Below are 72,089 nucleotides of genomic sequence, written 5' to 3'. Positions count from 1 at the left end.
TTATTAATAAATTCGGTCCTTTAAAACATTCTTGATTAAAATGAGTTTGGCATCCCTGATTTAAAGGCTGCAGATAAAATATACTTCTAAAAGCTCAGCCCTTTTTGATTGACTATACTTCATTGTTGATTATTTTTAACATTTATTAATGAATAAATTAATAATAAATGGTGTTGGATCCGATTTTTTTTTTTTTTCAAACAGAGTTTGATCAAGGTGAAGCTAAAGTTGTGCCACTTAAGCTGTTCTGGGCATAATTATAGAAAAAGATTTTTTATAATCTTAAATGTAAATTGTATATATTTTAGTACAATTTTGGATTAATACCTGCTAGTCGTAAAGTGAAAAGTCTTTTTGTCTATATTGAGTATACATTCAGATGAAAGTTTGTGACTAAAATCATTGAAATGTCCTAAAAGTGTACCTTTCCTCTTTTTAACAAACTACAACTATATACAAATGTGTAAACTGTATTACAAGAATGTAACAGCATTGCACCACTAGTGCCAAAAGTTTATTTTCATCAATTTTTTTCCTTTGTGTGACAGTAAAAATAAGTGAGCGATCTGTTAATCAAACTTTCTGTCACTCGGAGAAAAGCGCCGCCTTCAGTCATGAGAACAGGCTTCTGTGGTTTTGTTCCATAACGTTACTTCTGTATATCATGTGATCATATGTGATTATACTGACCTCTGCAGGCTGCATCAGGGTCACTACAACGTGATTTTATTAGTGTACTCTTCATTCAAGATGTAATTATTTCTACTCCTAGTGTGTATTTCTTTCCTCTTTTTAACACTCACCTTTTTTGAGTACATTAGAAAAACAAGGCCAGAATGTATTCCTTCATTTATTTATTTAGGTTAGATGAACTGGTTTATCTAAATTGTCCTTAGCTGTGAGTGTCTGCATTGTTGTTTGTCCTGTATGTCTCTGTGTTGCCTTGCGATGAAATGTCGATCTGTCCACGGTCTAAGCCACCTCTTGCCCAATTACATACTGGATTTTATATTTATAAAGTTAATGTAGCTGTTGAGAATAACCCATACCTTCGTGAAAAAGTTGAAACCAGACATATGGATCTACAGAATATAAAATCACATAACGACCTAATGGAGAGAGATGTTTTTAAGTTGTTTTCAAACTTCCTTCAATTTCAGAAATGGACAAAAAATATTATCTTTTAAAGGTGACCACATCAACAGGTTAGAATAAATCTATAGGCTATAAAAACACATTACTTACATTTTCTGCACAAAATCATAATGGGATTGTTGTCTAGTCACTCATGTTTTTAGTCTTAGGGCTCTTTTTACTTTAAATCCAAATAAACTGCTGACGGCCACGACCCCAACTCAACGCTCAGTCACATCTTTGAAAAGGAGAAGTTTTTGAACGGTTAACTCAGCAACAAAACACTCGTCTTTTCTATTACATCGCACACAGCGGTTAAACCAGCCGGTCGAATGTGGTTCCACCTTCTTCTTGTGTTCCACCACATTCCTAAACTGGGTTTGGCTGAGGTTGTCAAGTAACGGGAACTGACATTTCAATAGTGAAGGGATCAGCAGCACAAAGTGCTCAGAACAAAGAGTAAAAAAATATTTTGCAGAGCTATATTTTTCAAAGAGAAATCTACCACAGCCCATGTCAAACCTATTACAGGAAAAATTTAAGTTGCAAAGCAACCTCGTGCGGCTCTCGCAGCCAAGCGCCGCTCCGGTGTTATAGATTAACTGGTGGCTAAATTAACTGGTTGAAACCTATGTGCACCGCATATGTTTCTAAATTGTAGGTGCCTGTTGAAAAATGCTACTTGTGTGACAAAACGGTCTTCAAAACTTTACTATAATTCCCATTTGAAGCAAATATGTTTAATGCTGCATGTGAAAATTGTTTCAAAACAAGTTACCTGTAATGTGATTTGCTTAACACTTTTAGCATAGTGTGTGTTTTTGGCTCAGATTCTGCAATGCAACCGCGCTGTTTCTGAACTTTTTTTTTTATTTTATTTTATTTTTTTTAGCGACACTACCCAAAGTAAGTGTTGCTAAACAATGAGGTTGGTGTCATCATATTTAATAAAATTCAAATCACATACCTTATGGTGCTGCTTGTGGTGTTTACAAGTCCAAATACAGAGGAATATCAAGTAATGTCAATAAGTTACACTGCAATAAAATCTCATGAAAATTATATAAAGTTAACAGCCAATGTTGTAGTTGCTGGTGATATCCAAATTGACGGCTGATGTATTAACGTAGGGGGCGCAGTGGAGTCAAATTACATTTCAAAACTTTTGGGCTTTTTAGAGGTGAACAAAAGTCTTACATATCGAGTTTTATGCCAATCGGATCATCCATGTGTGATTTAAAAACAATTGTATGAATATGGCTATGAATGGCTATGAATATGGCGAGGTATATTCGCCATTTGGCCACGCCCACACGGTTCAGCCAGCATTGACAGATGTCATCACCTTATCATTTTAAGTGAGTTTGCACAAGATTAAACCCATATAAATAACAGAGAAAAAGTTAGACATACAGCAGAAAAAAAGGTGACTTCCTGTCGGAAGAGGGCGGGGCTAGAGTGATGACATGAACTGACCATCACAATGTGATCAGGACGGTTTGTAGTGAGACATAGGAAGTCTGATGCAGCTGTGATGGATAAGGATCCATCCTTGTGAATTTGGAGCAGCTCGGCCCAAAACTGTGGAATTCAGAGGCAAACGTAGGCAACGCGTTGGAGGTCACTTCGCCACGCCCACCTGCTCCAATATTGAAGCTGGTTGGGGTTGGAATCCACAACCCACCAACATGTCTTCTGTCTCTGGACACAGTTTCATGTTAATTAGGTAAAAGGGGTAAAATAGCAACCGTTCCCAGTAAAATATGACACTTCCTGCTCTATGGGGGCGTGGCCTTAGTGATGTCATCATTTGACCACAGTGGATTTGAGGTCAACCCGTGATGACCAATCACTGAAAGTTTGGTACATCTGAGCGTTTTAGTGTAGGAGCTATAACTGTTTCGTGTTCGTGGCAAGTAGGTGAACTTTGACCCCTGCTAATTCCCCTTCAGCATGCTCAAAAACTCACTGTTTTGAGAACTTTGAATCGGCCATGTCTTATGATAAGACTGACCGAGTTTGAAGCCGATCAATTGAAATCCCTAGGAAGACTTTGGTCAAATACGAAGGCTGTAAACGTAAAAAATGGGGTCAAAATCGGATCTTCAATCCAAAATGGCCGACTTTCTGTGACACTTGCACTATGACATTAATTGTAAAGTCTGAGCGTCTTGGTGAGTTGTACAACTGTACCAAATTTCATGTCTCTATGAAGTAAGGGAATAAATAGCAAAGGGTCTTTTGGAAATTTCTAGGTGGCGCCGTTGAGCCATTTTTTCTGCGATTTTTGCGACGACCTTAAAATTCAAAATTTTTAAACAGGCTTGACGCATCCGCAAAGTTTGGTGAGTTTTTGAATATGATAAAGCCCCCAAAAAGGCCTCCAAAGAGGGGGGCAGAATCGTAATAATAAACAGTACGATTACAATAGGCCTTTGCAGCGCTTTGCTGCTCGGGCCTAAGAAAACAAAATATAGTGGCGATTGTTTGTCAAACCAAACATCCAATAAAAGTTCCTCAAGCCACTAAGAGGCACTGGGGTCCAGTTTCTGTACGCAGGCAAAAGAAATTTGATGTCCAAACTTGTTGATTATTCAGGATGGTTTAATTTTCTTTTCAGCAACAATTACAGAGTTCAAACTTTCCTTTGTTCTCATTCTGTCAATCTTACTCTGTTCTTTTGCTCTGGTAAAAACCATAGGCCCCAAACCCAAATGCCCTGCTGGTCCTTTACCAGGCCCTATACTTATAGAAAAATGGACTGACCCACATGACTTCCTGTCCAACTCAAAGAATGAATAAGAAAAATAATAAAACAAAAGTTAAATAGAATCAACAATTATTAACCTGCAAATAAATACTGTAAATAATACAAAAAATATACATTTAAGAATTAACTAACAAAATTCAAATGAATAAAGAAATAAAGAATAAATAGCTCCAACACAAAAGATAAATAGAATCAACAATTATTAACCTGCAAATAAACTGTAAATAATACAAAAAATAAATAAATAGAAATTTAAGAATTAACTAACAAAATTCAAATGGATAAAGAAATAAAGAATAAATAGCTCCAAAATGCACAATTTTGGAAGCTTTTTGTCATCTCAGTTTTTGTTTTGTTTTCGTTAGTGTTTCCAGTAAATTGCTGAGGGAACAACTGTCAGACAGTTTCTCTGCCTTGTTCTATGCTTGAGCTCCTCTGTAACGCGCTTTAGTTGTGGAACATGAATTTCTTGTAGCGGCACTCTTTATCTAACCTTCACACAGAAAGGACAGTCGAGTCATGGTGAGAAGAGTCTCAGTTCGGATGACAGGTAAGAAGCACATTAATAACAATTGTTATGTTTCTTCTCATAACGTAACTACATAAACTCAACAGAACCTCAGTGGAACGTGTCTTAGTTTATTAGACATTTATTAAACATTTATTAGACATTCTGAGATCAATGCGCTAATACCACATTTGGTATTCTTCCACATACAACACAAAATAGTGCCATTGAATAATGTATTGTTTTATCACATACATAACAATAATAATAATAATGTTACATTATTATTAATGTAACATAATGTTACATTAGTATGCAACATTTCAGGTTGCTGCTGAGCAACGGCACGTTAAGTAGGTCCAGTTGGTTTCACTCTGCCTCTTGATTAGCTGGGAAACTGACTTTCAGGGCCTCTTGAAAGTCATTGGGCAGCATGTGTGCTTTACCCACATGCACAACGACCACAGGAGAGACCGAAATCAGTAAAATGATTTTTATTGCAAACAGTGAGATGTAAAATGGGTTCTGGAACGGGCTCACGGCGGCGTCTGATTCACTGCGGAGCGATAGAGGAGGTGGTGAGTTTAAGGGCAGTCGGAGAGTGGAACTGCAAAGATAATAAACGATCTTACTTGTTGGAGAAGCATAGTAGTATGGAAGTAAATATGTGCCATCAGAATTTGAATTAAAAATGCCTCTGAAATTTGAAAGCTGTATATTAGTGCTTACTTTTTCAGTATTAAAATAAATTCAGAATATATTTTTAACCTAAAAAAAAATTCTGTCATTATTTATACATGAAAAAAAAAGTTCAGTGTCATTTTTTTTGTACATGGTTGTAATTTTCATTTATTAAAAAAAATTCACATTCCTATTTCAAAGTGATCAAATTTTCAATATACACTGTTAGCCTTTGCTGTATTTTCTACAGCTAAATACCGCAAAATGCCCAGTAAAACTAACATAAAACATCTTTACAATTAGTTACTGTAATTTGCATTGCATTATGGGTAAAGGACATAGTATTACAGTAACTTACTGTATGTTTTGAAGTTGCAGTAATTTACTGTTTACACATTGCAGTAGTGGTACTGTATTTATAATGTCTTGCACTGTTAGCCTTTACTGTATTTTTTACAGCTAAATACCGCAAAATGCCCAGTAAACTAACATAAAACATCTTTACAATTAGTTACTGTAATTTGCATTGCATTATGGGTATAGTACATAGCATTACAGTAACTTACTGTATGTTTTGAAGTTGTAATTTACTGTTTACACATTACAGTAGTGGTACTGTACTAATAATGTCTTTGCGCTGGCCATGTAAGAATTCTATTTGATTTCCAACGGTCATCATAGATGTTTCATCGTGGTTCTCTGTTTCTGTATTTTTACTCCTTTAGTGGTTAACATATTTTAAGGCAGAAAGAGAGCATGTATTTTTGTTTTTTTCACATCCTAGCTAACATTAATATGCAGTTTATCTAGCTACGTCATCAAGGGTGGCTTCGCCCAACGCTTTTTCTGATGACGTTTGTTTTAAACTCAAGCTTTTTCCGTCCAAGTGCAAGTGCAGCTCTGTCGCTGTGGGCTCACACTGCTTCAGCCCTTCGCAATACAGGTAATAAAAAACACTTAGAAAACTGTTTGAAGCCAATGTATATTTTAGATGGAGCTAACGTAACTTATAGCATCATGCTATAATGCTATAACTTAGCATGAGGTGAAAGATAGAAAAATATGATGGTGTTATATTTTGAGAGGGTTCGGAATTAACGTTAGCTAAAGGTGCTAATTTTACCGAAGGTTTTAGCTTGGCTTTTGCCGCTAAATCTTCCTCGAGCGACTAGCTTTGGGTTGAGATAAGCTCAGTGATGAGTGTCTGTTAGCATTGTTGTTACATCCTTTGTCGAACAATATAACGTTAACTGATAATTGATCCCCCCCCCTTTTTTTTAAAAATACATCTAACTGTTCATTTGTTTAAAACAAGAACTGGCAAATGTTAATAGTGCAGATTAGCTAGGTCAACAAGGATGAATTCTAACGTTGTTCTTTTTTTCTTTTGTCAGATGACTTTTTTTAACTCCCAAGCTTTTTCCCTCCAAGTGGCTGTGCAGTTTTGTCCTGCTGAGTGCTAACATAGTTTCAACTCTTGAAAAGACAAGACAACAGGTAAAAAGACAGCTCTTCAAACATATTTGAAGCCACAAAATAATCTGGAAATGTAGAGGAGCAGCTAACCTAATCTATAACTTTGAGCTTGCTACAGCTAGTTAGCCTGCTAAAGTATCATTACATCTCCAACATAGTGTATAAGAGTCTGTAAATGAGGACAAAGGTGGAAAACATTCAAGTGGTTTCTGTTATTTTTTGAGTTGGTTCAGCCACAGTGGCAGGTGGACAAAAAAGTTAATTTCCAACCCTGGTTACATATAAGGACTGTTCACCTGTTTAAACCATGCTCTTACAAATTTAAAGTTAAGTCAGTACTAACAGGTGCAACTATGTACAGGTGTAAATTCTGCAGCATTTGTACTTCAGAATTTAGAGAATTTTGTACTCATGTGAAGAAACATCAACACACAGCTAATTATCGGTTTCGTTGTGGAATAGAGCAATGTCCTACTTCCGTCAGAGAAAAATAAAACATTTAGAAGAAAAAGAGGACTCAATCTTCATCTTGGTTGATGTAATTTTATATCGACTCTTAACTTAAAACACACATCTTAAATCAGAATTGTTCAATTAATTTGTTAAAGGGATCAATTCACCCAAATTACAAACATTTTGTTAACCCATATTGTACTTAGCCATTCAGATACTGTATTTGTGGAATGTAATGCTTTAAAAAATTCATTTAGCCTCACAAACTGTCATTCACATCCGTTGTTTCAGAGTGGTAGCAGGATGTAGGGGTAAAGTCTAGTCTAGTCTCTGGGGTGAGGTTCTCAAAAACCTGTTATAATCTGGGTGAACTGGCCCTTTAAATATAAATTACTACCAGTAATTCATAATTAAGAGTTTTCCTTTTATGTTTCAAAGGTATCTTCCACCAAGATGTCTGTTGAGATGGAAATGACCTTACCTACAACACCAAGGGTAATCATGCTTGGTAAGAGGAATATTTTCTATCACTATAATTTTTTTGTAGCAATGTATGTAATAGTTATGGTAGTCTGTACTTTTACTCACTAGCATTAGCTTGACAAGGGTTTGTCTATTTTAGGAAATAGCTTGATGTCTGCAACCTGGTGGATGGTCAGTATGGAGAAGAAGGTATTTTTCGAACCTGAGCAACTACATGACTTTGCCAGTGTCCTTGCTGTCTTTTTTGGGTCATATTATGACTTCAATCTGGAGTATCAGGAGTCAGCATCCACCACGCTGGAGATGATACAACTGTAAGTACTCTACACCAAGCCATTTATGAATAAAATTTAATGACAGTTTGACTGATGATGAAGAACCATAGCTGATTGCTGTATTGTATGTCTTCATTTTAAAAAATACAATTAATATATTTTATTTCTGTTAAAAGATTCTTTGTGAGGATCAATCCAGATGTTGATACCAAATGCACAGCCAAAGTCAGTACAAGCTGCAAGATGGGAAGTCTTGTCAAGAGGAAAGTAGTCAGTGTCAACTCCCGGATCAACACCTTCCTCAAACGACTCGCTGAATTTGAATAGAGGACTTCCAACTAGGTAAGCATTTTACCAAATGTTTATTATTTTATTGTCTTTTCCTCCTATCTTGCATGTTCTGACTTTACTTTAGCCTTTTTAATATGATTTTAATGATTATTTATAAATGGCATGTGATTCCTACACAATAGCCCTTTAGAGTAGCCTGCATCTTTTCTGTGTCCGTGGTAAAAAGTGGATGTCGCTGCATCTCTTACTAAATCACAGAAATGTTTAAGTGTGTAGTCGTTTAATTGAGGTGTTTTTTTTATACTATGCAGTTTTCAGTTTATTAGGCACGCCTTTGCAGTAATCCATCAGCACCAACAAAATGACTAAAAAGATTGTTATGACATGTTGTATTTCATCGTCTCCTTGGGGACATTTGCAGGGTCTCAATACAGTACGCAATCGTTTGAATTAGTGAAGACTGACTGACTGCTTTTGCCATAAACAATCCAAAAACCTGAAGTGAAGCCAGTCCTGCACATTCTTTATGCAGCTTCTATTATCACTTCAGTGTAATTGATTTTTTTTTTTTAAACAAATTATCAACTTAATGCTGCTTTATGCCAATGATTTTATGCATTTGGACATTGTCACTTCAGTTTAATTTGTCAGCCTTCCTGTCGATTTGAAAATGTAGATAACTTCCTGACCATCTCATGACCTCCCACATTTTCTGTCTTATTCTTTACAGTTCAGCTTCCACAAGATGGATCCCACTGATTTTGTTTGACAAATGGAATAAAAGTTCTTCTAATGTAGGAAATGCATCTGATATAACAATATTTATTGATATAAATGCCTACCATATAGTACATTATCGCACTTGCACTGTTACTGTGATGTATTGTGTAACAGAGCACATTTAAGCTACTGTTAACTGCTTTCTGACAATGCAGCCTCTGCTGGTTTTTTAAATGAAGTATATTCTATATTTTTTAAAAGTCAGTCTTTAATAGTTTATGGCTGGTACTTGATGCACACATGTTCATGTTGCTACATACATGTGCCATAAAAATATTGACATGACCTGTAGTGTGTTCTATGGTTTTGTTGTTTTATAGCACATTGTATATTATATTGTGACTTTGTTCTTTATGACATTGCGAATATATAAATGGATTTTATTTCAACAAATCTGCTGAAAATAAATACCTGTTTTTATTCACAGTACTTGGACTAAAATTTCTTTTGTGAAACTTTTCGGTTTATGGTAAAATATTCTTGTATTAAAAAATGTAAACTTTAATTTACAGTAAAACTGACATTATGTTGTGAAACAAGTTTACAGTAGACCAGCTTTACTATAAAATACATTTACAGTTTTATGCTATAAACTACATTTACAGTAAAGCAGTTATAACTGCAAAGCACACTCACAGTAAAAATTAACTGTGAAATATCATGACAGTAAAGGTACTGTGGAATGGTAATTACAGTAACCTACTGGCAACACTGTTGCCAGTAAGTTACTGTAGAATGTCAATTACAGTAACTTACAGGCAACACTGTTGCCAGTAAGTTGCCAGTAAGTTACTGTAGAATGGTGATTACAGTAACTTACTGGCAACACTGTTGCCAGTAAGTCGCCAGTAAGTTACTGTAGAATGGTGATTACAGTACCTTACTGGCAACACTGTTGCCAGTAAGGTACTGTAGAATGGTAATTACAGTACCTTGCTGGCAACTTACTGGCAACACTGTTGCCAGTAAGTTACTGTAATTACCATTCTACAGTAACTTACTGGCAACAGTGTTGCCAGTAAGGTACTGTAAAATTACAATAAAAAGTCTAACAGTGTACATATTTTTCACAGTTTAAATTTTCAGTGCAAACCCAACGGTGAGTTTAATGCTTTCATATTTCTATAGTATATTTTATTTTGTGCATGAAGTTTGATACATTATCTTAAAGCCTGATTTAAAACACGGGTTTGGGCCGTTGATAAGCTTATATTTATTTGTGTTTGATATAGTTTCTATAATTTTAATGGGAAAAGAGCACAGTAGGATTGCTATCCCTTTCGTAAAATACGGAATCGCCCCGTATACGAGACGCGATTTGTTCGGTACTTCTGTATGTCCGACAGTAACGCCCATCACACGCATATAAACATGTAGTGTAACAATAATTACAAAAATAAAACGCAAGACATGTTAAACTCAGCTAATGTGGCGGGAGCTAGTAAGGACCCCAGAACGCTTTGGACTATTGATGATGTCACGGTTGCCTAGAGACAATAAGGCAAAAGAGGGTTAGCAGTCGTGGTGAGCCGCTCTCAACCTGCGTCTTTTTAAAACGTCCTCAACTGATACTCTACCATGTCCTAGCAAAGATACAGGAGAGGGAAGACACACATGCCAGGCTGAACAGTGTCAGTGAGGATGAATGCTGGCAATTTTTTAAAAAATTAAGAGGGAAACTGAAGAAATTATACTGTCTCTTTATTCTTTAAAACTTATGGTACTGCAGTTTTAGTTTCTCTAGTGAAATAGAATGACACTTTCCATCTGCTAGATCCTTATTTTAATTTCTGAAAGGTGGGAACCCTACAGCACAGAGCTTTCCTGAGTAAAAGTGATCATTCTCATAAAGTGTAAATTTCTTTTTAACTAATCCTTTTTCAAATGCTACTTTGTCTTTTATATATTTTGTGACTACAGGGTAGTCAGGATGCTATTGTTGAATCTGCAAGCCACTTACTTAATTTACTAACTGAAAGACCACGGAGTGGAGGAAGAGGAGACATGATGAAATTCTAGACTGGATGGGAAAATCTGCCAGCAAGTCTGTCTGTGGAGATTGTTCGTGGAAACTACAAAACACTAAGAATTCCTTGTCACTACTGGAATTACAAGTCTTTCAGTGGGGATTTTTTAGCATGCATTTCCTCTTCGCAATCTGGCTTTGGCTTGCTTTGAGTGATCAACCTGTTAAAAAAAAAATAAAAAATCTACATTTAAGCTGTAGCAGTTCTTTGTTTGTGAATCAGCTTTGTTAAAACAAAACAGTTTTGTTGAAATGTAGAATCAATTCAATTTTCTGATTTTGTCAGATCACAAGTTCGATACTTATGTTTAAATGTGATCATATGTATTACTCATTAGAGCGACAACATTGCTGTTCCTCTAATTTCTCTAGTTTTGTCAAATTCAAAACTAGAGGAACTAGAATAACACAATGTTCAGAGTAGATATTTCATTTCTCTGAGTCAGTACTGTTTGTACAGGCAGTTTTAAATATGAAACTGAAATTGTTTTTTATGCAAAATTTTATTGAATGTACTTAGATGAGTTCATATATGCTTGAAGTATTAGAAAATACATTACATAAGACAAAACTTTTTCTGATTCTTATAATTCAAGTAATGTAAAGCGCTATAACAATGTACAAATGTACCTAATGGGTTCCTTTTGAGTAAAGAAAAAAAAACAAACAAATTATAAATTTAGAACATTTTTGTTCTCTAACATGTCTACCATAAAAGCACTAAAATTTACCTCTGTGGTAACATGATCAGCATTTTGCTTTACATTTCATAAATGGTTAATTTTTAAACTGGTACGGAAGCGTATTGCTGTCACAGGAAAAAAAATTGAGCGCTATCACGTTATAATGTCATATGTATCTTATTAAAATGTGATAGTTATCTTGTTAAAACATGATTGCCTTCTGGTGATTTTGGTTGCTTGATTACAAACAGCCGTTTGCCATTATTCAGCTATTGTTATTGTACAATAAAAATCTGAACATAAAATGTTCAGCAAATACATCTGAGCCGCCGTTATAATCGCCCTTTAGCCATTTCCCGAATCAGAAGCTACAATCGGAGGCCAACTTCAGCTTCGATCCAGAGTCAGTTAGGATCGCCGCCACAGCTAGAGGATCGGACTGACGTTTCCTTCTGTGCAGTCCCGATCTGGTAAGGATCCTGCTCAGAGTGTGCTTGCTATTAATGGTTTCAACCACAGTGCACAGCAGCATCTGTATCTCTCAATGTTTCAGGCTAAATATGAAGGAAAACTTGACCAATTCCAGTTAATCACTGTACTAGTCTAGCATAATACTGCCACTTCCTGGACATAAAATTATCATACGTATCACGTTTTAACAAGATAGCTATCACGTCGAGAGCTCTCAATGTGATAGCTCTCGAATTTTTTTCCCTGCGTGATAGCAATAGGCTTCCGTAAACTAGAAAACTTTCACATAGTAAAAAACTGCTTGCAAAACTGAACTGCAGCAATATAAATGTCACATCCAGAAGACAGTGATGTGGCTTTTGGGTTTACTGCATTTCTTAAGGCTGCCATTTGTTCGTCAGTCAGTTGCAAATTAGAGTTTGGTACTGTGACATTTGACTCCTCGTGAATAGGAAGCCCTCTGTCCTCCCATTCAATTTCGGGAATCTGTACACCCTGAAAAACAAAGAAGGGATCAAGAGAACTCAAAAATTACTTAATAAGATATTGTAGATTACTATTTTACAAATTAGGCGAATGGTAGTAGACATGCTACACATTAAATTGTCCAATTAAAATGTACCTCTGTCAAGGCACCATGGGGTTCAGGAATTGGATGATATGTACGACCAAGAACCCAGAGCTGGTTAGGAGTCATGTTGCTTCAGTTCGAAGTAGGTGATTGTCCCAGCCACTGCGCAAAGTATCCAGATCATCCTGCAGACATGGCAGGAATACATAATGGCAACAGAAGAGATGTGCTTCATTTGAAATGTCCAGGTAGCCCTCTTCTTTAAGGTAGTGTAGCACGCCATAATAGATGCACGTTACAGCCGTCCACAGATCTCTGTACAGTCGCTCAATCCTTCAATTATGGAGTAATAAACGATTAAAAACTGCCCTTCAAATCTCATCATATTGAAGACCACACAAAGCTAATGTTATTATAGACATTCAAAAGCATCACATATTGAAATTTGTCATTTGTACAAACCTTTGATTGTGCACACTCTTCCCAGATATGAAACTGCTTCTTCCTGCTCCAAACAATCACAGAGTCTATCAAAAATATGATCCAGCAAAGGTTTCTTGAAAAGAGAAAAAAACAGTATTTTGAAATCAGTAGGTCAGCACTGTGAAATCACAGTAATCTAAATTAAATTATATTTAATCTAAAATAAGTTAACAGATGTACTTACAAGCATATATTTTCTTGAAAATGAGTTAAAATCAACTGAAAAAGCAATGGGGTTTGTTTATAGTGTTGCTAAGTAACAGAACGAGTAAAAATAATGTAAATTAATATTGTATATCAACATTTGTCAGATAATAGAAGCACTATTTTGGATGATGTTGTAATGACAAAAAATTTCTTAATTAATTCATAAATGAAGTCACCTGAACAATACGGTAGCTGATCAGAATGGGGTTGTGGTTATAATTAATGTCGGAAAGTGTTCACAGCCCCTCTTTGAAGCACACAAGGCAGCCATATTAGCTTACTACATTAGCGGTGGCATCTACGGAAAAATTATGACTTTACTAAGACTGCCTGTCTCAGTCTCACCTAAGATAACATACAAACAACCCAGAAAGTCGCCACCCATCAGTTCTCTTTAAACTGATGGGTGGTCAGTTTAAAGAGAACTAATGGCGCAAGTGGTATTTCTTTTTTGAAATTAGGCGTGGGACAGCAGGGAGGGTCTGGCGGGTGCTAGGAGGTAGCGAGAAGTAATATGCCGGCACTACACGGTGTAAGATTAACAACGGCCCAGCCCGTGTTTTAAATCAGGCTTTAAGATAATGTATCAAACTTCATGCACAAAATAAAATATACTATAGAAATATGAAAGCATTAAACTCACCGTTGGGTTTGCGTACGCCTCCATGGTCGCCAGCCTGGGTGATGCTGGTATTTCTTCAATATGACGGTTGTGTCACGTGATTAGGTGGATGTTGGAATCGGACATCCATTGCTAATGTCTGTGACCTGAAGTAACCTTGGCCATTTTTACAGCGAATTTTTAGACGCTGGATTTGAGACAGCGAATTTGAGAAAGTTGAATTGGAGGACACTGAAAATATTGCATTTGAATTTTGAAAAGTTGAATTTTTCTATGCTGAATTTTTTAACACTGAAAATTTAAACTGTGAAAAATATGTATATTGAAAATTTGATCACTTTGAAATAGGAATGTGAATTTTTTTAATAAATGAAAATTGCAACCATGTACAAAAAAATGACACTGAACTTTTTTTTTCATGTATAAATAATGACAGAATTTTTTTTTAGGTTAAAAGTATATTCTGAATTTATCTTAATACTGAAAAAGTAAGCACTAATGTACAACATTCAAATTTCAGAGGCATTTTTCATTCAAATTCTGATGGCACATACAGTGGCGCAAAAGGTGGCAATGCAGTGTATGCAACGCATAGGGGCGCTGCACTGGAGGGGCGCAAAAAATGATGAGGGGGATTTTTTTCTAGTCAGTATTTTAAGTACTTAACAGCTGTTTGTGTATGAAATGATCAATAACAGAGGAACAGCACTGATTAAGCGCCCCCCCCCCCCTTCTGCCAGCCGCTCTCCCCTCTCATACAGGTAGCTTGGGCAGCGGCCCTTCGAGAACGCGCTGAGGCGCGGTTTTTTTTTTCTTTTAAATTTGTCGTAATGCCTCGACAACAGGGAGCTAAAGATGGGGCGCAGAAAAAACTCCGGGGCACAAAACAGAAAACGGAAGAGGGGGAAGGATAAAGATGTAGGAGAGACGAAGAAAAGCTTTTCAAAGTGGTTGAATGACAGTAGGTAAGTAATGTCAGTGTATCAGCAAGAGAGTTGTAAATATTCAGGTTAGCTTAAGCTAGCCTAAAATGACAGGTGGTGGTGGTTGTTGTCCAATACAGGACGCGATTTATTCCGTATTGCTATAAATATCTGATAGACACACCTATCGCACACATCTCAACAATAAGTGCAATAATAATGACCAAAACAAAACACGGGAAATATTAAGGTCAGCTAAATTGTTGTTGCGGGACCTAAATAGGACCCAACGAACTGACGCTGTTGTCATGGTTACCTAGAGACGGGCACTAGCAGCCTCAGTGAGCTGCTATCAACCAGTGTCTTTTTAAAATGTCCACCCGATACTACAACGTCCTTAAAAATAAAACCTCTGGCAAAAATACAGATGTAGTGGGAAGACACGGGCTAAAAAAAAAATCACAGTGACGTTTAATAGGCGCATTGAAATAAATGTGTCGGTGACATTCAGTGCCACCCAGTGGGTTTGATATCATATAGAATGGGTCAGGAGAGGAAACGCAGACCCGTCAGAACCTAAAGAACCAGACATCAGTCTCTTCATCCCTCAGTCGTTTCCTGAGACCAAAAATATAGATGACAATTTAAAGAGCAAATCATACAAATAGATTAATAGTAAATAAATATTGTGAAGAGAACATTAATAACGTTTGTTAGAATTGTGTAGGAAAAATATTGATATCTTTTATAAATAGTGTTTTGTGGTCAACATTATTTCACCATTTTATTAATGTGGGTTGCCAGTTTGGATAAGGCTTCCTATCAAGCTATAAGAATGATAGAAAACATGCTAACTAAGAGCCTCAGACCTGCAGCCCACAGGCAGTTGTACAGGTTTATGTCTAGGGCGGGCGCCGGTAAGATGTTCGCATCCACCTCATATATATGTAGTTGCACCCCTGTCCAAGGGTCCAACCTTACGTTGCAAGTGGGATACGGGAGTAGGGGGGACAGACTGGAGGTGGACACCCTCACAGTTATGCAATTGGAAGGTCTTTTTTTGACATATATTTTTCAGTTGATGATGGAAATACTTAAAAAAAAAAACCTTTTTAGTCGTATTGTAATTTATGGAATAAGTTTTGCCCCTTTTCCACCGGCTCTACATCAGCAGCCCGGCTCGCCTCGGCTCTATTTCGAAATGACCGCGTTTCCACCGGCCCGTCTCCGCTCTGTCGCAGGGTGCCGCCTCCTGGCGCCATGTGCTGTGCTCCCTTATTACGCGATCTAACGCAAGTTGTTTTTCTGAGACAAAGAAGAAGAGAGAGCTCAGCTATTGTTTTAGCTATAGCCTGACTGTGATTTTTCTGAGACTTCAAGAAAATCAATGGTGTGAGGAATGCTGCCATTGTGGCGAGGAGGACAGCTGATCTATGCTTTGCAGCGGAGACGAAGCTGAAGTTGGTTTCCAATTCTAGTTTCCGATTCGGGAAATGGCAAAAGCGCGATTCCACCTAATTTTTCACTAACTTCCGCATCTTTAATCGACTCTAGACTCGATTAAAGAGTCTGGAGTCTTTTCAATCGACAGGTAGACTCTTCGAACCTGGACTGGATTATTCTGCTCTAGTAGCAGAATATTTAAAACCAAGTTTGTGATTTGTGAAACTTTTATCAATATTGTATTGTTTAAAAATGAGGTAATCAGAGAGAACAGTGAATAAACTGTGTACATTACACCAGGGCTATCAATGCAGTTATTTTGCTTTTTTTTCTGAAAATGTTCTTAATTGTGCTTCAATAACTTGAGAGCACTTATGACTGTGTAAACTGCTCTCCTTGTGAAACCACACCTCACTCTCATTCTCTCTTTCTCCTTTTTTGGTCTCTCTAAAATGCAGCACTCAAATAAAGGAAATGTCTACATTTTAGCATATTATGTCAACATTACGCACAAGTCTAAACAATGACTTTTATTAACTGCAACAGGGATTCACAAATCTATATTCAAATCTGCAACAGTTTCAAACACTTAGGAAAATCCCCCTCATTCTTGGTAAAGGACAAAGGTTTTACTCAACATTCTCCAAAAGATGATACATTCAAATACATACAAATTAATCTCTGACTGGAAGGAACTAAAAAATCTTGTGCAAATGACTGCTGGCTTCTTTATAGATCTCACTATCCTGAAACCATGCGATTCTGCAAACAAAGCTGGCGCCAGCTGTCGTTGAAGCTCACCTTTGCACTGGGATCACTGTGGATGCTGTTCCTGGTTCTTCAGACACAGTCACCCCTGTCTACTGACCTAATCCACAGTAATAACTGGTTGGAGTACAGGGATTATGACTTTGGCCCAGAGAGAGTGTGCAACTGCTCAGCAATCCAGGAGGGAGACAAAGAGGAGCTGCTGGAAGCCAAACTATTAACCATCACTAAAGAGTTCCAGAAAAATATTCAAATCCCTGATGAGTATTACATTAATGAGACCAAAGACTGCAGGTGTGTTGCTTTAAACTACGGAGCCTCGCAGAACTATTCATAACACTAGAACGTTTTCACATTTTGTTGCAATTTTGTGACAGAAAAACATTAAGGAGAACAAGATTATGAATACACTTGTATTCAAATCCCCTAAGACCATTAATGGATGGATACATTTGTACTGAACAAGAAATGACACACTGACAAACTCCGTTTGCCAGTAAAATAACTTCTGAAGACAATAGATTGTATTGGATTTTATTCATTGGTTGCTGAGTAACCGAGCCACTCCTACGAGCCATCTATGCATAAGTGTCATTTCTGAAAAAACAAATGAGGAAACATTTTCCTTCTACTTCACAGTTATGCAGCACTTTGTAATTGCTCTGTCACATAAAACCTCAATATTCTAGTTTGTGGTTGCATTGCAACAACATGTGAAACGTTTAAGGGCTTTGGATACTGCTGCAAAGATTTTTATTTCTTCTAGTAAATCAATAATTTCAGTGACACATAATGACATTCAACATTGTTACAGGAAATTCCAGTCAAAGAGGAAATATATAACGTTTGCCCTTAGCAAAGAAGAAGAAGACTTTCCTCTGGCTTATTCTATAGTTGTTCATCACAAAGTAAGTGCATTCTAACATTACCCTTAATTATATATTACATATACATCTATATTGTAGACCTTACATAGATTGAGCTTATGGGTTTATGGTTTCAAGTTCTCATTTCCCTTATTGTTGATTTTCTCCTTATTGCTAATAAAAGCAAAACATTTAAATATTGCATCAGGTCAAAAGAAACAAACATTTTTATTTTGAAAATGTGAGCTTACTTAATACTATATTTAATACCTGCTTAAAGATTGTAATTTTAAGAAAGTACTTTTGATCTGACAAATGAGGTTCATCCGAACCCTTTTCCCATCATTTGTCCCCATCACATGAAATGAAACAGTATTTGAATCAACGGCACAACAATGCAGAGGAGACACAGATTGCGACGTTATTAAAAATAAATAAAGAAAATGTAAGCAGGCACTTGTTTGATCTGGAAAAAGTGACTGAGAGATTTTGTGACGTTTCTCTTTCAAGGTTTTAGAACTCGGCTAGAAAACTGAACATGCATTTCCTCACAGAGCAATGTTTCACTCCTGTAGAAAGAAAAGGAACTTAATTTTGTCTTTTGTCATATTTTAGGTGCAGAACTTTGAGCGACTGCTACGAGCCATCTACGCACCTCAGAACATTTATTGTATTCATGTGGACAAAAAATCCCAGCCCTCTGTAGAAGCTGCAATTACCAGCATCGCTTCCTGTTTCCCCAATGTCTTCATGGTCAAACAGGCTGTGAGCGTGGTCTATGCTGGGTGGTCTCGTGTCCAAGCTGACCTCAACTGCATGGCTGACCTCTATGAATACAGTACAGAGTGGAAATACTTCATCAACCTGTGTGGACAAGACTTCCCTCTAAAAACCAACTTGGAAATGGTAAGGATGCTGCGCTCGCTGAAGGGCGGCAACAGCTTGGAGTCCGAAGATTTCCCTGTAGAGAAGAAGTGGAGGATATCAAACGTTCACGAGATTGTTAAAGGGGCAATGAAGGTACATTTGGAGAGCTTCTGTAGCTTGTATTGAGACCTAATTATCAATATTTTATTCATTTTTATTTACTCTACTTTTTCAGACGACAGGAAAGTTGAAGAGTCCGCCTCCCTTCCCCATTAAGTCAGGAAATGCCTATATTGTGGTAACTCGGGGCTATGTCCAGAGTGTTTTGAATGATACTCGAGTACAAGCTCTTATCGAGTGGTCCAAAGACGCCTTCAGTCCTGATGAGTTCCTGTGGGCAACCATTCAACGAATCCCTGGTGTGCCTGGCTCAACGAGACCCCACACTAAGTATGATCAAAGTGACATTAATGCCATTGCACGACTAGTGAAATGGTGGTGGCATGAGGGATCACAGGATTCAGCAGTGTATCCTGAGTGTCAGGGGACCCATGTACGGTCAATTTGTGTATACGGAGCTGGGGATGTACAATGGCTGCTGGAGAACCACCACCTATTTGCTAACAAATTTGACGCGTCCACAGATCCTATTCCTGTCTTCTGCTTGGAGAAACATCTCAGACAGAAAGCTCTGGCTGAATCAGAAGGTGATTATTTTTCCTGGTCTTAATAGATGACTTAAAATAAGATGATCTACTGGAACATATTTATGATTGGATTGTACATTTTTAGTTACAGGGGATACAGGGGAGGGTATTAATATTTTGGGGCCACTGTGGCTCAGAGGTAGGAATTCATCCTGTAACCAGTGGGTTGCTGGTTTGAACCCCAGCTCTGTGTATTTCAGTCATGTTCTTCTTCTGTCTTACCTGCTGGTGTTGTTGGTCTGACTAAGGGCCTGGTGGCGCTGATTGTATGCCAGCCATGCCTTCTACATGTTCCACCCCTTGTAAATATTCTAAATAAATGTCTAACTGTTGAACAAAGTAGATTTCTGGTGAAGAATAATGCTGTTGGGTCGAGTCGGAACATCTTTCACTCTATATACACTGAGTAACTTGGCTCTTTTTGCATGTTGCTTATTTTTCTTGCAGTTTAGCTGAAGAATGGCCTGCAGGTGAATCTTTGTCTTGTCAGAAAAGGCTTTTGGATTGTTTAAAAATTAAGCTGAAGGCATCCCATTTAGTTTCTCAGTTGCTAATTTTATTTTGGTATGTTAATTATCTTGATTGAGGAGTATCAAACACATTTTAATTTTTATAATATGAACTCTGTTGGAAACACATCTTATCATGTGCTTCACCAGCCCAGCAATTCCTGAATATCGCACACTCTACTTTGCCAGTGCTTAAATCTAAACATATATTAATTTATGAAGCTATTTTCAACAACGTCGCTTAATTAATTTATTATTTTTTTTACATCCTACATTCTTCAAAGCAGGCCATGAACTTACTGTTTTCCCTCAGAAATCTGTTGTTGATGCCTAGTAGTTTGACTAAATTGGGGAAACATTCATCATTGAATTTTGCAAGTTATGTATAGAATGCCATCCAACCATCCTTTTCTAACACCCTTGTCCCTAGTGGGGTTGGGAGGGTTGTTGGTGTCTATCTCCAGCTACGTTCCAGGAGAGAGGTGGGGTTCACCCTGGACAGGTTGCCAGTCTGTCGCAGGGCAACACAGAGACAGACAGGACAAACAACCATTCACACACACACTCACACCTAGGGAGAATTTAGAGAGCCCAATTAACCTGACAGTAATGTTTTTGGACTGTGGGAGGAAGCCGGAGAACCTGGAGAGAACCCACGCATGCACAGGGAGAACATGCAAACTCTATGCAGAAAGACTCCGGGCCGGGAATCGAACCCAGGACCTTCTTGCTGGTCCTGTGCCACTGTGCAGCCTATGTCTAGAATGCCACAAGTAAAATTAAAAGTAACTTATTTCACTAAGTGACTGAACAAATTTTAGTTCTGAATACTACTGTTTTGATCCATTTAGTGTCACTGTTGAACATATCTTTGAACATTTCTTCACATTTTGTTTATCATTTTTCTGTTCTTTCTAGATAAATAAAACATAAAAAATGCCCAATTAAAGACATTTTAGTTTACTTCATGCCTTTTGAACTGCTGGATTAGACTACAGGATTTTCCTGAATGGGGAAAATGTTTCCCAACATCGTAGATCGTCAATCCGGATTGTCACTTTTTTAATAAGTTTTATAAGAATTGAAATCTTAATGGAAACTATTACATACAACACATTTGACTTTTTGGGATGTTTTTGTTCTTTAGATTTTGCTTCAGAGGAAACATGATCACAAACATCCACTGGCTTTCTCTTAACTGTAAACCTCATAGTTTGGTGAATACACCGGGATTAAACAGCAGCTGATGAAAAACGGATGATCCATTCTTTATATCTAAGACACGCCTTATTGGTCGTCCGATGAACTACGTCAGCTAAGGAATGTCTGCTGAGAAGTAACTTGATATCATGGCATCAGCTAAAGTTTCACTTCTACAGAAAGCTCCTTGTTTGAGTGAAACATGCAACGTCAAGTTTCATTCCTCCAAAAAGCCCTCTGTGTGTAAATGAAACATGCTATGTGTGAAAAACACCTGTGTGTGCATGACTATATGTGCAACCCTGGATAAGCGTCCCAACAATACCAACAACTTTTTCCACTTGTTAATGTTGTGCATGAATGGACACATAAGTGTCCATAAATAAATGAGGTGTGTGTGTGTGTAAAGTAATGTAGCTGATATGTAAGGACACTGTGTGCGTTTGAGATGAGTGAACTCTGGTCAGGAAGTCACCAACATGAGCTCATCTGTGGATCTGCAAACCCTCCTTGGTCTAAAGAGCCATCAGCCACATGATCATAGAGGTCTGGATAGAATAAGAGCAGAAAAGATCGTGTGAAAACTAAAAAATACCACAAGTGATAGTAAAGAGAAACACTTAAAGGGCAATATATAAGATAATAAATAATAATATGTTTAAATTTAATCTTTCTCTTCATCTTTGTCAGTTTTCCCATTTTCCTCATTCATTCAGTTTATCAGAATATTTTCCTCCCGTCTCATCTTTTATCAGTCTGCCACTATTCTCAAACAGACATATCACAATCACAATCTCCTCCAAAAACATTAGATTGTATATGACATACTGAAAATGTACAATTTAATAAATAAAATTAGATTTGTTTTCTTTTAGAATTTGGTTATTTTGAGATGAGGAGCTGGATTCTTCCTAGTAAAGTCTTAGTAAAAGTAATTTTATTTATATTGCACATTTTCAGCAACAAGGCAATACAAAGTGCTTTACAGGCATTAAAAGGAAATGGAAACAAAATAACAAACCAAAAGAAAGAGCAAAAAAAGAAAAGGAATCTACCGGTAATAATGTTGATCCAAAGTAAATAAACTAGATAGGCTACTCCTATTCAGGGTTGGTAGATAAGAATAAATAAGTATGCTCTGGTCTAATTCCTTTTCCAGGTTGGGAGAATAGGAGTCTAAAGTGGAATTGCTAAGGTAGTTTTTCTGGATTCTAAGTTCTAATTCTTGTAATGTGGTTGCTAAATAAGTGTAAGTAGGTAAGTATCCTCTGGACTTCTGGGTTGCTAAATGCTGAAAATATAAGTATTCTCTGGACTTTCTAAGCATGCTCTAAATTTGTAAAAGTAACGAGTACTCCACAGTTTCTAAATGTTCCTGTTGTGGGAGAATTTTTTCTGGATTCTAAGTTTGTTGTAATTCCTTTTCTGTCAGGTTCATTGGTCTTTCTAAATTCTTTCTAGGTGAGTGTGTGTGTGCATGGTTGTTTGTCCTGTTTGTCTCTGTGTTGCCCTGCGACAGACTGGCGACCTGTCCAGACCTGTCCAACTATGTTCCCCCTCTCGACCGGAACGTAGATAGGCACCAGCACCTCCCGACCCCATTAAGGACAAGGGTGTAAAAAAATGGATGGATGGAGGGCACATTTAAAGTGAATAGTTTGGATAATATGGGATCATTTGTTGGCTGTGTGTCATTTAGTACAATGTATAAGTAGCCTACTATAAATAGTCAAATGTATATTCGGTAGTTACTCAACTTTCGCTTTCAATCAAATGCCCCTGCCTACTAAAATGACTCCATATCAGTCAAGATTTGGAATAAATTTGAATTTGATCTGCTCCATTTAACTTAGTGCCCCTCCCCTACAATTCCCACAATCTCATATTCCCCGGAGATTCTGACTGAATCAGAAGTGTAGTGGGACCAGCAAGCTTCTAAACTAATTTTAACCTAATTTCCAGAAACATTCAGAGACAGAAAACAGATAGCAGTCAATTTTTAAAATATTCATGTGAGTCAGTGCGTTTTGGAAGGTTTTGTAAATAATACATATAATATAAATAAATAAAAGAAAATTATATCGAGGTCCATAAACCTTATATTTCATGAAAGAAAACACCAAATTTACTACGCAAACGAGACGCTTCATTTAGTAATATGACAAGATTTCATCCAGAAATATTACCATGCGCATTTGTACCTGTCATATTCGTGTGTTGAAGATAATAAATAAATAAATATAATAAACAAAACAAAACAAAAAAACATCCACTTGCACTGCGTGCTTCCGCGAGGGGGCGATCACGAGCTGGCAGAATAGTGATCGATAGTGCACAATGAGAAAACGGCTTTAAATATGCCTTACGAGGCAACTTCTAAAAATATTCTCAGTGTTATCATGTTTCTTATCCATGAAAACCCTAAGAGATGGCAGAGTGATTGTAGTACGGTTTTAACACATTTCTATACACGTTTGACGTGCGGGGTGGGGGGTGGGGGGGGAGGTTGAAGGAGGGGTGTAATCTCTTAAATTACCGTGGTGAGGTTCGTTTCAAGTTGGATATTCTAAATTATGCACAATTCTGGAAGCTTTTTATCTCTCAGTTTTTGTTTTGTTTTCGTCATGTGTTTCAAGTAAATTGCTGAGCCAACTTAAAAGGCGAGACGCATCACTTTGAAAAAACGCCTCAAGGGCAAGGAACAACTCTCAGACAGTTTCTCTTCCTTGTTTTATGCCCGAGCTCGTCTATAACGCACTTTAGATGTGGAACAGGAATTTCTTATAGCGGCACTCTTTACCTAATCTTCACACAGAAAAGACAGCCGAGTTATGGTGAGAAGAGTCTCAGGTCGGATGACAGGTAAGAAACACATTAATAATAATAATAATAATAATAATAATAATAATAATAATAATAATAATAATAATAATAATAATAATAATAATAATAATAATAATAATAATAATGAACATAATCAGTTTTTAAGTATTCAAACATTTCTAAGTCTAAAATATTTGCTTTGGAGATCTTCTCTACTTTTAATGTCGGTGAGTGCTAAATTTAGGAAATTTTTTTTATATCCCTGCTCAGACATTAAATAATGCGCGATGGCTTAAATGTTTTCACAGCATTTTACAATATTACGTCACACATGGCTTTATAAATTCATTTATAAGCGATTTTTACGGTCACTCATCGCATGCGTAGGCTTCACTCAAGTAGCCTATTTGTTTGTTTTTTACATTCGCAGCATAATCTGTGAAGATGTACGGGAAGTGCAGGTTTTTCAAAAGGGACACGGGTGAAGTGTGTTATTTAATGTAGCTGAATATGCTTTTCCCTCGAAATACGTGCAACTTTGTGTTGCAAGTTGGTGCAACACAACTTGCAACACAATTCTGACTTTAAAGTCTTTTTTTCGGTGGCCCTAATCCTATACGTATAAACTAGAGTTTTGGGGCTGCAAGAAGAAAAAGACGCGAGTGGGAACTATTTTCCCGTGTGCTTGGTGGCATCTTTTTGTATCTTGTGTTACACCGTGAGTGAGATGGAAGTGTGTCACATCGACGTGACTCTGGTTCGTTAATAATAATAAGAAAATAAAAATAATACGAATTAATTACATAATTACGAAAATAACAAATGCAGGCGACTCCTACCCAACCCTGAAGATGATAGTCATAACCATCACGGGCGTAACTTTCTAAAGGACTGTGTGGACAAGTGCCCACCAAGTTTGGCCTGACAGGGACAATTAGCACCAAAATTTTCTGTGCATCATCCAAGGGCCCAACCTTACGTTGCAAGAGGGATACGGGAGAAGGGGGGACAGACTGGAGGTGGACACCCTCACAATTATGCATGTGTTGTTTTTTGACATATGTCTTTCAGTTGATGATGGAAATACTTAAAAAAAATAAAAAACAAAAAACTTTTCAGTCATATTGTAATTTATGGAATAAGTTTTGCCCCTTTTCCACCGGCTCTACATCAGCAGCTCGACTCGGCTCGGCTCTATTTCGAAATGACCGCGTTTCCACCCGCCCGTCTCGGCTCTGTCGCAGGGTGCCGCCTCCTGGCGCCATGTGCTGTGCTTCCTTATTACGCGATCTAACGCAAGTTGTTTTTCTGAGACAAAGAAGAGAGAGCTCAGCTATTGTTTTAGCTATAGCCTGACTGTGATTTTTCTTAGACTTCAAGAAAATCAATGGTGTGAGGAATGCTGCCATTGTGGCGAGGAGGACAGCTGATCTCTGCTTTGCAGCGGAGACGAAGCTGAAGTTGGTTTCCAATTCTAGCTTCCGATTGGCAAAAGCGCGATTCCACCTAATTTTTCACTAACTTCCGCATCTTTAATCGACTCTAGACTCGATTAAAGAGTCTGGAGTCTTTTCAATTGACAGGTAGACTCTTCGAACCTGGACTGGATTATTCTGCTCTAGTAGCAGAATATTTAAAACCAAGTTTGTGATTTGTGAAACTTTTATCAATATCGTATTGTTTAAAAATGAGGCAATCAGAGAGAACAGTGAATAAACTGTGTACATTACACCAGGGCTATCAATGCAGTTATTTGGCTTTTTTTCTGAAAATGTTCTTAATTGTGCTTCAATAACTTGAGAGCACTTATGACTGTGTAAACTGCTCTCCTTGTGAAACCACACCTCACTCTCATTCTCTCTTTCTCCTTTTTTGGTCTCTCTAAAATGCAGCACTCAAATAAAGGAAATGTCTACATTTTAGCATATTATGTCAACATTGTGCACAAGTCTAAACAATGACTTTTATTAACTGCAACAGGGATTCACAAATCTATATTCAAATCTGCAACAGTTTCAAACACTTAGGAAAATCCCCCTCATTCTTGGTAAAGGACAAAGGTTTTACTCAACATTCTCCAAAAGATGATACATTCAAATACATACAAATTAATCTCTGACTGGAAGGAACTATGAAATCTTGTGCAAATGACTGCTGGCTTCTTTATAGATCTCACTATCCTGAAACCATGCGATTCTGCAAACAAAGCTGGCGCCAGCTGTCGTTGAAGCTCACCTTTGCACTGGGATCACTGTGGATGCTGTTCCTGGTTCTTCAGACACAGTCACCCCTGTCTACTGACCTAATCCACAGTAATATCTGGTTGGAGTACAGGGATTATGACTTTGGCCCAGAGAGAGTGTGCAACTGCTCAGCAATCCAGGAGGGAGACAAAGAGGAGCTGCTGGAAGCCAAACTATTAACCATCACTAAAGAGTTCCAGAAAAATATTCAAATCCCTGATGAGAATTACATTAATGAGACCAAAGACTGCAGGTGTGTTGCTTTAAACTACGGAGCCTCGCAGAACTATTCATAACACTAGAACGTTTTCACATTTTGTTGCAATTTTATGACAGAAAAACATTAAGGAGAACAAGATTATGAATACACTTGTATTCAAATCCCCTAAGACCATTAAAGGATGGATACATTTGTACTGAACAAGAAATGACACACTGACAAACTCCGTTTGCCAGTAAAATAACTTCTGAAGACAATAGATTGCATTAGATTTTATTCATTGGTTGCTGAGTAACCGAGCCACTCCTACGAGCCATCTATGCATAAGTATCATTTCTGAAAAAACAAATGAGGAAACATTTTCCTTCTACTTCACAGTTATGCATGCACTTTGTAATTGCTCTGTCACATAAAACCTCAATATTCTAGTTTGTGGTTGCATTGCAACAACATGTGAAACGTTTAAGGGCTTTGGATACTGCTGCAAAGATTTTTATTTCTTCTAGTAAATCAATAATTTCAGTGACACATAATGACATTCAACATTGTTACAGGAAATTCCAGTCAAAGAGGAAATATATAACGTTTGCCCTTAGCAAAGAAGAAGAAGACTTTCCTCTGGCTTATTCTATAGTTGTTCATCACAAAGTAAGTGCATTCTAACATTACACTTAATTATATATTACATATACATCTATATTGTAGACCTTACATAGATTGAGCTTATGGGTTTATGGTTTCAAGTTCTCATTTCCGTTATTGTTGATTTTCTCCTTATTGCTAATAAAAGCAAAACATTTAAATATTGCATAAGATCAAAAGAGACAAACATTTTTATTTTGAAAATGTGAGCTTACTTAATACTATATTTAATACCTGCTTAAAGATTGTAATTTTAAGAAAGTACTTTTGATCTGACAAATGAGGTTCATCTGAACCCTTTTCCCATCATTTGTCCCCATCACATGAAATGAAACAGTATTTGAGTCAACGGCAAAACAATGCAGAGGAGACACAGATTGCGACGTTATTAAAAATAAATAAAGAAAATGTAAGCAGGCACTTGTTTGATCTGGAAAAAGTGACTGAGAGATTTTGTGACGTTTCTCTTTCAAGGGTTTAGAACTCGGCTAGAAAACTGAACATGCATTTCCTCACAGAGCAATGTTTCACTCCTGTAGAAAGAAAAGGAACTTAATTTTGTTTTTTGTCATATTTTAGGTGCAGAACTTTGAGCGACTGCTACGAGCCATCTACGCACCTCAGAACATTTATTGTATTCATGTGGACAAAAAATCCCAGCCCTCTGTAGAAGCTGCAATTACCAGCATCGCTTCCTGTTTTCCCAATGTCTTCATGGTCAGACAGGCTGTGAGCGTGGTCTATGCTGGGTGGTCTCGTGTCCAAGCTGACCTCAACTGCATGGCTGACCTCTATGAATACAGTACAAAGTGGAAATACTTTATCAACCTGTGTGGACAAGACTTCCCTCTAAAAACCAACTTGGAAATGGTAAGGATGCTGCGCTCGCTGAAGGGCGGCAACAGCTTGGAGTCCGAAGATTTCCCTGTAGAGAAGAAGTGGAGGATATCAAACGTTCACGAGATTGTTAAAGGGGCAATAAAGGTACATTTGGAGAGCTTCTGTAGCTTGTATTGAGACCTAATTATCAATATTTTATTCATTTTTATTTACTCTACTTTTTCAGACGACAGGAAAGTTGAAGAGTCCGCCTCCCTTCCCCATTAAGTCAGGAAATGCCTATATTGTGGTAACTCGGGGCTATGTCCAGAGTGTTTTGAATGATACTCGAGTACAAGCTCTTATCGAGTGGTCCAAAGACGCCTACAGTCCTGATGAGTTCCTGTGGGCAACCATTCAACGAATCCCTGGTGTGCCTGGCTCAACGAGACCCCACACTAAGTACGATCAAAGTGACATTAATGCCATTGCACGACTAGTGAAATGGAGGTGGCATGAGGGATCACAGGATTCAGCAGTGTATCCTGAGTGTCAGGGGACCCATGTACGGTCAATTTGTGTATACGGAGCTGGGGATGTACAATGGCTGCTGGAGAACCACCACCTATTTGCCAACAAATTTGACGCGTCCACAGATCCTATTCCTGTCTTCTGCTTGGAGAAACATCTCAGACAGAAAGCTCTGGCTGAATCAGAAGGTGGTTTTTTTTCTGGTCTTAATAGATAACTTAAAATAAGATGATCTACTGGAACATATTTATGATTGGATTGTACATTTTTAGTTACAGGGGATACAGCGGAGGGTATTAATATTTTGGGGCCACTGTGGCTCAGAAGTAGGAATTCATCCTGTAACCAGTGGGTTGCTGGTTTGAACCCCAGCTCTGTGTATTTCAGTCATGTTCTTCTTCTGTCTTACCTGCTGGTGTTGTTGGTCTGACTAAGGGCCTGGTGGCGCTGATTGTATGCCAGCCATGCCTTCTAAATGTTCCACCCCTTGTAAATATTCTAAATAAATGTCTGACTGTTGAACAAAGTAGATTTCTGGTGAAGAATATTGCTGTTGGGTCGAGTCGGAACATCTTTCTCTCTATATACACTGAGTAACTTGGCTCTTTTTGCATGTTGCTTATTTTTCTTGCAGTTTAGCTGAAGAATGGCCTGCAGGTGAATCTTTGTCTTGTCAGAAAAGGCTTTTGGATTGTTTAAAAATTAAGCTGAAGGCATCCCATTTAGTTTCTCAATTGCTAATTTTATTTTGGTATGTTAATTATCTTGATTGAGGAGTATCAAACACATTTTAATTTTTATAATATGAACTCTGTTGGAAACACATCTTATCATGTGCTTCACCACCCCAGCAATTCCTGAATATCGCACACTCTACTTTGCCAGTGCTTAAATCTAAACATATCTTAATTTATGAAGCTATTTTCAACAACGTTGCTTAACTTTTTTTACATTCTACTGTTGGAAGAATTTGATATGTTATTATTTTAATATTTTATTATTATTATTATTATTATTATTATTATTATTATTATTATTATTATTATTATTATTATTATTATTATTATTATTATTATTATTATTATTATTATTATTTATTACATAAGGATGTTTTAACAAAATGAGTAATAATTATATAGAATTGAGAACTAAAATATTAGAAAGGAATGTTAATTATTCCTTCTAGGTTGTAGAAAAATAGAATAGATTACAAATGAGTTACAGTGGGAGCATTTTATTGGAATAAAGATAAAACAAAGATCTTTAGAGAAACAGGCCCTAACTGTAAGAGGAATTACCCAGATAACAACAAACTATAAGCTGATTCTAGATATTTTCACAAACCGTCTTTTTAATAATGACCAAAATTTTGTTAAGATAAAGAAATATTATTAAATCTATAGTAGGGTGACCAATCGTCCGTATTTCCTGGGACATGTCCGTATTTCACGTCCTGTCCCGGGCGTCCCGGTTTTTTTTTTAGAAAGTGAGGAAATGTCCTGTTTTTTAAATTACCTTCATTGGACCATTAAATTTACGGGCACTAGGGCCCTGCGCACGGCGCTGCGTGTGACGTAATCCCTGAGTGCGGGCAGCCCTGTTCTTAATCAAAAGATAGATAGCGTGGCTGTCAGTACGCCAACAACATGCCAAAGCGATATCATGTTATTGTAGGATTACGTAGGCCTGCTGCAAAGATCCCCCGCCTCTTATCCCCCAAGGTGTCCTGGTTTTCCCAAATGAAAATATGGTCACCCTAATCTATAGGATTTATTGATTACTGATTAAGTGAAACTAGAGGAAACTCTCTTGGTAAACAGAAATTCGTCAAACAAAGGAACTTTTGGTAAATTTACAAGATTTGTGGTAAAAGGATACTTTAGCTTAATTTGAAACATTCAGCTGAAGAAGGCCACAAAGTTAGCAAAAACAAACTCCAAATGTGCAAGGAAGAGGTGAAATATTTAGGACACAAATTATTCAACATCAGGGAGACAAAATGAAAAGAAATTGGAGAGAATGTTGCAAATGAAAATAAGAAAACATAAATAAGTAGAAAAAAGCAAGAGGTTTGTTAAGATCGGACGACAAAGTGAAATTAAGACATATTCTATGATAAGAATGATAAGAACAAAAGAACAATGAAACTCCAGCAAAGGAGCTGGAACCGTAAAAACCCAGACAAACAGCTCAGCAGGAAAGAACAGCTAGCTGTAATGCAAATCATTCTCTCTCCCAGCACTTAAAGTACCTCCTGACAGAATATCAGGATATAAGTTACAATTTTAGTAGTGAAACAACAAGAGGTACCCCAAAAGGTTTTTAAGTGAAATTTTTAATTAGATGAAACTAAAGCATCTCTCTTGATACAAGTGCCAAATCCTAACGAAGCCTCAGAAGAATTAGGAGTTTCTCCTGAAATCCTTATCAGCTCTCAAGAGGTGAGGGGCAGTTCATGAAAGGGGGAGTAAAGGTTGTTTTGTGGTCCATCTGACAGTAGAGAAGTCATTATCATCGCATAAGGCAGGATTATCAGTTATCTTTAACAAAATGCCCCTTTGCTATTAGATCTTCTATAAGCAAAACAACTGCCAGCTAACCTAGTAGTTTGTAAGTGTGTAGCACACACAACAAGTATTAATGAGGTCTTTAGTGGAAATAGATTAGCTGACTTGAATAAGCAGAAGTGGCAGCATCAGCAGAATTGAAAGCGTTATATAGAGGAACAAACTATTATGCACAAAAAGATAGAGACATGCAACAGCAAAAGCCTAAATCTGCTTAAAATAAAGCTGAGATAAAAGCAGAAGTAAAAAGCTGATGAAGAAAATAAACAGACAGAAATTTGAGGACCTACAGAATATGCTCAACATTAAGAGAAAATATTAACTTTGAACCATGTCAATAAGTTTGTGAATCAGGCGGCCACAGGGTTTCTGAGTCTTCAGTTTGTTGGTGGTGTACTATAAATAATATGTAGACAGAATGAATTACATCCTCTATGATGTGCAGAAATTAGGAAACTAGACAGGCAGGATGTAAGGCTGTGCATGACAAGTGTTGCTGTTACCTCTCATGGCATTCTAGAACAGAATTACCCTTGATACACTGCTGGCTAAGAAGAGGAAGAAGTGTGTATACTGTTTGGAGAAACAGCTGCACATTTTATCCCAACACAATAATAGCAGCAGTCAGTAGCCTAATGGAGGCAAGTGAGAGGCTTGAATCCTGGAATGGGAAAATGAAAAGTGGACTTGTCCATGTGGGACTCATGGACAAGTCCACTTTATTTTCATGAGTCCCACATGGAAATATCACCCTTTGGTTTCCTCTGTTTCTGTTTTCCATTGCAGTATTTGCTGCTGTTCTTACTTTATGTGGATGTTGTTGTATTCCATGTCTGCGTTCTTTGCTAAACTGGTTGCAATTTCCCATGGAAGACCGCAGAGCCCAAATGTACTCCTGTTAGGTTAACAATTGTTTTGTCTCTAATGATGATGATGACACCGTGAAGAATGTTCATATCCTGAACAGTAAATGATTACGTTTGTTTTACTTAGCATTTTTCTTTTCTCTGAATGTTTGAGCTCTCAACTATGATTTCTCAGCTGAAAATCGAAAGAAGTGGCTGTGAATGAAAATAAGAAGTGCAAAAGCATGATAACAGGGGGAAACGTTGGAAGAAATTTTAATTTTATTATAATTTATTTGCTTTATTCTGTCACTGTTGAACATATCTTTGAACATTTCTTCACATTTTGTTTATCATTTTTCTGTTCTTTCTAGACAAATAAAACATTAAAAATGCCCAATTAAAGACATTTTAGTTTACTTCATGCCTTTTGCTTCCCAACATCGTAGATGGTCAATCCAGATAGTCACGTTTTTAATAACTTTTGTAGGAATTGAAATCTTAATGGAAACTATTACATACAACACATTTGACTTTTTGTGATGTTTTTTCTCTTTAGTTTTTGCTTCATAGGAAACATGACCACAAACATCCACTGGCTTTCTCTTAAAAAACTATTTTGAGCATCACTGTTCCTTAAACTTGGTTAAATAGAGCAAACAGTTTTGAAGAAACAGTGACTACTCTGTTCTTGTTGCTGAGAATATGCAACTATTTCTTATTCCAAGAAATAGAAAAACAACTGACCTATAAATGTCAGAAAAAGTATTTTTCTTTCTTTTAATAAGTTTAACATGCAAAACTCTTATGTTTTGGATGTACAACAATTTATAAATCCCTTTTCAATAAAAAACTGAATACATTTTTGTTTTATGAAAATATTGTATGCTTAGTTTATTTGAGCAAATAAAATTACCCAATAGAAGATTTGGAAAAAGATTGATAAAGTATCTCAATGACAAAATAGAAACATTTAGCCTTTTGCCACTGTGTGTTAATATAAATGCTTCTGGAATAAAAACAAATAAAACACAACAAGCTAATGATTGGGAGGAAAATGTATTTATTGAAGTGCACAATTTTCTGATCTCTACAACAAAAAAAATAATTTCCAATCTCTGTCAGGTTTATTTGTATATTGTATTGTACAGAGAGCTTGTAAGACAATCAATAATGAAGAGGTTCTGAATGAAAATCTCTGTCAGCCAGAGTCAACATGTGAGTTTTATACCAGGGATAAGGAATCCAAAACATGGAAACAGTCTAATTCCCTTGTAGCTTTAGGGAAACACCTTCCAGCCTTTGTGTAGCCCAAACCTGCAACTGGTGAGAGTTAACAAGCATTTCATATAACCAGATCAGCATATGTGGTGGGAAATTAATTATTTTCCCACCACATATGCCAGTTACATATTAGCATTTATGAGTAAAAGCACACATTACTGAGTCTCCACCGTGGCTATTATCGTTGTATGAAGGAACATAAAGTACTTAAGTTTGTCGTCCAATGTTGTTCATCTTACACAAACGTTGAACTTCGACTACACCTCACATTCATCATAATGACGCCAGTGGTGAAGCCATGTTCCCTTTGCTGTCACCATCAATAAGTGATCGTTACAAACAGCTGACAGAAAGCATGGAGCACATTTGGAACATGGGGAAACTCCACTCCAATTGTTTTTCTCTGACAACCTTTCGATTTCAACACAGTAAATTCTGCTGACCATGTGGATGTTTTCACAGTGACAGAGTGTAGAGCAGCTCATTTTATTAATAAACAAATCAAGTGTTGACTTACATGTCTGCACACAGAAAAAAAACCACAACTTCGTAGTCAACAAAACGTCCTTATCTTTTATGGGGTCAACCACCTCTGCCTGTCAACATCATGCAAGTGCAGCTCCCACAGATTATAAAATAGTCCTAATATTTAAGTCCAATTTATTGTTTTTTCAAAAGCTTATTGACTGAGACTAGTCTAAACAGATTAAACAGCTAGTCTCTGCTTAATAGTTAAACAGAGACTTCTTAGAGATCTAACACAGCACAATACCCTGATGGTAGAGGGAGAGCAGACGCTTTCTGCGAATGTTGAGTTCAAACTGCAGCTGTGACTTCAGAAAATACACAATAGTATAAATACCTTTTAATATACAGTGAAGAATAGCTGTAAATGTGTTAATTATATTTAAATAAACACAAGGAAGAGATAGGGAATGTAGCTAAGTGGTGTGAAAATGGGACAAAGCTTTCCTCCCTTTCAGCACAGTGACAGTCTCCAACATCTATGAACCCTTTAATCAGAAACTCTCCACAAAGATCATACCATGTTGGCTTTATGGCACCATCCCCTCCGATTCACCAATAGTTGCAAGGCGACAACTATGTGCCGCACTAATCATGCTGCAAGCTTTCATACTCGGACATGCTGTGGCAGACAGTACAGCAAAATACAGGGAGAAACGAGGCCGCAGCCAAGTGTCTTCTCAAACAGCTGATTTCCCTTTGTCCACTCTGCAGGAGACAGAAGACAAAAAGGAGGAGGGGAACATTTACTGCAGGGAAACTTTTTCTTTGGGTATGAATTTGAGACAAAATATACCCTAAGTAGGACAAGGAAGCAAATGCTTTTATTTAACTCATAAAATGATAAAGTCCAAAGTCTCTGAGGCTCACATTTGTCTGACGTTTAAAATTAACCCGTGACTTTGATTTAAATCTCACCAGGGCAGCTTTTATGTTCTTCCATCCGTTTGGAAAAACAAAAGCTCAGTTTTTTTTATACAGTACAAGCATATTTTGCTTTCCTCATAAATGGTGGTCAGAACATGAAGCATTTATGAGAAATTTCCCTTCACCAAGATGCTTATGCTCCCTGCTAAATTTGCATTTGTTCTGCAGGTGTTTGGTTATCTCAACAGAGGCGGCCTGATCCTTATCATGTTTCAGTGATGTTTAGTTTGTGGCTAAATGACGCTTTAGTGCTGCACAGATTTACTGCTTACATTTGTCTTAAATATTGACTTGATAAGAGCGACTTACATGTCCTTGAGGATTTAAGTACCATTCTCATATTACATATTTTTCAAAAGAGAAGATTTGTTTGAAATGCAAAATAGTTTCTCAGTGGGACGAACACTGTTATTTTTCTATTGTTTATAACCCAACTCTGTTTTCCAGAACTTTCTACCTGACCTGTCTGCTGTGCTCCCAACCTTCCAGTTAGCAATTTTTCAGTTCCAGATCTAAAAACTATCAAACTATTAAATTATTAATTGACACACTGACTGACTGATGTTTAAAGTACAAGCTAATAAAATTTTTGTCGAAGGATCTTGTGTTTTTTTAGGCACTGCAGCAACATCTTCGCTAAAATAGGTTGTTTCAAACTGCAGCCTTAACAGTGATACTTTTAGTGTTACAAGAACTACTTAATATAAAATTATTAGTGCATACTTTACTGATGATCATAATTAATAAACAAAGCATAGCCGAAAGTTAATGTGATCTGTAATTGCTTCAACACTAGGTCGGAAAGAGTTAGTAATGGTTAACGTTAACAAGAGATGAATAAAAATATCATGAAAATGCATTTTCATATCATGCATTTTTATTGCTGTTAAACAAGCGGTGGCTTGTTCTAATCTTCCAGGAGCCATCGTGGTTTTCTGCCTGTCTTGTATTCTTCCACAGAGTTTTTTCACTGAATATCTCTATATCTGATGAATACAAATGGTCAGCCGATGTAATCAAGCCGACATGACTTGCTAACATCAATTTATTTTTTCTTTTTCTTGTGGCATTTTCTGCTTTGACAGCACTCAGTCTTTCTATAAGACTGGAAGTCTAGACAATCTGGCTGACTGTAGAAAATACTTGATAAATAAAAATGCGTCTAGTATTTGTGTGTTTACTAAAAATTTGATTAGCTAAATATTTTAGCTAATCAACCTCCTCTGCTCATGGTTCTCTAGTAGGCAATTCTCATTTGTAATTGACCACTTTTATTTTTTCTCCCTTCATCAGTCATAAAGTAAATGTGGTTAGGAAGAAAGGCATAGTGTTTATAGTTTTTTGGTACAAATCAATGGATCCCGATGAGAGCATTTTTTTATTAGAAAATCACATGATACAAATAAAAGAAGAAACAAACTGGGAGACAAAAAATGGACGTTAAGGGCTTAATTGAAATATTCAGACTTGTAAAATAATAATCATTTCTGGTACACACTGCAAGTTATTAGTAGCTCTGAACATTTTTTAAAAAGTTTTGGGAAAAAGTGAAAATCTTGGTTATTTTATTTGTGAACAATAAACACCAGAATTAAAGTTACTCAACTGGAGTTAAAATAGCTGAGAATCTTTACCATGTAGGAACTTATTATCTTATCAACCCCAGGAAGTCAGCTTGTTCCTGGTTTGGACGCTGGTCCTCTAAAGACAGAGGGAAGTTCTACAGAATCCGGAGGCAGACTTGCTTTGTATGCGGTACTGAATTTGACTATTATCGCACGCTAACAGAGGCAACTTGCTGTTTGTGACACACGAGTTCAAAATGGATAGTTCACACTGAAAGTCAGGTCCTGGACTAAGAGAAATATTAAAATGTAAAAAAGCAGCTGATTTTAGGACAGATGCAGGAAAGTCAAATGTTTGTCTTCACAAAATGAGCAGACTATTATCATGGAAACTTTTCACACAGTTACGTCCTGCAGTCCTGCAGTCCTGCCTATCAGTCAGGTTTAGGCTTGCAGATAAGATGTGCAAGACTGCAAGCTCGTGGGTCCATGGCGTAGTGGATAGCGCGACCCACGTTTGGAGGCCTTGAGTCATTGACGCAACTGTCGCGGGTTCGATTCCCGGACCCGTCGACATTTACCGCATGTCTTCCCCCCCTCTCCTGTCAGCCTACTTTCAAATAAGGGACACTAGAGCCCACAAAAGACCCCCTGGAGGAAAAATAAAAATTTGCAAGATTGGAGCCTGATGCAATTTCCCTTTCAAAATATTCAAATAATCTGGTCCACATACACAGAGGCGTCATGCGTTATTATTCACTCCCGATAGTTTTACTTAGTGCTGACAAAGACTCACTTCATGATGCTGGGAGGAATGTGGACGTACTCCATTGGGATTATTTCTCCGAGTTCCTGCAGGCTGTGAACATACTTGATCTTACTGCTGAACTTTGAGCTGTACAAAAACAGGTATCAAAAAGATTTCAGTGTAAGTCAATATCCAGTGCTGTATGATGATATTCATTGTTGCATTTTATGTCCGTATTGTGTGTAAGTAAATTGTGAGTAACAGTGAGACCTTATGAAGGGCCTGGTGAGTCCCAGCAGAGTTCGAATAAACCAGGAAGGATGGACAATGATGAACATCTTCAGGTTTTTCTTCAGTCTGCAACAAAACAAGAGAGTAAACTAAACATCATGAAGAATATTGAGACAAACAGCTTTGTCCACACTCTCTGAAGATATTTTAAAGTTTTTCTGTGGACCGTGACTGCTTTTTGATTAACTTTTTGTTTAAAACCTGACCATAACATATTGAGCATGTCTGCTAAAAAAAGTGGGGAAACTGGATCCGAGATGCATCAATCTTTTAGGATAAATTATGTTTATATTTCTTATGATAATTTGCTTATATGCATAAAAATGATTACTAGTTAAATCTCCAATGCATACAAATTTGTTATAGTGGACTATACTAAAGCCTTCTTTAAATTTGCATATCAAATTGCAGTTAAGGACTCTACGGAGAGTTAGCTGGGCAGTCGGAGTTGAGCCACACAGTTTTTTGACCTCTTTCTCTCTTGTTTACTCTTTATTATTTTGTGGAAAAGTAACTTTTGTACCGTTTTTATTTCTGAAGTAAACCATTTAACTTTATCAAGAGGATCCAGTCAAGTTTTTTTTATCGTTTCTTCATCAAGTGGAACCAATGGGAAAGACGAAGAGAGTCAAGCTTATGGCTTCATTATTTAGGAATCTACACCTATTGTTTGCCAGGTTTTCAGTTTTGACTGTTAAAAATTATGTTTTTGCTTAGAAAGACCTCAAACCTTCTCTTGTAATCTTAAAATAGATAACACCATCAATTTTTATCCTATTTTGATCTCAATTAGAGAAAAATGTTTCTTAAACTATAAAATATTCACTGGTAGACAACGACAATACATATTAATTTACAGTGTTGGCTTGTGAGAAAACTTCACAAAAAACGTAACCGCAGATCATTTAGTTGTCAATTACCTGAAAACTATCTGAAATTATTTTAAGACCTAAAATAGGCTTGGATCTTAAAAATGTCCGATACGTAATCAGATCTTGTAGAAAATGAGAAAGCAAGCACTTGTGTAATGATTACCTTCGGTCTATCATCTGGTAGCACCTTTTCATCCAGGTGAAACCCGGCATTCTTCTTCGAGGAGTGGCTCCATTCAGGTACACGATCATGTAATCCTCTGCCACCATTAGCTCTAATGTACTTATTACATACCTGCAAGAAGAAGGAAAACGGACCTGGATTTATCACGTTACCATCATAACAATAAGAAAATAATAATGGTTCATAATATCATGGCATTCTGGGTCTAACATTGTTGGTTTTAAATTAATGAGAAAATGCTTCTTCATTTCAGCATCACTTTCTAGGGCCAGTCCAGGAAAATATCAAACCCCAGATCTTATGAAGCTAATGCAGTGAATTAATTAATGGTTTTGATATTGGATGTGGGCATCATGGCTGCTCTGACTGTTTACATGAAATCAGGGAGATTGGAACGTTTAACTTACAGAAAAAGGTTTTCCATGACATAGTTATAATTTTCACAATCACTGTCTGGCAGGAAGCAAGCTGCAAACACGATGATGGCATTCTTTTCAGCATAGTAACCTGCAAAAAAAGGAAAGTCACCACGTCAGTTCTCAGGTTGCAGAAATTTGTTAAACAGCTTTTTTTATTTCCATATTTACTAACTCTGAAACAAAAAGGACATTCAGTGAGCAGACTTTTCAGTTTGACACAAATAATGTTGCAGTCATACGTCAAAGAGGAAACGGAAACACAGATATAGCACTGAGAAGCAAGTAAAAAGCTTCTCTTTATTATCCAACATCAACCTAAATGGATAAAATTACAGAAAAGAAGCTTAGGAAGAAATACAGAGTTCAGTGACAAAATATACAAATACTGACACGAACTTAAACCAGAAAAGGTTCAGCATTTTTCCACATGACGACATGAATCTACAAAACAAAGGATGAAGCTTCTCTGAACCCGTTCTGGAAAATTGTGAGACAATAACATGAAGTCATGGAAAACTGATGCCAACCATTTGTGTTTCCATACCTCCATGGGAAATGACTTTCTTGTATGGCTGAATGCATTTCATATCAATGCGATGCTCCTGCTCTCCAATCACCACACTCCTCCACAGCCGGTCGTCTCCCCTTTCCTCTCCTCGACGCTCTGCTGCGGCATCACCTGACGCTGCCCCTGCTCCCAAACCAGCCTCTTCTGACTCTGTTGTTGGTGACATTAATGACGCCAGAGAAATATCAAATAAGGGAGAAACTTTGAAAACAGATACGGCTGTAAACCAATACTCCAGGCTCACAGAAAACTGTCCAATCCTTCATCTGAAAATGAAAACAGTTTCACATAACTAAACACCAGCCAAGACATGTTGAAATCTGAAAGTCACAGCACTCCACAAATATGGTCTTTATCAAAGAGAAAGAAAGCTGATGTTGATTGAGAATCATCAGAAGTCACAATTTTAGTAGGGAATCAGACCAAAACTGAACTTTCTAAAAAATATAAATCTGCACATTACCATGGACTCCTTTTTCCATTTGGAATGTGGTGGTGGCAGCATCATGATGAGGAACTCCTTTTTTTTTATTTTTTTATTTACTTTTGCAGGGACGGGGAAGCTGAACAATGTTTATAGGGAGATGGCGCTAAACATAGAGCAATCCTGGAAGAAAAGCTATGAGAGGCTGTGAAAGACTTCCACCTTCCAGTCCTAAACTTACAGCCAGAACAACAAATGAGTTTAGATCAAAGCAAATTCCTGTGTTAAAATGAGTAAATCAATGTTCAGATCAAACTCAAACTGACATTCTGCAGCAAAACCTCACAACTGATGTTCACAGATACCATAAACCTACAGTTACTTTTCATATTTCTCAGTCTCCAGATGTTACAAGGCTTTTCCACAAAAAGCTCTCAGCTGCAACTTCAACAGAAGCTAATTATGTCAAGTATCTTATAACCATATATAGTTTTGGTTGCACCTTACAAATCCTCTCAATAAAATTGTGTTGGTCTATCATATAAAATCCCAATTAAATAAATTGAGCTTTTTGTGTTGCTTTGTGATAAATGTGATATACTTTGAGGGGTATGAATACTTTTGTAAGACCCTCATGCTCATGTGCCGTATTTGCATCGAGTCTTTGGGCTTGTATCTTACCCTGGACATTCATTTCGAGTGAATCTGTCTCATCAGGTGTGTCTATCCCATCTATGCTGGCATCCAGATCGTCTCCAGTGTCCAAGGCATCATCATCCGTGTCCAGAGCATCTTCTGACAGAAGAGACTCTTCACTGCGCTCCAGTGAAAGGTTCATTGGCGGAGCCGACAGCTTCCTCCTTTGGTTTGATCCAGCTGAAGTGTCTGCTGAAGAGGAGGGATCTGTACAACGATTTCAGTGGCATAGTTGGTATAGAAATATTCTTGAAAGATGCCAGGAACAGACAGCGATGCTAGTATGACACCCAGTCGTAACTGTAGGCTGTTGGATAAACTCTGGAAAATAGATTAATTCTCATCTGGATTAAAACTTTTCATTACTTCTCTTTATTCTGCCACTGTAATGCAATGTTTCTTTATTTTTTGTTGTTGTGTGTTTGTTAATATTATTGATATAACAATGAAAAGTGTGAGCAGGATCCAGATTTACATAGTACCAAAATTTTCAGTCAGAGTGAAAAACATTTCCTTTATTTTTTTTTTTTAATTTCCCGTCTGCCCTAAAATTTATTTTCTTTATTTCATCCTTTATTTCACATCAGTAATGATTCCCTTTTGAGGGCTTTTATTTTTGCCTTTTTACTACTATAAACCTCCTTTAACAACTAAAACACACACAGAAGATTTTGAGAAGTGAAAACAATACAAGTTTTGTTTTTCTGTTTTCTGTTTATTTACCTTCTCTGTCTTCCAGCTTCTCAGCTGCTTCTTCACTGGAGTCCATCTTCATTATCGTTGCTGCTTCACCTTCTCCTTGATGGAAGTTTCTGCTCAGAGGCAAAGAAATACAATAGTGAGCCAGGACATAAACTATCATTGCTATGACTAATGCCACCAGAGGCACAACTACACACAGTACAGGGACAAACAAGGCAAAGACAACCATCTATCTCCAAAGCAAAAGAACAGAACTGTTCCCATGACACTGAATAAAACGGAATCTAAAATCCATTCATTTGACTCAAGACATGAAGGATTACAGACGTGACAAAGCAGATGGAGAGAAACTGACCCGCTGCTTCATTCCCAGGCTGCACGTGTGGGCTGAGAACACAATACCGTGCAGTGTTACCACCTCCCTCCAACTATAGCCCCTCTAATAGATTCTGATTAGCATACAGACCGCTAACAATGGAGAAAAGCACTACAGAGACGCCTGGACACACAGAGACACAGATAAAGACACATGCACAAGTTTGTTTTTTTTCCCGTTTACAGAAATTTAGATTGTTACCTTTTTGTCATCACAGTGTCCTCCGAACCAGACTTTCCACAGAAGGTCACATGACTAGTTAATTAGGGGAAAGGCCTATTGTGCATGTATGCAAATAGATGCACACACACACAAGCAGTGATAAACAGGGGAGGGTCATGCATCCCAAAGAGGGGGCGGGACATTATTCCAGTGTGGGACAAAATGAGCACAATACTGGAACTACTAATGGGAACAGTATGACCAGTGCAATCTTTAACGAAGACTTACCTAAAAACAGGCTTTATTTTAGCATCTCATTAGAAAAAAAAAGTATTTTATGAAGGCATAGAACAGTAGATTTATTGTCTTTTCCTACTACTTTTGTAATTTTTAGACCCCGTCAAAAGCATTTTCTGAAGCTAGTATAGTTGAAAAGAGTGTGCCGACATCGTGTAAAACTCCATGGATTTAAAATGGGACGTGACTCAAGCTCAAATGTGTGGGAGGGTGAACAAGCAAACACCTTTGCGAATGCAGCGTACCTGAAACGATGGAAACCTGTCATGAAACAAGGGCTCAGATAAAACCTCAACGCATGAATATTGAAGGCTGTGCAGTGAATGTCAAGTCAATAATTTTCAGACTGTTACAGTCATTTTTATGAAATGTTTCTGGAAAAAATATATAAAAACTTGAAAAATTATTGAGAGCATGAGGGAATTTTTCAATTATGGGGCCTTATCTGCAAAGATTCCAAATAAGAAGCGGTGAACTGTGCGAAGAAAATTTTTTTTTATGTGCAATAAGTGGGTGCACAGGATCTACGAAGACTGACTGTGCACAGGATTAAAGGAACAGTGGTGCAGACTGCAACAGAAAGTCATTATGCTGGAGGTATAATAACGATAGGAGTGATGCACAAAACTTTGGTCAATCACAAATAATGTTTTTTGTTAATTAAAATGCAATAATTTGTATTTTTTTTTTTTAAGGCAGATTGTTATTTTCACTTTCAACATAAATCGTATTGGATAATTGAAAAGGATGCAATAAAAATCCAGAAATGGAACTTATTTTCTGGAGCAACTCACCTTGACAGACGAAAGTGAACATATCCTTGTGATACATATCGAGCACTATCTTCTGTCCCGAGGTTTCCACCAGCTTCATATTGAGAGTACTGGAGTTCGGAGCTGCTCGTGGGTCCTTCCACATGTGTGTCGTCAGTGATGTACTGACACTTAAAATGCAGGCTTTGATGGGCGCTGGCTCCAGTTTGGTTCTCGACCTGCTCGGCTCTGAAATACTCAGCTTGTGCATCGGTTGTGAACTCAGCGTAAACGTCTGAGGTGCTCTGAGGCCTTTCAGGCTTGGTTATCGCACAGGGTTGGTGAACATGCTGGTTTTCAGTTCTTTGGTCGATGTGATGGTAGTTGTACCCATACTTGTTTTGAACAAGACTTGTGTTCACAGCAGATGCAGCATTTTCATTAATCGACTGAGATGATGACTGACACATTCTGTCTTGGTGTCTTCTGTTACGGGGATAAGGGATCTGGGATCAGTGCAAATGCATATGGGACACAGTGACACTCATTCAACAATACCTCACTTTAATTTTAGAAAATGCTTCATACTTTATATCTAAATTATTTAAAACAATAATATTACCCAATTTGAACGCACAAAGTGTGGTTCAATGAAACAATGTCACCAAGTTTAAAAACACTTTGGATGCATCTGTTTAACTAATAGAAATATTTATACAAATAAAATAACCACTTTTGCATTATTCTGATTCTCTGGCATGAATTACAGAGTAACTAAAGAAGAAAAGAAAAGGATTTATCTTATCAGTTTTGCATGTTTACTTTGAGAACTCAAATAATCTGTTGGAAAATCCAGTGGATTTATGTATTTATGTGTTAAGGATCTTTAGTAGGGGTCTGTTTTTATATTTTTGCAACGTATTCTCTTGCTCATCATAATCCAAAAACAGAAGCATGAAATTTCTGCAGTTATTAGAATGATCTGTTGATGGCAGTACTGCACAGGAAACAAACAAAGCAATTGCCCTCAGAGACATCATTGAGGGAGAGAGATACATGTATTAAACTTTTCTTATTTCTCTTCACTGGGTCTCCTTTTAGCGTCTGAATTCTTTTGCTGTGACCTTTCCTTCAATCTTTACATTAAATCCTTAGGAATATCTCAGTTTTTGATGTCCTGTTGGAGGACAGGACATCAAAATCTTTGTCCTTCTGCATCTCAGAAGGACAAGAAGACCTTCTGATGAAGTATAAGCTGGGATGCTTTGTTTGGATCAAACTATAAAAGTGACAACGCATTAATGCTGAAGATTTAAATTAAAATCTAAATGCTACACTCTTCTTGTTTGCAAAATTGTCATTGCGACAGACAGTAAATAAATACATTTGTATACATAATCAGAGTCCATTTCTTCAGGCCATCCTACAAAATGTTTGAAAGATGAATAGTTTAGCTGACTGGTATGACAACATTATCCACTTTAAGATGTAAAAGTTGCTGGTCCCACATGATTTTATTCCATATTTAAGAGGCCATTTGATTATAAAACACCAAACCAGAAGTCGCCAATATAATTCATCCAATGCATCCTGGGATCTAGGAATCAGGTGAATATATTCCAACTATATAGAACTAAAATTAGTTTTTGCATCACATGACATATAGAAAAAATTTATTGCATCATTGTTGAGAGTTGACAATATACTTGAAGTGTATTTTCAAAGTTTATAACACTGCATCTCAGAAACGATTATCTAAACTGAGTGTGAGTATCTACAACTTCTGGTTTGCCAAATACACCAACATATAACACTTTCAAGGATAATTGCACATATTATTTTGGCAATACAGATAAACTTATATTTTGCAAAATAGAATTAGGGTTGGTTGGAGGAAAAAAATTGTTATTTTTCTTTTCTATTATGCATAAGGTCAAGAACTAAATTCAAGAATAATGTTGAGAAAAAAAGTTAAATTATTTTCTGTCAAGACAAAAATATTAAGTATAAAGTGGAAACAAAATGTAGAAGAAAAGGTGGGATCCTGAAACTGTTGTGTTCTTTCTAACCCATATTTGTTTATATGTTAGCAGAAACATAGTTTCTTGTTATTCAATCTTATAAAGTATAAAGTATGAAGTTAGGAGGCCTGGGTTTGCTGCCTGGCTGTCGTAGGTGTTGTGCCAGTGTCATTTTGGCTTTCTTATTGACCTATTTCTTTTCCACTTTTTTCTCTTCTTTCATCTTTAATCTTAAAATAAGTATACGTGATCCTAACATTCCCACATACTACTTAGATGCAAACAAAATATACCCAATTATGTTTTAAAAACCTCTGCCTTTCAGCTTAAAGCCCCGCAGAAATGCATTACCAATGCAAAATTAAAGCCACATGGACAAGGTATTCTCTGTTGCACCTGATTTTACATATGGAAACTTTGCTAATACACATGTATGCCAGCACCTTGTTAGAAAACAAGGGGAGCCATTTCCATAAGCAGTGGAGGGGCTCCAGCTGTAATGAGGCAGGTAATGCATATTTAATGAGGCGTAAACTGATTATAAAAAAACAAAACGCAGAGCTGCAGATCAAACCTTGATGCTAAACACACATCATATGGACACAGATACGTTTGTACAGCTCTTTATCGCCTCACATCAATACAGGCATAGATTCCCATTACCCCATTGATATAGCACCCATTTTTCACTCATCCACCCCACATGTGTACACACACACACACACACACACACACACGCACACACGCACACTTCACTATACCCATATCAACTGTCCAGATCAATTAGAACAGGGTTGTCAGTGACGCCAATTTTTGTTTTTTCCTGAAAGACTCAAGTGAAAATCTTGACCCAGCAGAAAACATGAAAAATAGGATGGAATATATGAAAATTGAAAAAAATAAAATAAAAGAAGCTAAGAATATACTGAGGTATCTTCCCTGATTTTAAAGAAATAAAACCCATTTATTAGATCAATATTTTGTTTGTGGGGAAGCTTACCTTAAAACAGGTGAATCGATGTCTCCAGAAGCTTCATGATCTTCAATCTGTTGCTCCTCCATCCTTATAAATTGTGAATCATAGTAGGCCTCTACTAGAAACCCATCATTCTTTTGTTCAATAGTTTCTAAATCTGTTTGTTGAAACATGGGAGCTTCAATAAGGTCCTCAGTAAAACTCAAGAGGTCAGGAAGTTCAAACTCTTCTCTTTCTTTTCTTTCATGTGGTTCCTCTGAGCAACATTTTGGCAGGGCAGTGGACTCTGTATCATCATCTTCATGCTCCTCTTCCATTAAATCTCCAGAAAATGGTAAGCCAAGTCCTTTATCAGTGGAAAAACACAGCTCATTTACTGGGGAATTTACCAGTGAGCTGTTTTGAGAGACTGAACTGTTAGAGAGCGCTGGGGACTGGGCTTCAGATGTTGCTTGAGGTGCGTCCTGACTGACTAACTGGCCTCCCCAGAGTTTAAAGTCAGCCAAAGAAGCAGCGCTTGGTGGAGGAGCCAGTGGTGATTGCCCACCTTCATCAGAATCCTCCATGGAGATCTGTGAATGGACATAGACTTCCTCTCTGGTCTTCAGGAAATGGTCAGACGGATATCTTAGGGAAGGAGACACACTTTTGGCAGCTAACCCAGACTCATTTTCAGAGTTTGATTCTTCTGTTTGTCTAAAATTTGATTGGTGGAAAGCTTCAGAGATCTTTTTTGATTGGTCAGAGGTGGACGTTCCTGGCAGTATGTGATGGTCAGGGTTATAATCAAGGCTGGATTGGTAAGGATCAGATGACATGGATTTGCTTTCAGCTCCTCTGGTCTGTTGTCGACTGCTTTGCTGAGTATTCTCCAGGTGTTCATCATGTGCAGATTTGGTGTGAGATCTCAGTGCAGTGGCAGCATAGGAGAGCATGCTGAATGTCTCCATGGGGCTCCGTTTTACTTTAGATTGCTTGTCTTCCTGTGTAATCTCAGTTGCAGACTCCCTGTTAGTTTCCTTTACTGCTCCAGGCATGACAATGTACTCCATTTCTAATGTTGAGAATGAGTCTCCATCAGAACTGGTCTCATGGTAATTCTGATGACCTGAGTGAAAACTGCTAGGGCTACTTTGTGTTTCTCTTTCGCCCATTGGAGAACAGCTCAAAGATATTCCTTCTACTATTTTGTTTTCTTTTTGGTCCAGCTCTTGGTTTTCAGCTGGAGATCCCTCCTGTACATTGTTGGCCATTTTGATGGTCAGATCTAATGATGAGGCTGAGTCTGATCCATCATGTCTCTTTGATAGATGGCCGTCTCCATCAAAATGGCTTAGAGAAAGTGACTGGAGAGTCTGAACTTGGGTTTTAGCATCTTCTCTGGGATTTTCTGAAACGAGCAGAGTGACAGTAGACTGATCTACTAAAACAAATGGAGAATGCTCACTGGATTGTTCCATCCAATCAGTATCCTCAAAGACATCACTGCTGGTGTTTTTGGACTTACTCTCAACTGGACCTTCTGTGCTACCTGTAAGATTATCAAACTCTTTGTCAAATACAAATATTTGGTTTTTTGTACGATCTCTGTCTAGATCTGCCTGTGTTTCTCCCAGAGGATCAGTTCTCTGATTCTGAAAAAGTCTGGGTACTGCTATAAAAGGGCTAGATTGCTCCTCTAGGTGTATCAGGTCCACTACAGGGCTGGCAAAGTTGTCAGGGGAGGATGCCCGGCTCCATCCCCCAGCTCCGACATTGTCGTATTCAGAGGTGGATGTGACCATGCCATGAACAGGTAATTCCCATAGGTCAGTGCTTCTGTGAGGTGAAGATTCAACATCTGATTGTGCAGAACCCAAGTTCCCAATTCCAGTTTCTAAAAGCTCTCTCTGAACACTTTGCATCTCCTCCCCCTGTGATCCACTGTCAGCTGTTTCTATGACTATTTTCACATTGTGCTCAACACCTCTACACTCATCATCTTCGGGTGACTGAAGGTCCCCTTTTTCCTCAGTCTCAGGAGAAGAATTAGCTACCAACGATCCGACACACGGCAGATCTTTTTCATGTTCAGGTCCTTCGGGGGTCGTTGTTGTAGAGGAGCTTTCTTCCTGAATGGTGGTGTTCCACATCGCCATGCCACCATCAGAATATCCCAGTGGACTTTCCAGTGATGCATCTTTCCCCATAACAGAGTTCAGCCCACTAAAGGATCCTGCATTTTCAGATAAATTGTCTGGGGTAGTCAGAGGTGAGAAACTGTCGTCCTTAATTGTCATATTCCACATATCCAGAGATTCAGGGTACGAGGTGGTGGTTCTGCTGTCGGATTTCAGAAATCCCTTTTGGGCCGAGTACGTCCAAAAGTCTAGGAGCTCCATTTGTTGGCCTGGTCTTTTACCTTCATCCTCTTCTTTAGAAGTTTCTGGTGTTAAAGTGTCTAGGGTGAGTTTCTTTTTCAATACAGAGGGTGTTACATGTTTTTCTGCAGTAGCATTGGGTTTTAAAAACACACCATCTTCAGGTGGCGTTAACTGAAGATCAGCCAAGGTTGCAGGGTCCCACTGATCCCTAAGAACATAGTCTGGATTCCAGTTTTGACATGTTTCAGTCTGCTCAGTGATCAAACTAAGCTGAGGTTCAAGAGTCTTTGCCCTCTGACACAAAGCACCTGGCTTTGATATTTGATCTACAGTATCTCTTTCTGTTGCATCACCCATTGAGTCTTTTACTTCATTTAAAACATTCTGAGGACTGCCTGAGCTACTAACCTTATTTAATGCACTAATGTCACTGGAGAAAGCTGCTCCTTGTGTTTCACTGCTCAGGTCATCCCAAGTCTCTGATAGGGATGATGATACACTGTCTTTGTGCTGTAGGCCATTGATCCTCTCGACAACATCTTCTGGGAAAAACCTGACACCACAACTGCTGGGCGGGCGGCTACCTACCAGGCTGTTCACGGGAGTTGGAGGAACCATTGTGTCCATCATCTCATTCCCGTAGATCTGACCGTGGTGATCAATTGACGAATTTCTACTTTCTAGCCCTCCTATAGAGTTTGGAGCAGAGAAATCAATCAAGCTCATCTCATCAAGCTCTGATAAGCTAGAGCTTCCAGCTCTTCTTTCCACTTCATCAACTCCTTCTAGAGAATCCACCAGTTCTCCTTCCGCTGGCAGTGGCTGGTCCCTGCTATGAAGTGGGTCAAAGCTAAATAAATTGAAATTGTCTTTCTTATTTTTGCTGGAGCGGTGCTTCCTCCTCTCAGGTGGGACCGGAGGGGAGAGAGATGAAAACCCCAGAGGAGAAGGGTTCCTCAGAAGGAGCAGTCCTGGTCCGCCAGCCGGACCTTCACCTGCTGGACTGTCGTCACTCAGGAACACAGAGCTCTCCTTGGAGGAGCGGCTGCTGCGGATGGTGGTCATACCGCTGTCCGGGCTCAAGAGCTCCCCACTAGCACCGACTCCCACAGCTCCCATCTCCTCTTCACCCACTGGAATCTCCCTGTTTACAAAAATAAAGTCAAACTGTGGCAGTATTGTTTAAGTCATAATTAAGCATAGTGAATCCCAAAAGAGTACAAATCCCTGTTAAAATGCTAATGTTTTTGGGACAAGACCATAATAAATAATCTCAAAACTTCTACACTTTAATGAGACATTTACTCTGTAATTTAATGGAGGAAAAAACAAAAAAACAAGCAAAAAAAAACTTGCAATAATCCAGTTATAATCTCAACAAATATTTTTCAGCATACTACATCTTAATTTAATCTTTCCCAACCTTATTTTGTCCACAGTCTTCTTCAGACAAACAAACTGGACATAGTTCTGGACTCTATCTAGGGCTGGAGTCGGCAACCTTTATGATCCTAAGAACCATATTTAAATAATACTTGTTCCAAGCTTATTGCTTTTCAGTCCAACTGTACAAGTAATGCGGCACATCACAGCCAGAATAAATTCAAACCTAATTTATAATGGCCTACTCTCTTCGACGTTACAGACTATATCTTTTAACAGGGGTGTGTACAATTTTGAGGTTGAGTGCATTTAATACCTTGCTTCTGTTGCCACATCTCCGTTGCCATCTGCCCTCTCTGTGTCAGATCCGTCCATGTCGTTGATGCCAGATGATCCCTGGGAAAACTCCACGCTGCCTGCTACTCCCTCTGTGGAGGAAGTCCTGCTGCTGGGGTGGCAGCCTAATACAGAGTTTCGCCGGTTCACAAAGTCCTTCAGGATGCTCTGGACGTCTTCCAGCAGCAGAGGAAGAGTACCAGAAGGGCCGGATGTGATTATTGGAATGTGGTAGACCTGGAGATTTTCCCTTTCTTCTGTTTCACCAGAAAAAGACCAGCTGGACGACTCCTCCAGCTCAGCGCAGATCTGTAATCAGAGCCAGTAAATGGTGACATCCTGTTTTTTCTAGTTGCGTTTTTTTAATTTAAAATTACATTTACAGCAAAGGTCATCACCAAAAATACACAATGTGACATTTTTACTGGTAGTATTCTGGATTTACACTAAACTAGAACTTTTTGCTGATTTTCTCAGGAGGTTTTAATGAACACAAAAGATTTTGAAAAAAAGTTTTTTTCCACAGACATGTTGGAATTTACCTGGTTTAGGATATCTGTGTTGTTTGAGTAGACAGCCACCTGGTGGCGAGGGTGATGAACTGCATCACTGATGGACAAAACTGCCACAAGAGCATCGTAGCCATTCTGGTGACAGAATAATTTCAGGTCATCCATGTAATGATGCCAGTCCTGAAGGTGAGAGGGGGAAGAAAAAAAAAAAAAAAGCAAAAATATGACACCATTTCTTTCTACTCATCATAATATTACAGATACATTTTTTTGATTCCAAACATTTTGCTTACATCTGTTGCCAACTTTGCTACTTTTATTGCACATTCGATTTAATTTTATTTAGTAAAAGTAGTTTCAAGTGTGTCTTCATCTGTAGTAATGAGAACGAAGCTGTCAAAGTGCGCAGAGGGGTAGAAAGATACTTTGTGATTTATTGTCTGGAAATTAACTGTTTGCTCTTAAAACAGCCACCATGCACAGATTATGGTAATTCAGTGACATCCTCTGTGATTGATGGATAGAAAGTTGCATTAATTAATTGTTTTGTTTGTCAAGGGAACTTGTTTTTTCTCGCTCCCTCTGAAATGATTAACAACAGTGTTACTGCAATCATAATTTGCCACGCAGGGATATGCATAAAGTGTACAAAGTGATACTTTTGAAAACATATTTGCTTGATTTATCTACATTTGCTGTACAACTGTTTGCTTAGGGAAGTTTTGGAAATCGTTGTTGTGTTTATTTAAGTTGAACTTTCACATAAAGAGAGATATTCATAGTAAGTTAATGCTCCTTTTCACATGATTGTGTGCGTTATATAAGATATTCAAGCCGTCCGAGGATAATACAACACGCGTTTCTGTCATGTTCTTTCAAAACGTGTGTGGTCCTTCTCATTACTTGAGAGTGAGAGTGTGTGTATGTGTTTGTAAGAGTCCACTGAAGGTGATTGATGACTGCTTGAGGCACTGTGCCTGCCCAGGCTGTGTCAATATTAACCTGCGAGGATGAGGGGGCTGCAGTCCTCCTCCCTCTACTCCAGCCTCCATCCCTCCCTCTTCTCTCACCACAATATGGCTGTTGTCAGATTTAAGAACATCAATCGTTGCACACACACACACACACAACTGTCACTTCATTGACATTGCCATTCCTCAACGCTGATATCCTGATGAGTGCAATGAAGCCTCCCGAGATTCAATAAAACACACATATTCACTCACATGGGTATACACAAGTAAGGACACATGTGACTCCCAGCACATGCAGCTACCCAGATTAATCCACCTGCAGTTATCTACTGTAACCCGACTTTATGAGCAAACATGTGCACATAAAATCTCTATTACAGCCATAAAGGCGCCACCGTTTACAGCCCATTCTGCTAAGAAATGTTCAGATTGCAACGCTATAAGCCAACTGCATGCATCTGCACACAGAACTACACACAGGAGCGGGGAAATAAAGTCAGAAAACGAGCAGAGTGCGAAGCTCTGTGATAACACGCAGGGCGACAGTCTGTCTGCCATTTGGTTCTTAACTGAGTAAATTACTACTCATATTGCTGCCCCTCCTCCTTCTCCCTCTGCCACCCCCAGACACACAGATTGCCTTTTCTTATAAATTATCAACATGTTAGATTTAAAATCCACTTGCTAACCTTCTCTAGGAATATTAAGATGCATGCACAGAAATCAGTGTTTCTTATGCCAAGTTTTGCTGAGATATTGCAGTTTTTCTGCTGAACCCCAAAGTTTACTCCCAATTTATTAACCGGCATGTGTCTGTTTGAGTTGATGGTCAACAGAAACGGCTGCGGCTACTGATACTGTACATTATATTACCAAAAGTATTTGCTCTCCTCTTTAAACTGTTAATTTCTGGTGCTTCAATTACTTCAATGGCGACAGGTGTGTGGAATCCAGCACCTACACAGGCAAACTGGTTCAGACAGAGCATGAGCTCAGATTAGAGGCTGGGTGAACTCCAGCGTGGGACCAGGATAGCATATCTGACAGATTTTAATCATAGATGTGAAGCTGACAAATCTGCAGCAACTGTGTGATTCTTTCATGACATTATTGGTGCAAATCTCTCAGGTTTGTTCAATCTAGGCTATAAATAATTAAGTCAGTTCTGAGCACTGGCACGGTGTTCACAATGGACACTGTAAAGTTTAAGTCTTTACAGGAGGCCTGAGCTGTTTTCATGTTTGAATATAAACGTATTGATCTGTCCATTTATCAGACCTTCAGCATAAATGAGATTATACCTGCCTACCTATCTCTCTGTCACACTTTGCCTGTTCATATCCTTCATATCCGGCATCATCTTTTCTCCCACATGGATCTCAACGCACAGAACTTCATGAATGCACACACTCCCCCCTCCCCCCCCACACACACACACTTCTCATTGGTTGCTTCCACTCCACAGGTGGCAAGTCTTTAGCGGCTGCGTGCAGCTCTCTCAACCTGCCGTCATTATGCACAATAGCCTTAGGTACGAAACTCAGGCCTCATAACTCACACCCTGCGTGCGTAAATTCCCGTGCAAACACAGTCAAAGCAAAAACACATTTCCTGCTGTCGCCAACATCTCTGGCAAAGAATTAATCAAGCGTTCATCCATTTAGGCTCTTTGCATACCCTTTCCGTCAGAACACGGAATGCTAAGAGAGTTGCGAGTTCTTCTCAGGCGATCGTTTCGCCACCCTGATGAATCCATCAAGCGAGGTTTGATTTATACATCTGTCTGTGATCACAGCGGTACAGCTACAGTAAATGGGGTGGCAAGGAGCGAGCTGACACCACCCTGCTCAAACACACGCACACATGCAAATGTGCACACACATGTGAGCTATATACCATTTGCAACACACGCACACACACACACACACACACACTCCCATACTAACAGTCATCACCTCCTGTTACACTCAAGCTCACACAAGAATATTACTGCTTATGAAGTTTTTGGAGAGGAAGACAGAAGAGGGGAGGGTGGCATTGAAGTTTGCAGGCAGAAACCCAAATGTCTCTCCGTCGATTTCATATGGGCCCTCTCCACATGCTTCATTCACTCAGCTTTAAGTGTAGAGATCTGGGGGCCAAGATCTAAGCAATGACTCTATAAATGTTTTGCTTTGTTATTTGTTTGCCCTCAAAACCCATGGAAGCCACAGGGGGAGAATGAAGATGGGAGACAAGAAGGAGTCAAGAGATCTTGTTTTCTTCCTTCAAATGAGAGGATGAGAACAAAACATCAGTGCAAGATATGCAGAGAAATGACTGTGGTGTGCAGCAGTTCTCCAAACTTGTTTAAATAAATGATATATTTTTGTGCAATGTCTTATTGTATCCAATACATTTAAATCTAGGAGTGGAATAATGCTCTTAATGGACTTCTTGTAATAGAAACAATTGGAGTAAGTAGAAAAATAGAAGAAACAAGTTAAAGATATGAAAATATTTATTCCAAAATGGAATTATTAAAACATTATCCAATTTACAAAGCATATAAGTAATGCCTATCTCATAGTCTACAAAGTTATACTCCTGCTGCACAGAAAACAACAGGAAATTAAAGTATTATCCAGTAGAAATCTAGAGAATAGGAAAGGCAGGCGGGGCCCCCTGGATTCCTGGTCTTCAATCTTAGTCCCTAGGAGGCCCACCCTGCACCTGCTGTCTCCCAGTGCTTCTCATCAGAAAGGCATTTACCGAGTGCCGTGGCTGCGGGCCCCTTCATTAGCAAGCATAATTATTTGTGCAAGTGGTGTAGGGCAAAACTGGCCCTGCATAAACAAACAGAAGGGCCGGAGGACTATGAACAAACAACACATTAGAGACATTCAACGTCGCCAAATAAAACCCAAAGCTAAGCTGATAGAGGGAAGGACATGTACCTAACTTGTACAAAAATAAAATAAATTTGTTTAATTAGTGAAAAAAATGTTGTTTGGAAACAACTAATAAGGAAGAAATCCCAGCTGAGGGTAGTCTCTCTTTAAATATATGATTCTTTTGTCGTCAGAAAACAGAAAGGAGATGAGAATGGAAATACGAAGCGGTCAGGATGATGAACTTCTTTTCAGAGCTCTGACAAAAAAAAATTATTTTCCTTTCAGACAGAACAGAAATCAATTAGACCTAAAATTTTGCTAAAACTGATTATACACAGATTATAATCAGTACTTGGATTAAAAATAATTACAGATTGCACAATTTAACACTTTGTTATTTGTATGCTTGTCAAAGTCTATCATTATAACCAGATAATCCAGGCTGCTTGCAGCTGCAGAAAGTTGTAATTTATTACTTACAGTCCTTTACTAGGATCTATAGGTAAATTCAGGAAATGAAGGAAAACAAACATCATTCCATCATGTTTCTGTTAGACTGAAGGTCCATAAAATAATCAATTTTTTCAATTTAAAAAGTAAAGAAAAATAAAAGTTTCATTAACTTGGGAACATTTTTTCCACTCTATAAAATTGTTTCATAGGATCATTTAATCATTTAATCTCCTATTTTTTTCTGTTTCTCTTGTTGAAGTTAATAAAACAATAAGAATATAAAAAAAATTAGGACAATAAATATGTTTTCTTCTTTAGATGTTCGGAGAGAGGGCACTTTTGGAGGCAGACCTCAGAAATAATTGAATGCTGCCTTACAGAAACATGCAGCTAAACTAAGATTTAAAATCTGAAGCATTGCCTTGGAAAAGTGTTCAAACTCACTGAACTTTCTCACATCTTGTGAGGTTAAAATAATCAACTTCATCAACTGGAATCACTTTTACTGTCATCCATCAGACCAACTCAAAGCAGAGAGTAACTATAGAGGAAGGATAATGGATTTTTAACATGTTTTACAACTAAAAAGTTCCTTTTTTCTGATATTGATGAATATTCAAAATATCTTTGAAAGTCACTCAATATGCTTCAAAAGCCGAAGCCTGGTCTCTTTAAATAGCTGGCAGAAAATGGACGGATTGGGATACTGAGAGGTAAACAAATACACACGCGGAGGTCAGACTCACACAGAACCACAGATGATTGATTCTGTTTACCACACAGTAAAAACAAACAACATTGCAATCATTACGGTATCTTGTAGAAACATGGACGCTAAGTAGGGAATAAAACTACAAGTAGTTTTCTAAAGTACTGAAAGAGCAGTGCTGAAATGCCTTTAAAAACAGAAAACAAAGAATTGTGGGAACATATTGCATTTCTTGGATGTCCATGTTAATGTAAGCAAAAACACATTATTCTCATGTTGGGGAATCTGTGTGTCTGAGGGCTCCTGTCCTTCCCACAGTTCATCAACCCCACAGCATGACGACTCTTCATCCAACTGCAGCCTCATCTGCCAGCGCTAATTTTTGGGCTGTGAAAAGCTCAATACACACAACTGTGGGAAGATTGTGTTTTTGTTGCAATCTGCAATCATTAATTCGAACTCTGCCTATCTGAGCATGAAAAAACCTTTTACAGCATCACGAAAACATGTTAAGCGGCGTTTGCAGCAACTTAGCTTCTAACTTTCTTTTCTTTTACACTTTCACCTGATTCAACCTCTACCGTCTCATGTAAATAATTTTTTAAAAAGAAAACACAGATGCGTCGCTGCCACCACAAGTATAAGAGCTAAATTTGGTCAAATAAAACCCTTTAAAATTGTGGCCCAAAACACTTAAAAAAGCACCCACACAAATAAAAAATAAAACTGAAGCTGTTTCTGGACTGTTTTTGATAGAGATCTCTTTGAAGGAAAAAATGAAAAATACCCTGAAGTTTAACCCACAACAATCTGAATCTGTGTAAGCGCAATTGTCACTTATGATCTTGAAGACTGAAAAAAAACAAAAACTATTTATCTCCTAATGATACACTTTATAGATGGCTATACCACGGATTTATGGACTACAAGATATTACCTAAAGTCTTACTATTTCCCATGCCAAATTTGACAGCAATAAACCAAAAAAAATTGTATTTTGTGTAATGACACAGCTATATAAATGTTTATTAAGGGCTATGACATTTAGTTACTCTAACAGATTAAACGAATAGACCCAGTGTGGAGCTGATGCCAGAGCCAACGTGAGGCTGCAAAAACCATGTCCAACTTTCATCTGCATTTAGAAAAGAAGCATAAAAGTTATTGAAGTTAATGTAAGTGATGGCACAAAAGCACCCAGGCACATTAAATCTATGTCTGTACAAGAAATACACGTGATTTAAAGCCTTCTGAGAATGCACAGCTCCTCCTGATGCCTCTAATGCTTTATATCCCTACAGACTTCCAGGTATCAGTCATCAGTCAGATGTCGTCTGCTTATTCTAGATTAGGTCTAGGAAGGAAGAAAATCCAGACGTTGCTCTCTAAAGCGAAACTCTCCAGCTCACGGGTGAAAACCAAGGGTTATAATTATGATCATATGCCAGCCTACTTTAAATTACTCCTCTTTTTCTGACTACATTTATTTTCAAAATGTAGACAGGTAGTTCAACTTAAACTTTGTCTTTTAGCTCAGTTCTTTCTTCATCAGCTCTACCTGATTCAATGCAGATGGGCCCCCAATTTACTTGCTCATCTCCAGCCTATCATCTTTCATGAACCTCATATACTTGACGACCTCCACTTGAGGCAAAGAATGGATTACCACCAATTCAGTACATCGTTGTCCAGTAGAGAACCACGGCCTCCTCTAAATATATTTCATGCAAAATGTCAAAATTGGTTCTCATTGACATACACACGTCAAAAACTGCGTCATTTTGTTCACAGAGAAGCATCCATCAGCCAAACTCGCACAAGGCCCGGGTCAAACTATTTTGACAAAGGTCTGTGCAAAGTGTTGTGTAGCGGGTCAGATGCAGCTCCTTGCTTTGGGTTAACCAGGAGTTGATCCAAACCCGGGTACCAGTCACTCTGACAGCACCACAACCACTCACACATATTACTACCAACAGCGGTTCTGGAAGTCTCTTCATTTGCACTTCCATTGCTGAGCAGCACCCAGGCTGACTAATGTTTGTTTGTACAGTAAACAAAAATACATTAGTCAGTGTATACGATGTGTCCATATCGTTATCCCACACCACAATCTTTCCCTATGCTAACTAGGCAATCACTGCCATCAAAACCTCCAACTCTGTCCTCTGTAAGTGCTTTCTCTCTCAAACACACACACACACACACACGCACACACACACCCCTACACAGAACTCTGTCTGACAAACACACAGCACATAAACCATTAAAGACTAATTGAATCTAATTTATTTAGTTTTCTGGAAAGAACCATTTAAGGCAGAACTTCCCTAAGCCCTCTCAATAAATGACTATCATACCGTTTTACTCTCTTTTCAAACACAATTAAAAAATAATATATAAATATATACACATTGCAAATGACATGCATATGAGGAGTTCATTTTGGAGCCCGATCTCAGGTCATTAGTAACCCACCATGACGCTGTGGAGTTGGGGTCCGCTGGCGACACGCAGGCCCCTGGCCATTTATTCTATATTAAGTCTTTAATGGGCCCTCTCTCTCTCTCTTTCCCCCCTCTTCTGGCTGTTCTCCCTCTCTATCTCTCCCTCCTGACACACAGCGTGTAGGCACAGCGCTGGTAAAATATGCACAGAAAGTCCGGTGCGCACACATGAGCAAAGCCATTCAAATGAATGGTTATTTATTCGCTAAACGAGGATCTGGGTGTTTAATGTTCCTTGGACGTTAGGTAGTTTTCTGGGGGAGGAAGAGCCATACCCCTACGGCTACAGACATCATTTATTTTACACATAGCTTAATACCGCACGCTAGGCAGTCGCTGAGAAAAATGGGCTTTAAGAAGGAAAATATAAAAGAAATAATGAATGATTTTTTTTTTTTTTTTTTTTTTTGCTTAGTGGTGGGGAGAGTGAACACATTAGAGGTTGTAGCAGGGAGAGAAGCACGGGGTAGACTTAAAAGCTTAAACCCTACTTTGTTTTGTGTGTGTGTGTGAAGCAAGGCGAGCCAGCAACAGCGAAAAGAAGTCAACACTAACGTTACACAAATGTGTGTGACAATGATAGCCTGTTTCGGTGTGCTTGTTGGATTTTTGAATATCAGCAGGGAGGATGGTGATACATCACTGTGTGTGAGGCTTTCAGGCCTCCATCTACATCTCATCAAAATGCAGAAGAATGAAACTTCAGAGGGGCTCCTCAGCAATACAAAAAACACCTACAAAATGTGACGCAGAGCAGGTGTAATGCAACCAAAACAATAAAATCACCAAAAGTAACTTTTTTGATAAATGAATGAAAAATAAAAGATCATCTGTTATCTGTGTGTTCTTGGGCATTCATCTATCATTTAAAAGACAGAAAATTGTTAAATGTTTCTGGGAAAAAAGTAGATGGTATTAAAATGCAGTTTAATCAGCATGGTGTATTAAAATAATTTGACTGCAGCTATTTAAGTTAATAACTCTTTGAATAACTCAAATTCCAATGCAAACTGTCAATTCTTGGGTTTTAAAAATCCACATCTCAGAGAATAAAAAGCAAATTCAAATACTGACAAAAAATATTCATGTGTTGTGCTGAAGGACGTTTCAGATTTGACCTTTCACCCACAAGAACTGCTTCCTCCAGGTCACTGCAGGGTCACTGGACCTGCTTTTGGTTCAAAATGTCCTTTAATGAATTATTGACATTTAAGTTTCTTTCCATCAAGAATAACTAACCTGTTAATTTATCTTCTTCCACCAACTTATCCCAGTCCTACAAACTTCCCATTTCAAATCTGCAATTTTAGTTTGAAAACTCAATTTTCAGACTAAAATTTAACACTTTTTTAAACAGTCTGGACCTTTGAGCAGAAAACATGTACAAAATAAAGATTTATTATGCATATATTCAACAAATCATACTTGTCAGGTTGACTTTTTAATGTGGTATGGTGGTAAAACACTAACTTTTTTTATATTTTGAGAAAAAATATATTTGCCCTTTTAAAGACTGCCATTGGGCAGTCTTTAATACTTAGAAAATTTATATTGTGGATCATTAATTGCAGATTTTAAAGCACAATTTGTGATCTATAATCTCATTTTTGTTAGTAAAAATTACTACTGATGAGTTGAATGTCATCTACTCTTAGGAATCTAAGACAGAAAAGCAGCATGTGGAGATTTAGTTACTGAAAACTCAAGTCAATAAGTCTGACAAAAATGTAAGTTTTGATGTCGTAAATGAAAGACAGAATACATTATTTAGCAATAAATCAAAGTAAAGTCTCCCCTTTTCATAACGTTTTGAATTTTGTTTCAGTTGATGAAAAACGTAAGAAATTCTGCAAATCATTAATATCAGTTTTGGTTTTTCTCCACTGAACCAAGTTTGGCAAATGATGAAATAAAACTGCAGACTTACCCAGACTTTTCAAGACAACACAGGAAATAATTTCTAACACGTTCTTTCAGTCAGAAAACCAGCCTCTTTTAAAAATAGTTTGCAGCACAGCATTAACATTGAATATTATTGTTTAGTTATGTTTGTGTGGTTCTTGAGCTTAATCAAATCATTAATAGGTAGATATTAACTTAGTTAATAATCTCAAAAAAATTGATTAATCAGGTTCTGTAAATTAACTTATGTGCAAATTTGTGTTGATTCTACGTAAATCTGAAGTGTGAGAAAGCTGCTTAAAATTGTTTGCTTCTTTTTTTCGTAATCAAGACCCTTAAATGCTAAGAAGGGAAACATTTCTCAGATTGATTTCAATGCAGTTTAATTAAGCTACAGATTCTTAAACCCATAGTTTGTACCAACAATAAGGAACGAACCTCCTGGTCTGTGGTCAGGGACGTGAGGGCGAGGGTCATCTCTCCATCTGTGAACTCCTTCAGCTCCGCCATCAGCAGCTGAGTTAACTCTACATCCGGTCAGTACACACAAACAGACTAACAGTTATATGAAAACACACACAAAATGATACAAAACAGTTTCACAACAGAAACAGAAAAACAGGAGAGTAAATATCCTCACCAGAACCAAAAGTTAACCGGACAGATGATGCAGTTCTAGATCTAAACCTCCGAACTCGACACGTAGAGACCATCATGCTACACCGACAGCTTCCACACTAAGCTACCTTTATTGCAATTTGTGAATTCAAATTCAAAATATTTTACTGATCCCAAAGGAAATTTTAACTCTATAGAAATCTTAATTTTTCCAGTTTTACACCGGACATGTTACAAGGTTCTGAGTAAACACATAAGAATGGATAAAACTTTAAAATTCAGTTGGGAAGAATCTAATGGCTAATGAAATGTGGACCATCAGATTGCACCCCTTAAGTAACACTGCAAAGGCTTCAGAGCTGAGAATCCCAAATAGTCAAAACAAAGCATCTTAACACTCTTGATAAATGCACCAAAGTTCAGTTTCTCTTCACATTTAGCTCATTTAAAACAATTTTTAGAGATTTTAAATGTGGTAGTTTTATGCTGCAGAACAGTTGGCTTGGAGGTTTTTCACTGCAGAGCCACACTAAGCAGAACACGGTTTGGTTTTCTTATCATGAAAGTAGAAACTTTATTTTTTTTATTCCAGATGACATACGTGATATGAAATGTTCAACATTGAAACAAGCTCCGGCAACAAATTCAGAATGAGGAATAATTTTGCATTTTTTTAGCCTTAAAGAGCGTAAAGAACTTAAAGGGTCTCAACTGCATTAAAACATGCGAACCAAATCCAAGCTATCCCAAATTTCCTAATAATTTTTTTTTGTTATTAATTTTTTCAGATAAAATCGAAAATATTAAAAATTGCACCTCGTTGCTTCACTGCATCGGGGTGATCAACAGTGACATCACCCCACTCCTCCAAAGATCTCAGTAGGTCCTCCAGTTCTTCTGGGCCAGAATCCTGTTTGATCCACAAAGCTTCTCTGACGAGCTCCAAGGCATCTGGAGACAAACAAAACAAACACGCAAAAAAGGCTTCAGTCAATAAATACAGCAGAGGTTCTTGTGTTCAAAAGACGTTTAATGTACTTCAAAAAATAAAATAAATCCATCACATTAAAAATCTGACATTCTTTTGTAGAACAAGCTTCTGTAAAATCTAGGCTGGCTTTCACCCAATAGGAAACCTCCACTCTGACTTGTACACACACAGTGGGTCTTTGTAAATCAATGTTGAGCTTATCAGGGTGCTGTATGAATGATTATGGAAGTATATCCATTATTAAAAGGTAACCATATATAGTTTATGCGCTCTGCCTCCGTAACACTTATCGTCTTTGTTGGAGTTTGTTGTTCAGGAACAGAGTTGAGTAACTTCAGAATCAATGAATTAGTACAAAGATCTGTCACAAAGACATATGGGACATGGACCACTTAGAGGGCTTTATTCTCCTGCTCTGTTCATCGGTCTTTCCTGTCTTAAATGTTGTACTTTACTCGATTTACTGTGAGCTTTCTCTCCATATACCTTCCCTGACTGACTGACTGACTGAGTAGAAAACCAGCAGCGATACAGAATGAAGTTCAGACTTCTGCGTCACCGTAGAACCACTGCTTTAAATGTCTTTGAGAGGACAGTGACCCAAGTCCAATCTGATGTGTTTTAGCTATTTCAATATCTTAAACACGCATTGGTGCACATAGTTTAGGAGTCTGTTTATGGGAATTGTTTGATCATTCATCCAGAAGTCCATTTGTGGGGTCAGACACCGATGTTGGATGAGCAGGCCTGGCTCACAGTCTAATTGATCCTAAATATCTTCCATCGGGTTCAATCTTGGCCTCAACCCGGCAGGCCCATCAAGTTCTTCCACACCAAACCCCTCATCCGCCTGCTTATGGACCTTTCTTTATATCCTGGTGCAGTTACATTTAAGTTAGGGTTGAAGGAACTATCCCTAAATCGAGTCTACAAAAGTCCAAAAGTCACCAGACTCCAATGATTCGGAGTGGTGACCTGAGTATATCTGGATTTCTGGTTTTTTTGTAGACACTTTGTTATTCTGTTGGGGGAAAACTACTTTAGAAGAAAGCATTTTTTTAAACTGTTTTGAAAAGTTACATTATGGGTCTCTGTGCACCTCTCTAAGCTTTTTCTTACCCATACTCACCAACCCCTCTCACTTTTCCCTCCATCTCTCCTGGTGAGTGTTAAGCGAGTCATGTCAGGGGATTTGTGTGTGTCCTCCTTCATCGCCCCATTACTCCCCCCAGGGGGTGCCTTTTCCTCCCTCACCTCCGAGAAGCTCGCCCAGCGCTGCTCTGCTCTGCTCCGCTGCGTCTTGAAGAATCTCTCTGGCGACTGTTGTCAGGGCCGACATTCCCCCATCATCCGCTGCGTCCCGCTGCCCGTCCTGATGGACCACTCGCAGGACACTGGACTCCACAGCGTGGTACTCAGAGCTAGGAGAGAGATAAAACGGGGGTGATACGGGTGTGGATGGCTGCAGGGGAAGAAGCCATAATTGTGAGGCATTTGTGCAAATGCAGTTTTCCTTCGGGTCATAAGATGAACACACAGAGGCCTGAAATACGCATCTAAATCATATTTTTACAAGCCTCAGAGGACACAAACAAGTTTCTAAAAGACAAGCAAGCCTTTTAAGAGAGACATTTGTCTGCCAAGGGACTACTGCAAACTCTTTAAAAAAAAAAAAAAAAAAAAAAAGAAATTCAACTTTTAGGTGAATTATTAAAATGAACTGAAATACAACTGAGTTCAGGAATGTGAATGTGATTATTTTTTTCACTCACCTCTCCAGCAGGCCGTCTCTCAGCAGAGTTAGCAAAAGCTTTCCAGTGCGATGAAGATTCACTAGGTCTATTTCTTCCCTCCATAACAAATCGCTTTCACTAATTTTCACCCTGCGCAAATACCTGACGGTCTCTTCCGGCAATTCGGTGCTGCACTGCTTCCTGCACAGCAAGGGTACACACACTCCACCTGAGGGCTGCTTCTAGATCACACAGAGGAACAAATAAAGCAGAGTTGGAGAACATGGTGGTTCTTGTTTCAATGGAGATCCGTTCTGCCTTCTCACACACATCGCACTCTGACCCACTTTCCTAAAAAAGCCCAAACAACTTTTTACTATGTCACCTATTAAAAACATAAGTAACTAAAAAATAGAAATCTCATAATAATTGATTGAAACAGACTGTTAACATAGTGTTCATATTTTCTCAATATAAAGTAGTTCAATGCCAAGAATTTTTTTTTTACATTTGTTAAAATGTTATTGTTAAAAACACTCGTGTTCTTTTTTGTCTCCAGCGGCGCTGTTGTCAATTTACTGTTTCGGGTCATTGACCTGCTGCATAAAGCAGTTTTAGCCAAACTTTAGAAGTCAAACAGATGACTTCACATTTCAGTTCAGAAAACCTGAGTATGCAGAATGAGTTAATATGCAACTAGAAAGTTTGCATAAAAACCAACTTTTCCGTTGGTTTTTATGTGTCATGTCTGACAGTTTACAAGAGAGGTAAAAGGACATCTGCTACTAAGCCATCTCTGAACCAGAAATAAACAGATAAACTGGGATTTATTTTTTATATAAAGGTTCTCTGGAATTAGCTTATTGTCAAAGACATGCATCAGACGTTTTATTGTCTGCAAGGTGCACAGGTTGAACAAACAAAACAAACCTGCATCCTCACTTTTCCACCATCGTACATCACAGAAGATTCTGTTTGCGGACAGGTTTTATACTCTTTTACAGCTTGGCTAATAAAACTCCTATTATGCCTCCTTCTGAAGATTTTTTTTTTACTTTTTCTGTCTTTTATTAAGTGGAAGTTTAAAATGTAACATATTAACTTTGATTTTTCTTTATTATATTCATTTGTTCCTACTTTTCCATTGACATTTCTCAAAGTGGAATGAAGTAAAAGTTATCGTTAACTCTTCCAAGTTAGATGCGCATTAACTGTTGCTGCAGTTACCTGGCTGAGGTGCAGCGCTAAGCACAGAGTTGCAGCCACAGTATCAACATCAGGCTCTGGTCCACCTAAGACAGCATGGATGGGGCCCTCAGGCAGACCTGCCTGAAAACACACACAAAGAATCTCAGTTACTCGTTCTGTGAATTTTATTTAAATTAATCAGAAATAGTGATAAATCAGTCTGCAGCACAGAATATTTTCTTTCAATAATCAAATACAGGAACTGTAACTGGTTGTACGTGATTGCACATTATTGCATGATCTAAACGCTCATCCTCTCACACACACACAACAGTGTATCAGCGGAAACTCACTGAGCCAGCACGTCTCATCTGGATGACTGTAGCATCTTGAAACCCTCTGTATGAATTAATAATGAAACCACAGCACTGCACGGTTCAGTTCAGGTTAGACAAGAGAGCACTTTTGAGCTTTTGGTGTCAAAATCACTTAGAACAGCAAAGCAACAGGAGCTTATTTTACCTCTCAGTTTCATGGCTTGTCAGAGCAGCTATTAGTTCCACTGACTACGCTTAACGATGAGGACAAAATTTCCCCATTTCGAGTAAACAGACATTAACGAGAGCTGCATTGCAAAGATTAGGCATTCATCTCTGCGCAAGAAAGGCAGAAAATTAAGTCTCTTCCCTAATTTGTTGACTGGGATTCTTGGAGTTATCTCTGAAAATGGCAGATAATTAATGATCCTCCAGCAAAATCCAAATAGGTTTGTACACAATGTTGCAATGTAAAAGAGTCTTTATGGAATTGTAAATTTAAAAATAGTTTCTAAAAGGCTAAAATGCATCCCAAATGAGCAAATGTCAACAATTTGAACAATTAAAAATAAAAATCCACAGATTTTAAGTATGTAAGTATGGACAAAGCCCAAAGCACGTCTCGTTCCGTTTCCAGCTATATGGCTTCATCTCTCAAACAGATAAGCTGAATCAACGCCCACACAAACCCTGCCTGCAGGATTTGCTGTTAATTACAATGCTAAATGTGGAAACAATGAATTCACCGGTTATCTGAAGTAAATCTTAATTGCTTTGTAAGATGTCAAAATGTGAAAAGAAATACAGCAAAAGGCTGGTTTTATTCCTGTCAGGTCAGTGAAAATGAGTAACAGACGAGTAGAAAAGTGTGTCTACAGTACAGAGTAGTGCAAAAGTAAACTTACAACTTAACTTCTCCATCTTTTTATATGTTATAACCACAAACTTGAAAGTATTTAACGCAGATTTGTGTTATGACAAATAAAAATCTGAGAAGTGTGGCATGCACTTCCATTCAGTCACTGTAAGGAAATACTTTGAAGAACAATATTCTGCTGCAAGTCTCTAGAGGTGTCTGTCTCTCACGACCAATCAGATTAGAGGGAGAGTGTCTGGACTTTGACTGGGCGTTTTTTGCAGCCTCTCAATGGTTTTCTTCTAGTGTTGCCCTTTGACCAGCTTCCATGTCCATGCCAAAGAAAAGCATCCCCACAGCATAATACTGCTACTGCCTTGTCTCTTTGTTTTATAAACCTCATCACAGCTTTCTCCACCGCCTATCGGCTTCAGCCTTATATTATTGTAATTTGGGTTTTGGTCTAATCTGTTCTAGTACTTTACGGCACTTTAAAAAAACAACCCTTGTCATTTATAAATAAGTGTATTTTAATTTCTCAGTCTCCAAGATGAAGTGGGTTCTTTGATGTTCTCCATCAAACCTCATAAAAAACCTTTGTGTTTATACTGGGATTAAACAACGACATTCTAATGATTAATTATAACTTTTAAAAACATTTTGTTTGCAATGGTTTTTATTTAGGGGCATAAGAACAAAACGAGTCGACAACAAAAACATGCAACTTTGTAATGAAACAGAGAAAAACTTGAATAATTTTTCGACCTCACAGTTATGAACTAGTAGTCTGCATTGGTCTCCCATATAAACACCTTGAGGTTTTGGGGTGAAAGGTGACAAAAACGTAGAGAAGCTCAAGAAGGATGATGATGTCACTGTTCAGTAATGACACAAAAATGGAGCAGGACATCAATAGCCGATTGATTAGTCAGCTCCCGATTTACCAGTTGATCTACATTACCAGCTTCAATAGTCATCTGGAGCTCTGGATATTTACCCAAAGAACGAGATCGCAGATACAAGCCGTCAAAATGAGTTTTCTTTGCAGGGTGTCTGGAAAAGTAGGTGAGAAGCTCTGTCATCATGGAGGAACTCCGACTGAAGTTGAAGGGTATGAAAACTTTTGCTCTTGTTTACTCTTGGTTAGTTCACTTCAGAAAATAATTAACAGCAATGTATGATGTACTCCATAAGAACACCTTTTGTGTGTGATTGATATGAAGGAGAATGTTTCTTGGACATCACCCTGAAAATGTGACACTAGATCATTAGTTGACGCCCAAGTGGTAAAGAGGGAACAAGTGCAAGTTCAGTGTGCAGAGAAAAGGTTAGTGGCTGTCAATTACACCCTGAAAGTGACATTTGAAGAAGTCAGGTGAGATTTGAGGAGAGAGGATTTGAAATAGGCTTATTGACAAAGAGGTGGGGTGAAAATAAACCACGCAGATCAGATATGCAGAAGAAGCATCTAAAAGGAAAGTGGATAAATAGTGAGCAAGTGAAAATATGCAGATTAGTGATAATCGGAAGATAATTGGGAAAGATTTACAAATTAAAGGAGAGGTGAAGATAGAATTAGGAGAGGAACGTAGAGAGAAGGTGTGTGAAAGAAAGATACGATGCAGCTCCTTCATAAGAGGGAGAAAGAGAAGATAAATCAATACTAGATAGGCAGCAGAGAGGAAGTGATGCATTAGCAGGAGAAAGGCCAGTGTCCGTTCCACTGCATCGGGAAAATACTGGTGTGTGTGTGTGTGTGTGTCCGCAGGAGCATGTATTAGTCATCTGATATCTTTCAGTCAGAGTGCTCTCCCTCCCTCCTTTACAACATTCAACATCTCCCTTTTCAGCATGATCATTTTTCTGTCAGGTAGTACTGGAAAACAATGGACTATTACTCCTGCTTCACAATATATTATGTAATTGTCACAATTTAAAACCAAAACTTTCATTATTAATTTTACCTAATTACATCATGTGAAAGAAAGGCAATGTAAATAAAAATGACATTTCTAAGTACATCACTATGTGCACTAAGAAGTACATTTCTACTTCTCAGAGCGATCTTCTGCTGTAAGCTAGTGCAGCAAAATCTCAACCCAAGTTGGTCATAACGCCCAGCAAAAAAATTAAAACTTTGTGTGGTTCCACAAATAGGACTGCTTTATAAACCTTACATTATGCAGCTGAGCACCTGAATATTTAGGATTTTGGACAATATTTTAAAATGCATCTTAGAATCCCCAAACGACACCAAAAGACCATTTTAATTTGGATGTGAATCATAAGCTTTGATTCAGTGTCAACATCAGCATCATCAGTCACATGCAGTGTGAAGCAGCAAACATGGAGAGATATAGAAAGATATAGATATAGAACCCATGTGGAAAATACCAGATAGATAATTTTACCCTAACCTTTTCCCTCATGCCACCTCCATGGACTCTGCCGCCCTGGGCTGAGAGCCACGTAGCTCATAGTCCATAGATACACGTTTTCCACTATAACACTAAACCTTTCTGCTACCGCGGATGTGACTGGCTTTGGAATAGTTTTACACATCCTTTTCACACGGGAAACCTTGAAAAAGTGGCTTATCTGGAGCCTTTTGTGATCCAGCAGTTACTTTTATGTCTAAGCAATAACATGATGTTGTAAAACTTCCACAGAAAATAATCTTCCAGCACCCCAGACACACAAGTGGTCAATAAATAACAGCTGGAAGAATAAAAGGTAAAATGGGTCTTTAAGTATACAGTCTATGCAGATGTTGTAAGTAACCTCAGCTCACAGTTTGAGCTCTTTGCTAAATGACGACGAGCTACAGAGCAAAGAACTGAGCAGAAGAGGAGATGGATTCAGTAAGTACGTGCAGAGCCAAGCCAATTAGAGGTATGGCTGTTCTGGACCACGGCCATCTTTAAAGTGAGCAAAGAAACTCTCAGAGAGTGACAGAGATAATGAGTGGTCTGCAAAAGGCTGAATCGTCAAACTTTAGACATAAGAGATTGATAAAGAATCCATGGACGGGTGTCTTTGTGTTCAAGAAATAAAATGGACAATGTTACATCTTATCTGCAACCTCCAAGACTCAACACTTTCCCTCCCTAACACAAGATAACCTCATGAAGCTCTCATTTGCAAATGTATATCTCTGATCTTTTCTTCTTTGACGGCTTTCACCGTATTCATGTGAAGCACTTTGAGGACAAAGGCTCCTGATTAAAATTTCCTTCCTGGCAGCTTTTTCACAGGGACACACTCACACTCCACTGTACATGGATGGATGATGGCTTCTGAACGTTTCTGGCTTCTAAGTGAATGGTGCAAACATGCATCATGCAGCGTATTTCTAAAAACACAATTTTTTAGGAATTGCTATAGCTGCAAACTTCAGTGACTTTTATTAATATTTTATGTAAAACAAAAAAACAATGCAGAGTAATGGAGAATTGTGGAGTGGGGCTGAAAGATCTGTGGCTTTATATTATTTCTACAATTAAAATGTATTCATCCCTCTTTACTCCAATAGTCCTAAACAAATTCCAGTGCAACTGATTGTCTTCAAAAGTCCCTGGATTTGACAACAGAACCAGCTGTGTGCACTTTATTCACAGTATAAATCAAGCTGTTCTGTGAAAGCCTTAAAGGTTAGTTAGTGAACATTAGTGACATTAGCAAGACGAAGATGAAGAAACACAGCAAGCAGGTCAGGCAGAAGTTCAAAGCAGAATTTGTTTAAGAAAATAGTGTTGAGATTTGCTAACATCTCACTATTAAATTCCTTATTTTCAGAATTTGGCACAACTGGAAAACTACCGAGAGGCAGCTGGAGGCAGCTCCTTTTCGACAGTCAGGGAAAAGGAGAGCATTAACCAGAGATGCAGCCAAGAGGCCCATGGTCACTTTGAAGGAGCTGCAGAAATCCAAACACTCTCCTTAATGGAGTAGTTGTTGAAAGAAAACCCTTTAGAAGGCATAAGAACTACAGACATAAGGAAAAGCTTAGCTAACAACAGAATAGTGACCCTAAAACAAGACAACTTAACTTATTTAAACTCTTTATTTTCAGGTCAAATGTTCATCGACCAACTCTAGCCAGCAAAATGAACAGATTGGTCTTTTCATAGTTAAAGTCAAACAAACCAAAAATGTATGTATTCATAATAAACCTTTCTGATGCCTGGCAGGATGCATGTATGTGTATGTAACTACGGGCACAGGAAAGGACCAAAACAGCAAAAGCATTATGTATTTTCAACACATACCTGAGGGTTTGCAAACTAGAGGAAGCACTCTCATAATCGACTTCTTTGTGTTGCTTAGAGTGGAGAGTACATGAGTAGCACTATGGCCAAAATATAAAAAAATGAAATAGGACAGACGAGGTTTGATGGCCTTGTAACCTTAAGGTCAAAGCAGGTTCATTGATTGTTTACAGAAATATTCCTAAACATGAAGCCTGGTTAAAAACAAAGATGGTTCACATTGGCTCTGTCATAAAGTCGGCCAGTCTCTTCTGTATTTGCATGAGGCTTTTTTTTAATAGGTTCTTTGAACATACTGAGCCCAACATCAAATGCAAATTCTGAGTCAGTGTCTGTAGAGCAGCCAGATACCAGGAAAGACATAGAGTCACTGGACAAACTTGTTGATGTCATGTCTTTCCCACTGATTTAGAGACCAGCTTCTCGTTCAAATGCACACACCATTGTGGTCCTGTAAACACAGCATGCTTTTTTTTTTTGTTTGGACCAAACACGTTTCAAATACTGGCGATCTACAGGTGCTTATTGTGGCGGTGAGGGGGTGGGGGGGAGACCAAAGCTTTCTTTAGCTGTTCGCTGTCTGTGCAACAGGAGCGCAGCTCGTAGCACACCAGAAGCACCTTCCTCGTCACGATCTCATTCATTATACCCACAAGGCGGTGTCATCAACGCCGCCGAGGGCTCTCAACTCACCCCGAGCCTGCTCTGGACCCTCCGCAAATATTCCTCCATGTCGGCCTGCGTCGCTATGGCGCTGCAGCAGATCTCTCCATAGGCCAGGTTTTGGAGGAATAAACCTGGTATGTGTACGTGTGTGTGCGTGAGTATGTGTGTGGATATTTTCTCCTCTTCCGAGTCCCCCGCTGCGCTCGTACTGCAGCACTTGTCGCCGCGCTGAGCTGTCGGTCCTCCCCCTTTTTTCCTCCCACGGAGTGAACCCACTACACCGAGCGCGGGTGGGTGTGACGGCAGGAAGAGGAGATCCGACGGAGGCGCGCTCCCTGATTGAAGCGATTCAGCCGCGCTCCCTGCGGTACGGAGAGCTCGCCCCCCTGACTCACCTCTCAAAGACACAGAGACCCATTCAGACCCGCTCTGCCCCGCTGGCTGGCCGCCTCGGCTTCGGCCACTAACGTAATTAATTCAGGTGGCGAATGAGAAATTGTTGCTTTTCAGCATCACGCATGACACTCTTTCACGGCCAACAGCTGTGCTTTCACTCTTCTGGTACTCAGGGGGCAGAAATGCCGCAATATGATCCAGACCACAGATGCAATCACTGCAAGACATCTGCAATATACCTATTTGAGGGAGTGCTGTTGGAAACACTTCAATTAATCTGAAATATTACTTAGTGACTGCTCACATCTATCTATCTATCTATCTATCTATCTATCTATCTATCTATCTATCTATCTATCTATCTATCTATCTATCTATCTATCTATCTATCTATCTATCTATCTATCTATCTATCTATCTATCTATCTATCTATCTATCTATCTATCTATCTATCTATTAAAAAAATTGGAGACCTTACAACATACAGTTTTTACTACATACTTGGGCGTGCTAAAATATATGTTTTCAATTTTAACAATATTAACAAAAGGAAAATACCTTTTACTTTTTTACGCTCTAAAAATGTTTCCACTCAAATTTAGAACAATGTGAGAATTTTTTCTAAAACCAAATAGGCTACCGCACTTTTATAAGCAGAACATTACCTACCATGAAGCATGGGGGAGGAAGTGTCATGGTTTGGTAATGTTTTGCTGTGGTTGGACATGTCCAGCTCACCAATACAGAATCCACCATGAAGATCTGAGTGTATTTCAGGAAAATAGATTTAAAACAAAAGTTGAAACATGTGAGATGACTTGAAACCACTTATGAAATCCATGAAACATGTCACCTAAAATGAGAAGGGCAAATTTTTCAGTGATTTAAGAAATTGGTAGATGGAAACATTAAACATATGTGACCTTATTTATTCTATCCGCTGAGTTGTGTGTAGGTATGCATGTGTGTGTCTCTCCAAGCTGCTCCCACAGCTGCACCTCATCAAACCTCATCAGAGGAGCCTAAAGAGGAGCCGATCACATGAGGAAGATGTCAGATTATTATGCTATGGTAGTCAGGCTACCCTTTCTTCTCTGTTTTTACTTTGTCTTCCTTAATATTAGAATCGGTTTCTGTGTTTGGCTGCCATCTCGACACCACCTGTCTGGATCACTCTAACCACTGGCCTTTTGCTCTCCTGATTGCCCTCCAAAGTTAATCTGTTCTTCACACTCATATTCTCAAAGAAAACAACAAGGAAACAATCAAATTGTTGTTCACCACCATGCATGAACCTCAGACTCTGGAGGTACATACATGGTACAAGAAAGAAAAATGTCCTGAAGCTATCTCAAATTCATTGAAGATTT

General features: G+C 38.2%; 2 protein-coding genes, 1 long non-coding RNA gene and 1 pseudogene across 5 annotated transcripts; 2 read left to right on the top strand and 2 right to left on the bottom strand.

The window, feature by feature from the left end:
- Nucleotides 1-11,928: 11,928 nt before the first annotated feature.
- On the bottom strand, nucleotides 11,929-13,090 carry LOC122828441. Its single transcript, XR_006370231.1, has 3 exons — nucleotides 13,065-13,090; nucleotides 12,654-12,935; nucleotides 11,929-12,526 (listed from the first exon to the last, which is right to left on the bottom strand). It is a non-coding gene; the product is annotated as an uncharacterized LOC122828441 (long non-coding RNA).
- Nucleotides 13,091-16,625: 3,535 nt separating this feature from the next.
- On the top strand, nucleotides 16,626-20,232 carry LOC122828440 (annotated as a pseudogene).
- A 5,369-nt stretch (nucleotides 20,233-25,601) lies between these two features.
- On the top strand, nucleotides 25,602-29,002 carry LOC122828439 (beta-1,3-galactosyl-O-glycosyl-glycoprotein beta-1,6-N-acetylglucosaminyltransferase-like). Its single transcript, XM_044112000.1, is given in 5 exon segments — nucleotides 25,602-26,192; nucleotides 26,195-26,516; nucleotides 27,038-27,131; nucleotides 27,705-28,109; nucleotides 28,192-29,002. Coding segments are annotated over 5 exon segments (1,347 nt in total). The 5' UTR covers nucleotides 25,602-26,167; the 3' UTR covers nucleotides 28,693-29,002.
- Nucleotides 29,003-32,910: 3,908 nt separating this feature from the next.
- Nucleotides 32,911-70,795, bottom strand: LOC122828390 (protein prune homolog 2-like). Of its 3 annotated transcripts, none has more exons than XM_044111901.1 (18): nucleotides 70,350-70,794; nucleotides 64,255-64,356; nucleotides 63,067-63,269; nucleotides 62,549-62,715; nucleotides 61,120-61,254; nucleotides 60,124-60,212; nucleotides 50,301-50,450; nucleotides 49,739-50,067; nucleotides 45,701-49,183; nucleotides 42,722-43,162; nucleotides 41,114-41,202; nucleotides 40,376-40,597; nucleotides 39,247-39,420; nucleotides 38,691-38,790; nucleotides 38,263-38,394; nucleotides 37,207-37,293; nucleotides 36,985-37,083; nucleotides 32,913-34,404 (listed from the first exon to the last, which is right to left on the bottom strand). In XM_044111901.1, exons 1-18 carry the CDS (start codon nucleotides 70,386-70,388, stop codon nucleotides 34,377-34,379), a joined length of 6,069 nt encoding a protein of 2,022 aa, XP_043967836.1. In that variant the 5' UTR covers nucleotides 70,389-70,794; the 3' UTR covers nucleotides 32,913-34,376. The 3 variants fall into 3 exon arrangements, with proteins under 3 accessions (XP_043967837.1, XP_043967836.1, XP_043967835.1); XM_044111900.1 differs by having other exon boundaries at nucleotides 32,917-34,404; nucleotides 42,722-43,165; nucleotides 70,350-70,793; XM_044111902.1 differs by lacking the exon at nucleotides 42,722-43,162 and having other exon boundaries at nucleotides 32,911-34,404; nucleotides 70,350-70,795.
- Nucleotides 70,796-72,089: the final 1,294 nt, after the last annotated feature.

Source organism: Gambusia affinis, linkage group LG03, assembly GCF_019740435.1.
Source record: "Gambusia affinis linkage group LG03, SWU_Gaff_1.0, whole genome shotgun sequence".
Lineage (NCBI taxonomy): Eukaryota > Metazoa > Chordata > Actinopteri > Cyprinodontiformes > Poeciliidae > Gambusia > Gambusia affinis.
This window is presented reverse-complemented; position numbering and strand designations above follow the sequence as displayed.

Coding starts and splice junctions, on each gene's coding strand:
- LOC122828390 (XM_044111900.1), bottom strand. CDS start 70,388: ATGGAGGAATATTTGCGGAGGGTCCAGAGCAGGCTCGGG. Junction 63,270..64,254: donor TAGCGCTGCACCTCAGCCAG/GTAACTGCAGCA, acceptor TGTGTGATCTAG/AAGCAGCCCTCAGGTGGAGT. Junction 38,395..38,690: donor GTCATGGAAAACCTTTTTCT/GTAAGTTAAACG, acceptor TTCTTCTTGCAG/GTATGTAATAAGTACATTAG.